This window comes from Columba livia, chromosome Z (assembly GCF_036013475.1).
Source record: "Columba livia isolate bColLiv1 breed racing homer chromosome Z, bColLiv1.pat.W.v2, whole genome shotgun sequence".
Classification (NCBI taxonomy): domain Eukaryota; kingdom Metazoa; phylum Chordata; class Aves; order Columbiformes; family Columbidae; genus Columba; species Columba livia.
In genome coordinates, this window is record NC_088642.1 from 24,867,110 (window position 1) to 24,937,592 (window position 70,483).

General features: G+C 39.3%; 1 protein-coding gene across 3 annotated transcripts; it reads right to left on the reverse strand.

Annotated features, from left to right (window-relative positions):
* Positions 1-37,505: 37,505 nt before the first annotated feature.
* On the reverse strand, positions 37,506-60,612 carry EMB (embigin). Of its 3 annotated transcripts, none has more exons than XM_065045179.1 (11): positions 60,287-60,612; positions 55,095-55,178; positions 52,892-52,981; positions 51,534-51,632; positions 49,148-49,319; positions 47,842-47,930; positions 44,982-45,109; positions 43,584-43,863; positions 42,795-42,828; positions 40,086-40,160; positions 37,506-38,897 (listed from the first exon to the last, which is right to left on the reverse strand). In XM_065045179.1, exons 1-10 carry the CDS (start codon positions 60,372-60,374, stop codon positions 40,091-40,093), a joined length of 1,134 nt encoding a protein of 377 aa, XP_064901251.1. In that variant the 5' UTR covers positions 60,375-60,612; the 3' UTR covers positions 37,506-38,897; positions 40,086-40,090. The 3 variants fall into 3 exon arrangements, with proteins under 3 accessions (XP_064901251.1, XP_064901253.1, XP_064901252.1); XM_065045180.1 differs by lacking the exon at positions 37,506-38,897 and adding an exon at positions 39,288-39,497; XM_065045181.1 differs by lacking the exon at positions 55,095-55,178 and having other exon boundaries at positions 38,648-38,897.
* Between the last annotated feature and the right edge of the window lie 9,871 nt (positions 60,613-70,483).

Sequence of the window (70,483 nt, forward strand, 5' to 3'; positions counted from 1 at the left end):
TTTTCTCTCACTATGAGAAACAGTACAAAAACCAACTCAAGATTTTCTAATCCCAGTACTTTAGACAGAGTATATTGTCTATTTCATAATAAACTGTTTCTGACCTGAGATGTGGGTTTGCATTTGTACAAAATGTCTTTTTTCCCTTCAAACTTGGCAAGATTTCAGTCCAACAGTACAAAGACTGAGAATCTGGTCCTATAAAAAATGTTGTTTGAGAAGACTGATTAACCTCTGCTTCCGCAGTTACAGTGCCATAAAATGGAGGAAGTGGAGTCCTCACATGAAAAAAGTATAAAATTCAAATAGTGTCACAGAACATGAAGCTCTCTTTCCTCCTGCCAAAAAAATATGATCTTTAGTATGTGGTGGTGACTTGCATACATTTGAAGTTGGCTTTATAGCTGGCAAAGGAAGACACATGATAGACCAAGGTTCACATTCAGTTTTGTGAAAATAGACAGTTTCTCTTAAGATGACCGCTTAGGGAAGTGGAAGAGTCTGATCCAAGACTGCAGTGTTACCAATATTAGAAATAATGCCTAAATTAAACTATTTTTTAATATAGATATAACTGAATTGAAAGTTACATAAACTACAGCAATGGCAACACAGCTGTGCAAGCACAGAGCAAGAAGGGAAGTATGCAGCTATCCCTAACAGAAATTACTTGTTTCAGCTCATAAAGGCCAAAATATGTATCAGCTAAAGCTTCAGAAACTGCATTTTTCTTAGATGACAATAGGAGGATAATGGCAAGAAAAACAGATTGAGTCAGCAGAAAGGAAAATGGCTTCTATGGAAATGTGGTGAGAAGGTCAGTTTGAAGCCTTTGTTGGGTTGCAAAGGAAAATTACCCAGGAGGGCAACAAGGAAGGAATTCAGATTTTCTGGGAATATGAGTGACATATGGATTAGGTGTATATGCTGTTGCTATGTATAAAATTGCAGGATACTTAAATACTTTCTCTCAACACCCTCTTGGAATGAATAGTTGATAAAAAATTAACAATCTAAGAAGAAAGATCAAAATAAATGCCATTCTACTCATCATTGGAAGCAGTGGAAATACAAGACTGTTGAGAACTGGGAAGGCAAGCTATTCTGAAGTCTGTACTTCAGAAAATAAGAAATAATGCTGGTCCTTTTTCTTGAATTCAAGAAAAAAAGATACCATCAGGATACTGAGTCTGAACAAAACTGTTGTCTCACAAACATGGGCCTCTTAAGGTTGGCCAACTGTTCTAGCTATCTTTTTGCATTATATGTAAAAATGAAGTCTGTTTGGCATAACCAGAAATGAAGCACTTACAGCTAGAGCAGGAACATATATGTATTTAGTTCCTGTACAAATACTCAAAGGAGGATTTGATTGTAAAACTGTGTTTATTCACACAGTGTAATTCACATTGTGTAAGTGCAATCACGCAAGCCTATCTTACTACAAAAAAACACAGAGTTGAAATAAATAAGATTTTAAAATGTGGTATTTTAAATTTGGGATTCTCTTTAAAACTGAAAAAGAGAAAAAAAAGGTGCAGGGAATCTGTCCTGCTACACTGCAGACTGCAGAAAATGAGATATGGAGGTTTTCACCAATGAATTTCTCAAAGTAGTAACAACAGGGAGAGTCAGTGACCTTTTGGAAGTAGATTTTCTGAAGTTGTAATATGGATGAAATGTTGACAAGTCAAAATCATGGCTTGAATATTGTGTTTTGCCAGTACAGGACTGCTTTTCAGTGGCATTTGTGGACAGACCTCATGGTATGTATTTACCACAAACTAATTAAGAACAGAAGCTCTGCAGTGGTCAGGGAGAGCAGGATAGGGTCTTGTGGGAGTGGTTGTGTGTTCTGTGGAAAAAGCATAGCAGAAATCAGGCTTGTGGCCAGTAGCTGTTATGCATATTTTTATACATTTCAAATTTGAAACAGCTGTTCAGTGTGAATACACCAGTGCAAGCTTTCTTTTCTCTGATCTGTTCTATTGGTATGTGTCAAAAAGTAGCAGGGTTCAAGCTGACTGAATAGTTTCCTAACCTGATTTGGTTTGTCTGTCTCAGTTAACCAACCATAAGAAAGATAAAAAACTGTTTTTCATCTAAAAGGGTTTTGGTCTAGGATACAGAAATCCTCATTAAAAGAATCTGAAACGGTTGAATTTCCAGGAACAGAAAATAAGCTGAAGTTTGTATGCTGTTATTGTTGCAATTAAACATATGCTGCCCACAGCTATTAAACTTATGATTTAATCCATGGTCTTCCACAACAGTAAATGGGAATAACTTAAGTCAGGTTAGGTCATTGGCTATAGAATGCATGTATACATGGTAGTCCTGTTGTCTCATAAGCTCTCCCTGATTCTTAAACTATTTTTTCATAAACCAAAAAATACTACACAGTACATTTTTAGCATTAATTATGTTAACTATTATACTTGCTATGGAAATTTATAAATGTTTTTCTTGCAGTATCAAGCATCACAGGTGTCAAACTTAGTAAACAGCCTATTCATCCGGATATGTACATAAGTAAGCTGTGAATGCTTTACATGTAACAAAAAGAAGCAAAATATTAAATGTAATATTCACAGATTGGATAGAATTAAGAAAATTGACAATATTTGTCCAGTTTATCTCTCATGGTATGTATATAATCAGGAAATAATGTGTTCTATAGAATATGCAAATAGTGAGCATTAATTACTTGCTATTTACAGAAGACTGATGCATCAAAGCTTTAAGCATCATTGTTGTGGCTTAACCCATCAGGCACCTAAACACCACACACAGCTGTTTGCTCACCCCTCACCCCCAGTGGGATGGGGGAGAGAACTGGTAAAAAGGTAAGACTTGTGGGTAGAGATAAAGACAGTTTAACGGGACAGAAAGGAAAAAAAAAAAGTGATGCACAATGCAATTGCTCACCACCCATCAGCTGACACTCAGACAGTTCCCAAGCAGAGGGTCCCCTGGCCAACTTCCCCCATAATACATACTGAGCATGATATTGTATGGTATGAAACATCCCTTTGGCCATTTGAGGTCAGCTGTCCTAGCTGTGCCTCCTCACAGCTTCCTGTGGACCAGGCATGGCATGAGAAGTTGAAAAGTCCTTGACTACTTAGCAACAACAAAAACATCAGTGTACTATCAACATTATTCTCATTCTGGATCCCAGTCACAGTACTATACTAGCTACTAAGAAGAAAATTAACTCTCTCCCAGTTGAAACCGGGACAGTCATGGTTATGAAAGCTATCATCATCCATGATAAAAGGACAACATAACATATTTTCCAAAACTACATAATACAGATGTCATATGGCATAGATGGGACCTTCATTCTGTATTTTCTTCCAACAATTTAAAGTGCTTCATCAGCAAAACAATCTTGCATAAGAGAAGATAAAGCTGGGTTGGGTCTGGTTTGTGAAGAAATACAGGGCGTTTCCAAAAGACGGAGCCAATCTCAAACCAATTCAAATTTGAAATTGTGTCCATCTTTTTGAAACAGCCTGTACATACACCACCTGGAAAAGTGGGTCTTGCTTTGTCCTCCTGGTTTGAGGACCTAGCCTAGGTTTGTCCATCTAGCCCATGATTTCAAAACATTATTACTACCTTTAGTCCGTAAACTCCTATTAGCATTCATCTGTGCAGCTGGTGTGTGTGTTGGGGGAATCCATGTGGGATTCTTGTTGAAGTGAGTCAGATACTTGATGGTATCTCTCTTGTCACATGTCAATATACAGAGGCTCCCCCTGAATATATAGAGGATTTCTGCACTCCTGGTCATTTGATCATCTTTATGTGTAACTCCTCTTTGTGTGGGTGTATGTGTTATGAAATACTTTATTATATTTCTGACGGTCATTATTTAGGAAGCAACCCCATGTCACGGTCCCGTGAAGAGCAGTACTACTCACTGAATGAGGCAACTGGTCTATACTGTATTGTTTGATACACAGTGTCAGTGTACTTTGCATATTCCAAATTGCATTGTAGAAACAACTGCTTTTCTTTCAGTGCTTTCTAAGGTGTTCTTTGAGTATTACCTGATTACCTTACAAGCACTAATAGATTTTTCTTCCTTATCTGCTGGAACAATTGAGAAATATCACTTATTTCCATTTTATAGATGGACAATCAAAGGTTAAAGTGAATTAATTGCCCATGACCATGTCACAGAATATCTCTGAAAATCAGTAGACAATTCTAGAACTGCTGAATGTCAGTCCAGTGCCCTAGTCACCTCCTTTTCCAGAACAGCTCTGAGAAATGATTGTAGAGTCTACAGTCAAGATAGTTTGCAATGTTATGGAAAAGTCACTTTATTGTTTTGTGGGAAATATTTTTTTTTTTTTTTTAAAAAAAAGGATACTTGCAGTTGTTTTAAAAAATATTCAGAAAGTTCTCACAAAAACAACTTTAGGTCCTAGTGTGAATGGCTTTGGAAATGTGAAAAAAACTCTGTAATGTTTCTTCAAATCACCAGGTACTTGAGGTGAAATAGCAATATCTGAGAAATCTGGCCTAAATATATTTGTACACGGTGTCCAATCATTCACATTCAATGGTGCTATGAGGTGGATCTGTCTCTGTGTTCTTTTAATGACCTCCCCAGATAAAATGAAAAGGCGTAGAAACCCAAAGACAGTTCTTATTAGACCACGAATTAAATTCATTAGCTATTCTTATAGAAATGACAGAAAGAAAATACAAAGTGAGAACAGAAACAAAAAGGTTTTAAGTAACTTCTCTTCTGCCCATTATGTCCTTGCAGGGCAAGTACTTGCTTTCTGAGTGTTTTCAAACAACTTGTTAGCTTTCTGTCTCTTCCCAAGTCCTGCTCATTTCTGTATGGCTGTGGGCAGATCCTTCCTGTGAAGTCTGGCTGTCTGCACCCTGCTCAGCAGCCTGTAGGTCTGCACTAGCTGCGGGCTCATGGGACCTTGCCAGGGTTCTTCCTCCTCTTCTCCTGTTCTGTCACTCTATGAAAAAGACATGTTTCCCAGTCTCTTTTAGGGGCCTCCCAAACTGGCAAACTGTCTGGTGAATGGCTGGTATTAGTTCTGTCTAAGGGGACTGAAGGTCATCATTACCACACTCTTCCTTCATTGCAGTACTCTCATGCACAGACTTTTAAGCGACACTTTTCAGAGTCATTTACTTTCGTGCTGGGATCGTAACAGACTGGTCCTTCCTGGTGCAAAACACAGACTCATAAGGGCTGCTTCTCAGACCCAATGTCTCCTCACATTTAGCCTGTGAAGTAATTGTTCTTTGCTTGAGTAGCAGCCTGCTCAAGGATTACTACTGAAATACAGGATGCTTGGGGCCTGAAGCTTTGTTTTCACTGGCAGGAATCAAGCCAAGGCAAGTGGCTCAACAGAAAAACCTCCTTCCCCTGGAGTGGTTTTTGGGAACCAACCATAGGGTTTGGAGTTAAAGAAGTTGGGGCTGCTGTTATAGAGAGGCGTCACAGAAAGGCTCAGGTTGGTGTGATTGGATTTCCTGTGTTGTTGAGACAATGTTGGAAAAGTATTGGCTGCAATGGGTTGTTCTTTGGTTTTGAAAAACACCCTGTAAAATGCCACTGGACATTTATTGGGCTGTCTGAAAGGAGAGCTGCATGTGCAGGAGTGGCAGCACCAATGAGCAGATGTGGATACAGGCTCCATCCCCAGACATGACCATGTGCTCCCCTGTGCTCAGTAGGATTCATGGCCTAGAAGTGTTGGGTACAGGGGTCTGCTCAGGGGTGGTCTCTGGGGGCACTGGAACACTGTCACCCATTGATGCTCAGTTGGCCCCCACAGGCCTCCTCCTCTTAGCTCGGGGCTCGTCATTCACGGTGTATCTGTCCAGGACATAGCACCAATGTGGGGATCTGCTCCAGGACTTGTCCCTGGCCACCTTCCTCTGGTGGCAGGCAGGACAGCCATCTTCATTCTCCCCATCTACTGGGAGCACCTGCTGGACACAATCAAAATGTCTCCTGTGGGCACACAGCTCTTGTCACAGTCCACTGCTGGATGCAGCCAAAGCAGAAGCAATGGAAACATGAGGCCATGCGGGTTGCGTGGTGACTTTTCTCAGGCAGATGGGGCATGGTTTTTCTTCTGATGCCTCTGACTGCCCTGCCCACTGCAGCTGGGTCCCACTGGCTGTCACTGTAGAACCATGCTCCTCCAGAGCTTCCTCAGCATCCAGCACCATGGCCTGCAGAGACAGACATGCAACATGCCTGAGCTTTCCTCACACTAGCAGAAGAGCAAAGCAGAGTGAACCCACATAAGTGGTGGCAGAGGGGGGGGTCAGGGCCTCCCAAAGGGTCTCCTAGGGGATTGAAAAGCAGCATCCACAGCAGCAGCCCTATGGAGCATCCAGGCCCATGGGCTGGTCTCCATACCTGCCACCTCAAGTCCCTCCAGACATGCTGCCCACTAGCTCCAGGCCCCCACCCCAGCATCCAGGGGGTACCTGAAGGAGGAGGTGTGCAGGGAAGACAGAGGAACTTGCTGGGAGTCTTCAGAGGGACCCATGGCTTTGGGACAGCTGGCAGTGTGGAGAGGAGCAGGGAAAGGGGTGGCCTTAGCTCAGCACCCAGAGCTCCTGCTCTCCTCAAGCTGAGACTCAGGTCCAAGCCCACAGTCCTGATCAAGTGTGCACAACGTGTGTGTGCCACAGGAGCCCTGAGCACAATGCTCTGGGACAGTGGAGGACTCACCCCATGTCACCAGTGGGAAATCCCCAAAGATGACAGAATTGTTGAATTTTTCAGGGACCTCTGGAGATCGTCTGGTCCAAATCCCTTGCACAAGCAGGATCACCTAGAGCCACTTGCCCAGGACCATGTCCAGACAGCTTTCAGGAATCTCCAGGGGTGGAAAGTCCACAGCTTTCCTCTGCTCATTCACCCTCACAGGGAAAAAGGGGTTTCTCATGTTCGGGACGATGTTCCTGTGTTTCAGTTTGTGCCCATTACCTGTCATTGAACACCAGTGGAAAGAGTCTGGCTCTGTCATCTTTGCACCCTCTGTTCAGCTCAGTGAGGTCTCCCCAAGATTTCTCCTCGCTGAGCTGTCCTAGCTCTCCTAGTCATTCCACTGATATGAGATTATCCTGTCCTTTCATTATCATAGTGGCCCTTTTCTAGATTCCATCTCCTGTATGTCCATCTATCTCTTCTATTGGGGATTACAAAACTGGACATACTGCTCCAGAGGTAGCCTCACCGATGTTGAGGAGAAGCAAAAGATCAGCTTCCTCAACCTACCAGTCCTCCTAAAGGAGGCCAGGGTACAGCTGGGCTTCTCTGCGGGAAGACTACATTTCTGGCTTATATTCACCTTTGTGTCTACCAGGATCCCCAGGTCCTTTTCATCAAACCTGAGAAGAGTAGTCATAGGCTCATAGGAAAATTCAGGGTTCAAAGGACACCAGGAGGTCCCCAGTGCAACTATCTGCTCAAAGCAATGTCACTGAGGAGGTCAGACCTTGTGGCTCATGGATTTCTCAAGCCTGGTCTTGAAAACTTCCAAGGAGGCAGTCTACACAGCCTCTGTGGGCAACCTGCTCCACTCTGGACTGTTCCCATGGGGAAAAATATTTCTTTTTACGTCCAGTCTGAACTCCTCTGATTTCAATGTATACCCACTGTCTCTTGTGTTGAGACCCTGGGTCTGTTTTCCCAATGTGCAAAGTCATAGACAAGAGAAAGCTGCTCTGAAGTTTCCGCTAAAGCCTTCCATTCTCCAGGCAGAACCATCCCCACACCTCAAGCTCTCCTTGCAGACCAAGGTTCTCCAGGTCCCTCAGCATCCTGGTGGGCCTCTGATGAGCTTCACTTAAACCTGGCACTGTCTTTCTTAGATTGGGCACCCCAAACCAGAGGACGCAGAATCTAGGTGCGGTCTAAGATGCATGGAATTGAGGAGGATCCTCACATAGCTCCATCTCCTCACTGTGGTCCTATTCCCACAGTGCTGGATGCTACTGACACTCACTGCTACCAGCACCAGGGTGGCTCCTGTGCAGCTTGCTGTCCCTGAAGGTCTGGGGACTCTTTTGCAGAGCTGCTGCCCAGGCAGGCAGTGCCCAGCACCTTGCACAGACAGAAAGTTTATGTTGCTGAAGTGCCTGAGGAGTTATTTCAAGCCTTGGCAGTCTGCTCAATGACATCTTTTCATAAAGCTTGGACCAGAGACCAGAATAACCTTCAGATCTTGGCATTTTTTATGGGTTCTATTTAGGTTATGACAGCATCTTTAGATTATAATGATATGATATTGAGATGGGAAGGGATCTTTCACAGTCATCTAGTCCAAACCTTGCTTAAAGCAAGACTTACTTCTGCATCTTACTGTGTATGTTACTCGGGGCCTTGTTCAGTTGAGTTTCTACTGTCTCCAGTGATGGTCTGTCCTTAAGGCTTCCTTCTCTCTTTTTGCCTAAGTTTCCTTTATCTGCCCTGGGCTGCATCAAAAGCAGCGTGGCCAGCAGGTGGAGGGAGGTGATTCTGCCCCTCTGCTCTGCTCTGGTGAGACCCCACCTGGAGTGCTGCGTGCAGCTCTGGAGCCCTCAGCACAGGAAAGACATGGACCTGTTGGAGAGGGGCCTGAGGACCCACAGAATTTATCAGAGGGCTGGAACAGCTCTGCTGTGAAACAGGCTGAGAGATTTGGGCTTGTCCAGCCTGGACAAGAGAAGGCTCCACAAAGACTGTATTGCAGCCTTTCAGCACTTAGCAGGGGCCCCTAAGAAGGATGAGGACAGACTTTTTAGTAAGGCCTGTGTGAGAGATTTGAGGGATTTTCTCAAAGTTAATGGACATTATATGGAACTGAACTGAACTGAACTGAACTGGCATGGGAGGCCTATGTGTCCAGCAAGAAAGCAAGAGTCGAGCAGCCTACATGCCTTACATGACTTCGTGCAGCCTCAACCAAGTGAAGAAGAGCCAGCAAGTCAGCAATTCTGTAGAAACTTTTTGCTTAGCACTAGAGCTTGTGCAGATTTGTAAAATCCAATCCCCTTTTCCGCCCACACACACTTAGTTTTTTGCAGGGACTAAGAGTCCTGGAGTAGACATGAAGTAAGTGCTGTCACCATCGGTGGCTTTGGACAGATGGCTGATGTGCGTCGTACTTACCATTCTGGCTTTGTCCTAACAAAAACATTTAGGCCCATGCTTAACCTTACTCATGCTAGAGGTCCTGCTAAAGTGAAACAGAATTATTATATTAGCATATTTAATACTCTTTCGGCTCATTCTATGAGTCCTCAGCACTCTTTATGGTCAAATTTCATGTATTCGATATATTCTTGTAGAACAGGAGTGACTGTTAATGCTAACTAATGGTGAATTGTAAAACTTCAAAATTTCCTTTTTTTTTGGCTGGGAGGGAGAACAAATGTGTTGCTATGAACTGGTGAAGCTGATGAAGTCGTGGTTTGGTTTGCGGCACCTGAACAGTAGCTATTGTCCAACTACATGCAGCCTTTAAGTGCATGGATAGCACGTGGACAGGTCAAAAAGATACTTAAGGAAAATTGTAACAAGCAATAAACGGCTTCCCTTGAATTCACATTGGATTGTGTGGAGTCTGTGATTTTCACCCTTGCAGGCCTGTTGTGATAGGACAAGGAGTAATGGTTATAAACTGGAAGATGGGAGATTAAGGTTAGACATGAGAAAGAAATTTTTTACAATGAAAGTGGTGAAACACTGGCATGTTGCCCAGAGAGGTGGTAGATGCTCCATCCCTGGAGACATTCAAGGCCAGGCTGGACGGGGCTCTGAGCAACCTGATCTGGTTAAAGACGTCTCTGCGCATTGCAAGGGGGTTGGACTAGATGACCTTTGAAAGTCCTTTTCAACTCAAACTATTCTATGATTCTGTGATTCAATAATTTCTCTACCATTCTATGTAATCGCTACAACAAAGAATAGCTATAGATCCATATTGGTGATTGTTGCTAATTATCTAATTGTTTGTATATGGTTATCTCTTAAATAATGGCAAGAATTTTAAATTGCATTTTATCAGGTTATTAATTACATTTTCTCAAGGCTAGCAATAATTTCATCAGAGAATGTACAAACAAAATATCAGAAGTGCGAGAATCAAAGGTATAGACAATTTGGAAGAAGTAACAAGTGCAGACTGAATAAGCAATATGTTGTTTCAGAGCTTGGGAGTTTTCTCACATCATTCTTTAAATTGTCTGAGCCTGGTTATTTTAAATAGAAACAAAACTAACACACAAACCAACTGCCTAGAAATTCAGTGAGAAATTGTGCTGATGAATGAGTGGCATTTTAATATTAGATCATACTCAAATGGGACATTCTCTCTTTACAGCACAAATTCTCCGGAAACTTGTCTGTTATTGCTTTCTGTGTGTGCACTCAGAAGGTGGTGAAAATGATACAGTAAAACAAACTATAATGCGATATTAACTAATATTAATTCCTAAAAGTTATTTGTGCTTCACCTTTTCCATTTCTTACAAGAACTTTAAGCTTCTTTTGACTGCATCTTAGTGCTTATGCCATAGGGATTTCCTCCATTTATAAATCATATTGTATGATTACTGGGATTAAATACATGGAGTGACATATTTAAGATTAATAGTTTTTTCTAGACTTACTACATTCTGTAACAGATCTAAAGGACACATTCAAAGAAAAATTACTAATGGTAATTTCTAAAGACACTTCAAGCATATTACAGATTTTCCTCTTATTTGTTATGTCTGGAATAATGGTACAAGGCAGTTTGGTTTGTAAGGAGATGAAGCTTTGCAATAGAAATAACTACAAAATCTTTCAAAGGAGGCAATCCTCTAGTGATGGTGCCTTCCATGTCAGCATATAGAGTACACTGACACATCAACTTATTTTTAGCTGGAAGACAGTGCAATGTATCTAAAGGGAAAGGTGATGATTAAAGCACAGTGGGGCATATATATCTGTCAGGAATGTTAAAATTAAAAATAAGACATGTAGCTTTTAAAGGAATATGAGATAATTTCTTGTGGATCTTATGATAGGCCCTAATATATTTGAACCACCCAAAACTATTTCAATGGCAATAAAAGAATGCATAAACATTTTATCTCTACCTTCAGTAGAGTTATTGCAAATAATGAGACTGCTGTGCATAATTTAGCAATGATATAAAGCCTGCAGCAATCTATATCCTGTATGCAAAATGACTATGGATAATGTAGTATTTTCCTTTTTCAGTCTTTTTATTAGAAGAATAAATTAGAAAGACAGACAGTGAAGACTCACTGCCCCCAGGTGTCTGTATGAGGATTCATTTGATTAGTAGCCAGCAAAATCCTGCGAGGAAATATCTTCATTTTCTGTCAAAGAAATCAGATTCTATGCCTTTATCTTAGTTATCCAAAGACTTTCACTTTGTTTTAGGATGGACAGTATCATTGTGAGAGTTAGAAATAATTAAGATAATGTCTCAAGCACCAACCAAATGCCTAAACTGTGTTTTTCTCAAGATACAGTTTTACCTGGAAATGGACAACTTTGAATCTGTAATGTGCATACAGCTAGTGATTTTGAACAAATCAAATCAGATCTTACCCAGCTTACTTATAGGTACTCAGAGAACAAAACTAGGGTAATACTCAGAGGACAAATAAGGTAAAACAGGAAAACAACAGTGAAGAAAGTATGATTTACATCCCCAGAGGCACTGAAGCACCGTAACAAAACAAACAAACACACAAATTTACCTATTCGATTCTATAGAGGCTAGAGGAGTAATGGAAACTATTAGTACAGTGGGACCAATAGAGAATTCATGCTTCGTGTTCCTTATTCTGCATATCTGTTGAGTTAATTTTCTGAATATGATGCTTCTCACATTTCCTACTTAACATGTAGAGTCCCTGAGCAGGGAAATACTACTGTGTGACTGAAGCAGGTGGCCTTCCAGTGGGATCCTGTGCTCTCTGGATGACTCATGAAAAGGTAGATTTTAATGGCAGCTGCCCTCCACTACCTCAGGACTCTTCCCCTGTCACCTGGAGGCACAGGCTTATGCTGTTAGGTTTTGAAGGCTCCTGTCAGTCTCATTTTGATAAAAGACCATCAGAGCAGTGTAGTATTTTCTTTTATTAATACAGGTATATTTATTTCAGGTAGCAAAAGCTTACGTGAGTAATGCTATTCCAGATTACTTTAGGACAAGCTCTTTGGGATGCTTGCAAGATAGCCCAGCCGGCCCAGGACTTGAATGGGAAGATGTAGTTTGCAGGAATCTGTGACGTATCAGGTGGCATTCTTCCCTTGAGATATACAAAACCCAATACTTTCATCAGTGTAAGGCAGGGAGCCATACATAATTTGCTGGATTTTGCATGATGGGTTAACCTGTGCTCTTTAACACTTGTGGTTACTAAAGATTTAACTGTTTTAAGGTTGGGTAACTATTAAATCATGTTTCCTAACCTATGAGAACATGTTACTCTGACTATGACCCTGTCTGTAAAACTTATAGTACTTGTCATAGTGACCTGACCAAATCACACATGGAGTGCTTACATTCTATTTAGCAATCTATTGGCAGTTTCAAATGGGTACAATAGTTTTATTTGATTATTTAACGAGACTAATAAGAGACTTTTCATAAAGACAGTATTTACACTTAAGGAATCCTTAAATCTATCCTGTAGAGGGCTAATTTGTGATTTCGCTGGGCTGAAAGCTACTACCTATATTGAAGATTTTATTCCTTAGTATCTCTAAATAAGAAATGATACATGCATGATTAATACTCGACGAGAAAAGTTAAGTCAGTAAGGTTAGTAGATGATAAATCCCTACTTTCAATTTTTTTTTTTTTTTTTTTTTTTTTTTTTAAATGAGAGAAACAAAAAGGAACTCTATATTGGCTAAATACAACATTAGACCTCTGATGCCTTTATTTGCCAGTGTTTTTCAGCTTTCAGCATGGAACTCAGAACTTCTGTACTTCTTCTTAAGTGCACAAAATTAAAGCTCTAGCATTAAAACCAGAACCAAATGGGTTATACAAGTCCCTTTTATGAAGTTCACAGAATCACAGAATGAGGTTGGAAGAGACCCCTGGAAGTCATCTCAACCAGCTCCTCTGCTCAAGCAGGGTCACCTAGAGCCACCTGCCCAGGACCATATCCAGACAGTTTTTGAGGATCTCCAAGGATTTAGACTCCACAACCTCCCTGGGCACCCTGTTCCTGTCCTCATCCACCCTCACAGGGAAAAAGGTTTTCCTTAGGTTCAGGAAGATGCTGCTATGTTTCAGTTTGTACCCATTACCTCCTGACTTGTCAGTGGACACCACTGGAAGAAGTCTGGCTCAGTTGTCTTTGCTTCCTCCATTCAGATATTTGTACAGGTTGATGAGATCACCTCTGATTCTTCTTTTCTCTAGGATGAACAGACACAGCTCTCTCAGCCTTTCTTCTTATGGGAAAAGCTTCAGCCCTGTCATCATCTTAGTGGTCCTTCTCTGGACTCCCTCCAGTAGCTCCATGCTCCATCTCTCTCTTGTATTGGGGATCCCAGAACCAGACATGCTTCTTCAGAGGTGGCTTCACCAGTGTTGAGGAAAGGGGAAGGATGACCTCCCTTGATGTATGGTTAAGACTTCTCCTGATGCAGCCGAGGTGACTAGTGGCTGCCTTTGCCACAAGGGCACATGGCTGGCTTATGTTCACCTTTGTGTCTACCAGGATCCCCAGGTACTTTTTTGCAAAATTGCTTTCCAGTTGTTGGTCCTCTGGTATACACTGGTGCCTGGGGTTGTTCCTCCTTGGGTGTAGGACTTTGCACTGCCTTGTGTGGAATTTCTTGAGGTTCCTGTCAGCCCATTTCTCCAGCCTGTCAGGGTCCCTCTGGATGGCACCACCCACTGGTGTATCAGCCACTTCTCCTACTTTGTATCATCAGCAAATCTGGTGAGGGTACGCTCTGCACCACTATCCAGATTATTAATGAAGATGTAGAGCAGCACTGGATGTAGTGCACTGCTAGTTACAGGCCTTCAACTAGACTTTGTGCCTCTCACCACAATCCCATGGGCCCAACCATTCACAGAGTTTTCTATCCACCTTGCTATCTGCTCTCCTAACCCATATGTCAGCAGCTGATCTGTGAGGATCATATGGGAGACAGAATTTAAAACCTTAATGAAGTCTAGGTAGTCAAATGGTCAATGTCCACTGTTCCCCACATATCTACCAAGCCATTCATTTCATCACAGGTTATCAGGTTGGTCAAGCATGGCTTCTTCTTTGTGAACATGTGCTGACTTCTCCTGATCAGCTTCTTCTTCTTCATGTGCCTGGAAATCACAGAATCACAGAATGTTAAGGATTGGAAGGGACCTCAAAGATCATCTAGTCCAATCCCCTCATTGGAGCAGGAACTCTTAGATGAGGCTACCCAGGAATGTGTCCAGGCAGGTTTTGAATGTCTCCAGAGCAGGAGACTCCACAACCTCCCTGGGCAGCCTGTTCCAGTGCTCTGGCACCCTTGCTGTGTAGAAGTTTCTGCTCAAATTTAAGTGGAACTTCTTGTGTTCCAATTTGAACCCCTTGTCCTATAACTGGTTGTCACCAATAAGAGCCTGGCTGCGTCCTTGTGACACTCACCCTTTACATATTTATAAACACTAATAAGGTCACCCCTGAGTATCCTCCAAGCTCAAGAGACCCAGCTTCCTCAGCCTTTCCTTGTAAGGGAGATGCTCCACGCTTCATCATCTTCACTGCCCTGCGCTGGACTCTCTCCAGCAGTTCCCTGTCCTTCTTGAATTGAGGGGCCCAGAACTGGACACAATATTCCAGATGTGGTCTCACCAGGGCAGAGTAGAGGGGAAGGAGAACCTCTCTTGATCTACTGACCGGTTTAGTAAAAAAATGAAACCCTAATTGTTTCTGTCTAGTAACCTTCCTTTACTAGATGAATAACATTCTCAAATGAGCTTTCTTCTAAGGATTCCAGCATTGGTTAAGACAGTGCAGGCAGATATGCTGGTTATGCGCAGGAGCAGCCATTTAGAATGTGATTTGTTAAAGACAGTAGGTGCGGTCCATCTGGAGGCTGGTGGGCAGTGGCAGATCAACCATCCTTGGATGGCCTCACAGGAATCAGTGACAGTTTCTGTGGATGAAAGGCGGTGAATTGGACTTCTGACAGCAAGTCAATTGTCCTTCACCCATGCTCACTCCCTAATGGGCTCTCCGCTTCGGTTGCATTTACATTCTGTGAGCTCTGTGGTACAGAGGGAATTTAATTGTAGATTGTTATTAGGGATCAGTGACAGCTTTTTCCATGATTCATTACAGACACTGGGAAGATAGTAACATGCCTGCAGAAAGATTTGTGATGTCTCACAAACTGCACTGTTACTCTAATATATATTATACAGGAGGATCTGCAATGGACGACAAAGGCAGTTTCCTGCTCCTTGTTTTTCCTTCATTTATCTTTATACCATACAACTTCAGGATATTACTGTTCTAGCAGGCATTAGGATTAGGCATTTAAGTCTTATCATAGTATTTAACAAATTAAATTGAGTCATTTATCCTCCCTATCTTTCCACCAGGAATTTCAGGAAATACCCAGGGCACAAGATACGCTATTTTTTCTTGTCCTCTGTACAGAGCAATGATTTTTTACATTTTACATGCATCAGACTAGCTATAGAGAGTAAATCAGCATAGTTTTGCTGACTGACTTAGAGATCTGCTGTTGATTTGTGTGTGCATGCGCTTACATGTGAAGTTTCCAATGCCTGTGCATGCAAAAGTTAAAATATATTCTTTTGGTTTTGGCAATTGATTTGAGATGTTAAGCAATCTTGAAGTTGGAATTACATCACCTGTGGATATTTTGTTAAACTGGTTTTGAAAACAACCTTGTCCTCAGCAAGATGGCTGAGTGGATTAATAAAGTCTTATTCCAGTGATACAGAACAGAATATACTGACAGATTTAAATACACAGCAGCTTGTCCTCTGTGTATAAATGAAGAGATTAATTACCTAAAAAACTGAATTAGGAACATAACAAATCAATGTACCTGTAAGACAGTTTGTATGCTTACACAATGCATTATTTTGACCTGATCCTGTTTTTGCTTAGCACTGTTATATTTACAACCATGCTTCTCTTACCGAGTTTGCCAGCAGTAGCAATCACTTCCTAAAATATGTAATATTTTTAACATAGTTTTGGGACATTTTTTCACTTACTTTGGAAGAACTTAAAAATATCTTTAGTAAACATGCTTGTGAGATAAAGAGAAATATCATCTAGAAACTATATGGATTTGTGACCAAAGTTCTCTTGGTATGTGAGGTGAATATTTGAGAATACTCATAAGAATATGTGAGGCTTTTTTAAAAAACAGTCATACTTCCTATTTCTCTTGAGTGTACTTAATATGATCTATTCACAGTTGATCTTTGACTTTTCTTCAGCTTTCATACCACCTGATTTAAAATCTTTCCTCTGCTTTCTTACTTCCAAGATACTAGATCTTTCAGTCCCTATGTGAGTACTCTCACTCTTCACAACATTTTTGTTACTTCGTTTCTAGAGATCATCCAGTTCTTCTGTATTTTAGGAATATTTGAAGTTAGGCTATCTTTCCACACAAAATCTCCCACCTTCACAGTCTGTTTCAGTATCGCTGTATTTAGCAGAAACTGCACCCTGTTTATATTTGAGCATTAACCTACCCAGTGTACATCATGTTCTTTTAATCACAGGCTATTAAAGTGATTAATTACAAAGTAATTGTATCACATCTCCCATCAGACTAACCTTTTCAGTATAAATTTCATTACATGATACAATTCTGTCTCTGAATAAATAAAGGCACTGGTCACACCTAGACTTTTTACCTATTGCTTATCATAGAGAATCTATGGAAGGGGAAGTCTTTACTTGTTATGAAACAATTTATTTGCCTGTGGTTTAGCTAAACTTCTTCCTGAAGTGGCCCTCTCATTTTCTTTATTAATGGTAGGATTATTATTCAACTGTTTTGCAGGATATTTAACCATCAGTAATCTTCGTCCAGGACTTCTTACCTCACCATCTTACACTTCCTAACAAAAGAGTATGTAACAGGAGAGTTCTGTTTAAAAATTTGGTTCTGCAGAGCTACCAGACATGTTCTTAGTACATTCTAGCTGCTTCTCAGAAAACAGGCAAAAAATATGACTCAGTTTCTATAGCTCATCGGCTTTTAAATAGGTCTTTGATTTGAAGTAGTTGCTTCTGGTTTTGAGCTTGAGTCACACAGTAGTTCTAAAAGAGATACAAAAAGAATACAGATCTCTAAACAATCTACTGTCCTAGTTGCAGAACTATAAGAAGAGAGAATTTGAAAGTTAGCCCTTGGGTGTTTTTGTTTCTGCACAGAGCATTGAAGTATCTTCTCCCCCGTAAAGCATATTATGTTAACTTCTGTATTAAAATTATTATCAGGGGAAAAAAATAAAAATAAGACTAAAATATTGTATTTATATTTGTTATTATATACCTTCTCTATTAACTTTCAATTAGTGCAAGAACTATGTGGTCTCCTAATGACTCAGTGGGCATATATAAAGAAAGAACTCTGACATAATCCCTTCCAGGGAGAAAAGAGCTCCCTCCTGTTGAGAAAAACTTGATAAGAGAGAACATACAACACAGATAGAACATAGCTTTTTACTTATTTACTATTATTTTGCCCACCATTCCTATAAGTGATCAAGAAAATTATGATTTATTAGGCTCTAGGCTTTATTGCTCTTGATAAGGTTATTGGTACTTTTACTTGGTTTACTGTATTTTACTTCAGGAAAGTAAGAGAAAAATGGTCAAAGTAAATAACTATTTAGTAAATTCATATGAGTAATTCAAAAATATTTGAGGCCTCAAAGAGCTCATAACCTTGTAACACAGATTATCAACAGGTAGTTCTTTCTGAAAAGAAATAACTGAGAAAACCAGACAGACAAATAACCAGAGAAGATACACATTTAACTTTCTACCCTAGCATCTTTTTTCCCCTTTGAGAAAACAGCAAATCCTAGCTCAACTACAGGTACTGAGGGGAGAAAAGAAGAAAGAGAATGAAGACTGGGTAGCAGTTCCCCAGGGTATACTCCCAGTGTTTCATAACCAAGGGTATATTTCATTCTGATATAGCATCTTGATGTATTTTTCTTGAACAAATATTTGTTCATCTGCTACATATCCTGCATAAGCTTTTAGCATCTACAGCATCTTACATCAGGAAGTTTGAAAGATCAACTACAACTATACAATGACCCTGATTTTAATACTGGAAGAGATCACAAATTCTGTACTCACCTTTGTGTCACTCATGGTTCAAATTTCACATAGAGGTCTACAGGAAGTCCTTCCAACAGTCACTTCTGGACTGAAGAACCCTAGTGTAAATAATTTCTATGGTTAGAAATCCAGGAAAGGGTATCCCAAGGACGACTAAGTAGGCTAAAATTCTCTAGCCTATGGAGAATGTATGGTAGGTTTGTGAAATAATGAAAGAGCGTGAATAAAGAATGACTGTACATTTTATTTTCTGGTGTACATGCTAGGAAACACTGAATGAAGCTATTGTGGAAAGACTGAAAACAAACCAAAGGAGGAGGATTTTTGCATTATGTTCAGTTAAACTATGAGGCTTTACTGCCACGAGCTGCTGTGGACAACAGAGGTTTGCATGGGTGCAAAAAGCTTATGAACAAAACAACGAGGAAAAAATCTCTTGCAAACTATTAATAGAGAAATTTGGCGAGTAAGCCCTAGACCTGCATGTTTTTGAAGGTTACAAGAGCATCTGGAAAAAGTACTGTATGCCTATTCTTTTTTAATTTTCCTCCTTACACGTCCACTACAGTCAGATATTAGACCACGTATAATGGGTTGCATGTACCTCTGATCCATGCAGCCCTTTGAATCAGCACTCTCATGATTTTAGTTTGGTATAGTTTTAATTTCTTCTGACTTTACTTTCTGCAAGCATTTTCAAAATTAAGAGAATATGAGAACTCAGATTAACATAATAGTCTTTTATTAGGACATCTAGGATGATGATTACCTTCTAAAGATTGCAGAATTGGTTTAGTTTGTTGACTCAAAAAGTGGGCATACCCTTCTATCTGATGTGGGAGCTGTTAGCACAGTTAATTTGAGGGTTTTTAAATGAAAAATCCCTTTAGCAACATGTGCTACTCTCTCTGCCAGGTCACTTGCCTGTCCAGCATGGATTCTGACAGTAATATCTTTGAAACAAAACTGCCCTTCAGAATAACTGCAGCAAACATTACTGTTTCTTATAATGAAAATTTTCCCCATTAGAAAGTCTCTTTTGCAAACACAGCTCAAATACATCTTGCTTCTAGTGAATATTTCTTCCAAGATTTTAAAATAAATGGGATGCATTTTAACTTACCTACCTGGCTAGCAAGAACTAGAACATGTCCAAATCCAAATACAGATGCTGGTTTCTCAATATAGAGGAAAATCCTTCTTTCTATGCACCTAATTGTATTATTTCTTAAGTTTTACTAGATAATAATGTAGGTATGAGTATTTTTTTTAGCCTTATCCTTCTATGAAAATATTCACCTAATATTTTCAATTCCTGCTATGTTGTTGAGATAGAAAATGACTTTTGTAAAATACTATGAAGCCATCAAGTAGATATGAGTGTATTATGTCTTCTTAAAACTGCAATTTGTATGGTGATTCTTCCAGCACAGGTATTAAATATAACTCTGCAGGCTGACATTGGTAAGCATTGTTTCATTGTCCATTTTAAATTAGATATCCAATCCTGTAACTATAGCTGGCACTGAGTGTGGCAGGTCCAGTCCAGAGAGAAGAGAATGAATGAAGTCCAAAGAGGCACATGCGATCCAATGTCCAAAAGCCTGAAGCAAAACGAACGTCATTATTTTCCAAATAAGAGTGCGTTTTAAAGCTGGTTTACTTGAACACTGTTAAAATCTTTTACTTACCTGTTATAGCTATTTATGCCAGAACAGTTTAAGAGACTGCAATTCCCACGTCTGTCAAGCTATTCTTTTAGAGGCGATTGTCTCAGAAGTCTGTCATTTAAAAAGTCAAGGCCATGAATGTGACTTATTTTACTATTATTATTCTGTTGACCTCACCCATGAGAAAAGGAAGTAATGGATGACTATCACGACTGAGGATTGATTTGACAGCTGTCAAGAGAGGTGCCAACCTGTCTGCATGGGCTGCAGCCTCATTCCCCTGATGTTCATCAGCTGTGTGACTCCCTAATGCAGCGGTCTCCAAACTTTTTAAATTGCACACTCCATCAGTAAAAAAATTTTAACCCCCCCATATATGTACATTTTAATAAACTATGTACCTTTAGTACTGTACAAATATATTAGGTACACTATAAAGCATGCACAAAATCAGAACTTAAAAGGATGAAACTAAGAGGAAATAAACACTTGTTTTAAAAAAAAAAAAAATTGAAATATTTTTTTTTAGTAACAGTACAAGAACTTTTTTCTTCCCAAACCTCAGTGGACCTTCTTGTGCATGCACCCCACTTTGGAGAACAGTGCCCTTGTGGGTCAGTTCGCAGACACCAATCCTGCAAAACAAAGTGATGTATTACTTGTTGTTGGATAACTCTCTGAGCAGGCTCACTGAGAGGTCACAGAAGCACTGGCAGGACAGGAAGGGTCACATCAGAAACAGGGAGGTGTGACCATCCCATTTGTGGCACCTGGGTCACCAAAGCCAGATCACCAGCCTGCACCCTACTTTCCTGCAGGAACTATGTCAGCCAGAGTTTTAGGCTCTCTTCCCATCTTCTCATTTACAGATTGGTTATAGTTAACTCTAGTCAGGACAAATTTAGCTCCACAAGTATGGTACTTTCTTACGATATTGCAGCCTAAGCCCTTGAATCTTGGCAGAATCATGTGCTGTAAATTTTCAGGCACTCTAAAGCTGAGATTTACATTGAGAATGACACATTATATTATATCTCTATGTTCTGAGCTCCCTAAAAAAAAAAAAAAAATAAAGCTGTGTAGTACAAACAAGGTTTAAAAGCCTAAAATTAACTTGTTCTATCAAGGTAAAGGTTAAGAATGCCATTCCTCATTGTAGGACTAGACTATACAGAGCCTCCTTCGACTTGTTTCTGTCATCTTTGTTTGCATCTTCCTGCATAGAGAAGCAGACAGCTCTATATGCCACCGCACAAGCCCAAACTCCTCCTTTCCTTCTCCCTGTGCCTTTACGAGCCTGCTACCTAGCCACAGTGCTGAGGAACAGAGACATCACAAGCTAATGAGCAGGACAGGGCTTCTCCTTATCATTGCACTTCTATCATGTCTCAGCATACCTCCACTACCACGTACACAACAGCCCTTACAGGTGTCACTCCTTCTGCAGACAGCAGTTTGAGCCTACCTGGGATTTTAGACCTACAAAAGGGCTTAGTAGCTGTGGTACTGGATGTAGCCATGTCTCCTTTTTGGCAATGTTTCTTTTTTAGTTACGTGACTCAAAGAAATTTACAGAAAAATGCATTTTGCCAGGTTAGGAACCACTTGCACCCCATAGGACATATTAAGCTTTCTGCTAGGAAATACTGAAGACAGTGGTACTTGGCAACTTGCTGCTACCATCTTCAAAATGCAGAACTGCAAAAACAGTCAGTGAGATGAACTCAAACATCCATATAAATTAAGTCAATCTGTTTAATTTGGGCAGAAGCAAATTAGGAAAAAGAAACCCCTGCTTTTGGGAATTGTCACAGTCCACAACCTAATTCTCCTTTCTGACCTGCAACAAGACATATCTGTTCTTACTGCCCTGTCTACACTGAAGTAATACAAACTTTCCCATGGAGACAAAATGCCAGTTTTAAGTGACTGGAAAAGATAATGGCAAAAAGACAGACAATTTGATCTTACAAAGTTTCTATCTGAACCATTTTTTGAAATTAATTTCAGTTGATCTTGCTTCTTCAATTCTACAGTCAGAAAATAACGTCCTTATTTTGATATTTCAACTTCTCATCTCAGTTTGTCCTTCCCAGATTCATTTGTTTGGATTGAGAAAGCTATCAATTATGCAGCTTAATCAATGTAGGCTACTCCTTGCAGCTGTCAGTGCTATCTGAAGTGAGTCTCATGCATATTAACGTTGTAATTTTATTACAGCTTTTGAACAAATAATATGATACCTGGTGGGACACTGAGGAAGAGAATATAAGACATCAGGACTAATAAGTGAGAGTGGTGTATACTACAGAATGACAGTGAAAGTCCTTTAACTATTGTCCTGTTTCTGTTTCCTCGTGGAGAAAGAGCAGTAAAATTACCCCAAACAACAACATCAAAAAACTCACTCAAGCCTGTAACTTCAGCTTCTCTTCAATAAATTATTACTAATTTGATATTTCTCTCTTTAATTGCTGATGCATCATATAAAATATTAATTACCATTCCTGCATATTAGGCTGGACAGCTGGGAGTCCGTTACAACCATACTGCTGTAAGATTCAGGTCATTTTGAAAAGGCATCTCCGGGGATGCGGAGAAGTTTCTCTGAACTGCTGGTAAATTGGAGAAGACAGTAGAAATTAGAGTGATTTCATCGGTTAAGTCAGCAGAGAGAGGTGGCTTGCAGGCTGCACGCTAATATCTTTGCTGCCTTCAGGTCTGTCAGCCAAAATTAATGACTCGCTGCAAACTAGAAAGGACTGTTTTCTGTGAGCTGCTGGAGGATAAAACAGCTTCGCAAGGTCACATTCTGTACACACTGTGTTCCTCATTAACCTCTGCCTGGCCTAATCATCAGTGAAAAACAAAATCGCAGTGTAGACATATGATAAAAGGCAGTAATATCTGATTATATTTGGGATACCAACAGGAGGTCAGTGAGCTTACTCCATGAACTACATATTTAGCCAGATAAGAGTTTGACAGAGCAAAACTCTTTTTTTTAGTGGAATTAAAGGAAGGAAAATATTAATGTAATCCATACCTAAGAACAAAATATGGTCCTATGATGTTCACATTGTAACATGCATTTCTTTTTTTATAAAAAACAGATTTCATACACATTTTAACGTGCTTTCTTAATTTTCCACTGTCCATAAACATTCATCATAAAGAAAAGTTTTCTTCACCTGAAATGAGAGCAATGACACTGCTGTATTAATATTTTTTTTGTCCATTTAGTAGGAGGAAAGAGAGAAAAAAGAGCAGACTTTGGATTTTTTGGAAGATATTTTGACCTGTGGCCAGGAAACTTTGCCCAAACCACGTCAAAGGCTGTGTTCATAAAAGCACCATGTGTGTATTCATTTCTTTCAGAAACTTAAACATGGTATTAAATTTCTTCAGATAGGAAATGAATTGTGTTTCTCTCACAGAACTGATAAGAAAATATGTAAAGCAAACTTAAAAAATTCCACAAATGTTTTAGAACTAAAAATATTGCAGACTAAAGAAAGGCTCGAATAAAGTTAAATTAATCAAGATTTATTTCAAAGAACACGTGCTTCATCAATACAGTAGAAAATTTATATACAGGATACAGACTGGCATAATTATTTTTTCAAATAACGGATTCTTAGCCAATGAACTATAAAACTGGTATAGCTCACATGAAATACACTGCTATAGTGGTGCTGCACCACTTGACAGTACATTATGCCAAGCACTGCACATTCAGTACCACGGTCCATCTCCCAGTGAGCTGCAAAGCGGCCCCGTTTTGGCAGCCCCTTGGAGCCACAATCTTTCTCAGGAAGGAAGAAGCCCCTGAGAGTTCCTCAGGAGCGTGTGGCTTTCTCATTTTACAGTCTCCCTGGTGGAAAGCTGTGGGGTCAAAATACATTTTGATTATGCTAATATTTTTCAGATTTGACCTATTGTACATTAAGAAACAGACACCCTGAACTAAGCTCGAGGTATTATATGATTCTCTCTGGAAAAATCATGAGACTCTGATAGTTTATATATGGCATAAGGGAAACACTTTCCTTGTGTTTTTTCCACATCTTTAAACATTTCTATAAAACATTATTGATAGTGAATTACAAGACCTCTTTTATATTGTCTTAATATAAGAGAATTTTTCACTTTCTTCATCACGTTGGAAAATAATGGACATATGCAATTAACTTCATTGTTGTTCCTGAATTAAAATACGCAGAACTACTTCCGTGTTATTTATCATAAATAATGAAAGCATACCAATGATCAGTTTTTCTGCATATATTGTACAGACCATGCTAGATATTTCTGTTTGTATAGAATGACTATTCTTGCCTAACGCTTTGTTAACTCCCTTCTAGAAGGTCATGTCTTTTGTAGTAGTACATCATGAACTAGCATGGTTAGTGACCATGGGTCTTGGAATAACACTCCTCACAGTGATTCTAATCAGATCTGACAGGGAGAGTGTGTGAAGGCTGTGCAGAAGATGATTATCTAAAAACTCTTTCTCCCCAGAACATGTCCAAGGGATTTTGCCAGATTTGGTGCTTACAGTTTCCTGCTCGGTACCCATGTTCTTTTTGGATAAAATCTGTGGTGTTGGAAAAGAGTTGTGGAAGCAAGAGGAGCCTTGCCAGGGAAAAAGAGATCTACCCATTTTATGACAGATAGAAGTTGATGTTTCGAGTCTTGAATCCTTGTCCTTCCTTGTTTAAAAGCAACAGTGATGAAAAAGATGGTCCAGCTTCATGCCAGTGCTAACTGCCAGTGTCTTACTGTGATGCCAAACTAAAAGTCCATCAGGTCAGGCTGAGGGAACTTTGAGGCTATCTTAAATCTGCAGCTCACTCTGTCTCTCCACGAAATGCAATGGAAGTAAGGTAAACAGATGTCTAAGCCAGGACACTACATTAAGTATCCCAAGTTAGGACAGAAAACTTTGGGTCTGAGAATTCACTGCTGCTGCAGTACTCCTCTGACATCCCACTCGCTTCTCAGTGACATTGCTGTCACTATCATCCTGTCTGCTGTCAAGAACAACACTATCTCTTTTGTTGTCATCTCTAGATGACAACAAAATAAGATTATTCAGAAACTTAAGTAACCTAATTATTTGCACAGAAAGCAGTCTTATCTCCTGTGCTATGCGTGTTGCCATTAGCAGTCACTGAATGTTGGTAGAAAGAAAGTGACTACTAAAATGGGTATAGAAAATTGTGAGTACTACATAATTCCCAGATCAGAAAGTGGTAACATTCCTTACAGATGTCAGAACCAAGAGGCATGAGTGTATTTGCATTGTGAGGCCATTTCGTCTTTCCTGGCCAGAAGCCTGGCTGCATGCGGCTGGCAGCTGGCTGTGTCCCCGGTGATCAGGGCATCACGGTGATCAGGGCATGCCAGCACTGGGGGCATCCCAGTGCTTTAGGGCATGCCGCTGCCTGGGGCATCCCAGTGCTTTGGGGCATCCCAGTGCTTGGGGTATCCTGCTGCTTGTGGAATCCCCGTGCTCCCAGTGCTTGGGGCATCCCAGTGCTTTGGGCATCCTGGTGCCCAGGGCATCCCAGTGCTTGAAGCATCCCAGTGCTCGAGGCATCCCAATTCTTGGGGCATTCTGCTGCTTGGGGCATCCCAATTCTTGGGGCATTCTGCTGCTTGGGACATCCCGCTGCTTAGGGCAACCCGCTGCTTGGGGCATCCCGCTGCTTGGGGCATCGCAGTGCTCCGGATCCCCAGCGGCAGCCGCGGGCGGGTCGCTGGGCTCTAAAGGCCGCCGGGCTCCGCAGAGCGACAGCGGCTCCTCCCCTACCTGAAGGGCTGCAAACAACGGTAGGAAAGTGACACCTCCCGGCCAAAGGAGAGATGTGCACAACGCCGAACACCAGCTTTGGTGGTGCAGGGGTAGTGAGGAATAATTACTGTCTCTCTTGCGGTCTCTGCTCACCGTTAAAATATTGATACCTAATTGCTACCCACTGATATCATTGAACTTCCTAATGCTGTAAATCTTAATGCTCTACTGCTAGTATTTGGCCGTCAATGTTTTAGAATTGGACTGAACTAAATAAATGAACTCCTGAGAATTGAAAAACACTTTTATCAACCATTTATAAAACAAACAAACAAAACTAACCCACTCAAAATGAATATTTATTACCTAAGGGAAGGGAGAGAGGAATGCATCTCTAGCGAAGTATGGTAATGGCATCTTTATTACCTTGTCCTAATGTTACATGGCAAACAAATAAGCGCTCAGCGTGACACAGACTGAACGCACGCAACATGGGGTTTCATAAATTAAGACAAACAGTGCAGATTCCAACATCCCATGTCTTTCACTGTCTGAAAATGGATGGACAGGTTAGGTTACTGAGTGTCTGAAGTGTCCCAGGATAATCTAGTTCAAATAACCTTTATATTTTTCTTTCTACCTACTGAATTTACTGGAGTCTTTAGAAAGTCACCATAAGACTTTCTTCATTGAAATCTTAACGGTCAGTATAGACATCGATTAATAGAATAGGTGGTGAGAGAAGAGGGAATAGAAGAACAGGGGATTTTGTTGGTTGACTCAGCTGATGCATCTCTTTCGTATCTTTAGATCAACTGAGACATTATGAACTGTTGTAATGGAAAAATACTACTCAAATTTGGTCTGGCACTTCATAATTCAAGGAAATTAGTGATTTTCTTTAGAGTACTTGACCTAAGGTGTGACATCAGAAACAGCCAAAATTAAACAGACTGGCACCTCACTTTTTCCCAAGTATAGTTGCAGAAAGAGTAAACCATTCAGTTTTAGTAGTGTATTGATTACCAAATAATAGACATTGTTCATGTTCTTAGTTTGGTTTGTTGGTGCTTTGTCATTGCCCTTAATTTTAGTAATGTGTACTTTATCTGCTTTTCCCCTTTAGGCTTTTAAATTATTCACCAAATCACTGTAGAGAAACCTCACTTTGCCTTATAAGATTTTTTTTTCAAATGCTATGTTAATACGGATCACTTCCAGAAATCTTTTTTGCTGTATTCTTCTCAGCAATACTCTCTATCTGCTCTCTTTCAGCAAAACCACTGTACCGTGTCTCATCCTGAGCTCATTTTTGCCTTTGGACCATGTTTCTATGATTCCTTCCATGCAGCGATGGCGATGAATAAGTATTTATGGGGTACTGGATGGTTTCAGTGAGAAATTGAGTGACAGTAAGCGTACAAGAGAAATTTCACCAGCTTTTTCTTCACCATCATTAGCGTTACAGTACTAACAAGGAGGTGGTATTTTTTTCCTCACTTACCAAGTTTTAAGAAACGGGATGTAGAATTTCCTCCACGAGTGCTTGTCACTGAATTGTCCAACAGTTTAAACAATTTTCTGAGAAATTCACATCAAATGTCATATCATGTTTCCCGACTAGCTTCACTCTGTCAAAGTAACTTCTCAGCTGCCTCACTTGGTCCCTGCAGTTTGGGGTTGCAGAGTTTCCAGGTACCCTTTCAAAGCACTCAGTGTTGTGCTACAGGAATTTCCTTTTCTGAGGTTGGGAATCACCTGTTACTCAGACTCGTGGCCTGCAGGGGCAAGCCATGAGAAGAGAAAGCCTCGGTTCTGTTTACAAGTGAATTTTTGTGTCTTCTGGACTACCGCAGAAATAGTTCTTCAATTTATCCAGAACAACAATAATGGTTTTTGGCTTTGTTTGTTTGTTTAGGCTTTGTTGTCATTGTTGTTTCTGGATTTAAACATAGGGTACTTTGGCCAGTGAAATAATTGGATTGACAAATTAATCAATAGATATACATCACCCAGCTCCCAGCTTGATTTTGTCTTTTGATGTCCAAGATATAGTAAGCAACTGATTACCAAACACGTTACACCAGTGCCTCAGGTGCCTTTTCTGTGATTTAATTATAATCAGATGGGAAAACCCACTCACCAGGTACATCTTCAAAGTACTGTGCAATGTGAGGTAATTCGCTTTTATGCATAATCGTATTAAAGGAAATTATAGTCTTGAGTTCTCATCTATGGAGCACAAAATTTTATTTTACTTTGGATTTGTTTTATCACAGTTTGTTTTGCTTTATTCCCTCACACATATATAGATAAAAAATCAGCTCTTTCTGTGCAGACTGACAGCAAGGTACTTAGGATATACTACATTACAAGATGGACCACAGATCGATGTCCCACCTGGGCCTTAAAGTAGAAGATTATATTTAATCTTCTTCTAAGGTTTATGGAAGAGAAATGAAAAGGCAAGTAATAGGTTCAAATCCACTATATTGCTGTCTCATCTTGGATGAAAGTGTTTAGCTCCAGAAATCTGCTGAATCTTGAAAACTTCCCAGTTTGCACTCCCAGCAAGTGAATTCGGAGTAGGCAAGGCATTAGGAGGGTACCAAGCCACAACAGCTGACCCAAACTGACCAAAGGAATATTCCAGCCCGTATAGCATCCTTCTCACCAACAGAAGCTCAGGGAAGAGGAGAAGGAAGGGGGACATTGGTGGCTATGGCATTTATCTTCCCAAGCAGCTGTTAATGTACGCTGAGGCCCAGCTTCCCGGGAAGCGTTTGGACATCTGCCTGCCAAAGTCAGGTGGTGAATTAATTCCTCTTTTGCTTTGCTCGCAGCCACAGCTTTTGCTTCCCCTGTTAAAGTCTCACTGTCCCAATCCAAGAGTCTTTTTGCCTTCCTTCTACTTCCTCCCTGTCTCACAGGACAGTGGAGCGAGTGGGTGGCTACATGGGTGACTTTGGGGGCATGTTCCCAAAATACAGTCCTTTCAACACAGGAGAGGTAGCTGAATAAAAAAATCCATAGCATTTTAACTGTGCCCCCTGAAATATTTAACATAACACCTACCTTCATAGAAAAGAACACTGGAAATCTAAAGTGAATATGAATGAAGAGTCGTACTTACATTAGTAAAAATACTGGTGGTTTGAGGAAGTTTAAAAATCATTGCTACAAAGTATTCTTCACTGGGAAAAAAATTAAAAATTAGGCAAACTGTGCCTTAGTTTCTCTTGATATCAAGAGTCTTTAAGTCCTATGTGGTGACAAACATAATCTGGAAACAAATACATTAGTATTATCCAGTTCTACTATCATTATTGCAGTACTAACCCTAAGATAAAGAACCACAAGTTTAGCATGATTCTGCTAGTAGCCTTTTGTGGATCACCAGGAAAGGGTATGAGAGCATGGAAAGCACACAGTGATATGCTTCAGGGATATCTGCCAGTATTAGAATCAGCCTTGGATTAGAGAGAAAGGCTCCAATCAGTATTTGATACTGGATGACTTTTCATTTGTGAATTTACATAGTTACTTTCTAAGCTTGTCTAAACATTGGTATTCACTATGTGCTGTAGCAGCTAGTTTTCAGTTCAAGTACATCTGATGGGAAAATTACAACCTAACCATATGTACATAAACTAGCTATTATTTTGTTTTTATCAATTTCTGTTTTCTGCAACTTAATCTTGTTTAAAATATCATTCTTCTACAGTTCTGAGAACTCAGTTTCAGATTCATACTTAAGAACTACCAGTAAACTTCCTCATCTCACTAAGCACTGTTTTTGCTTTTACTAATATTCTGAACACCATGGATCTTAGAATTGATCCCGCCTTACACTCTGAAAGCTGAACATTATTCATGTTTCTTTGTTTCTTGTTAAAGCAAACTGTTGTTTTATAACAGGTCTATTGCTTTTTCCTCTAGTCTTTTAATACATTACTGGTATGGGACCTTGTCAACTTTTTTTTTAAGTCCAAGTACACCATTTAGCTCTTTCCACATGTATTGATTCCTTCAAATAACTCCTACAGATTTGTGTGATGACACTACTCCTCTGCTGACTCTTCCTCATTGTACCATTTATACTCATGTCTGCTGATTTTATTCTTTACTGGTGTATCAACCCATGTACTCATGAAGACCTGTCTATCAACTGAAAGATTTCTTTCCAGATGCCTTCCAAACTTTGATAATGAACAGGACAGGCTCTGATCTGCAGGACAGGTGTTCCTGTATCTGCCTTATGTGTCTTAGAGACAGATGCGCTGTCCAGATGTCTTACCTAGTTTATTCGTTCTTGCATTCCTGAGCTTGTTTGGTACCAGGAAGGAGAAATTCTCTGAAGGAAGTGTGCTTGAATTCACTATCATTGCCAGTTTTTGCCATTCGCCTCCCTAGAAATTTATTGAACACCTTTCATTTCTTTGGCACACATCACGTATTTGCCCATGTCTGTTCTCTCAGGCTTTCCTTCTTGGCCTGACGTCACTTCACCCCTGAGCTGGAAGACAGGGAAAGGCAGCTGAATGAAGCCCCAATAATCCAAGGGGAAATGGTCAGTGACCTGCTTCATCACTTAGACACACACGTCTATGAAGCCAGATGGGATCCACTCCAGGGTTCTGAGGGAGCTGGAGGAGGTGCTCACCAAGACACTTTCCATCATTGATAAACAGTCCTGGCTAACTGGGAAGGTTCTAATCAACCAGCTGTTGGCAAATTTGATGCACATCTACAAGAGGTGCCAGAAGGAGAATCCATGGAATTACAGGCCTGTCAGTCTGACCTTGATGCTGGGGAAGTTGATGGAGCAGATCATCCTGAGTAACATCACATGGCACATACAAGACAACCAAGCAATCAGGCCCAGTCAACATGGGTTTATGAAAGGCAGGTCCTGCTTGACCAACCTGATCTCTCTTTATGACAAGGCAATCTGCTTAGCAGATGAATGAAAGGCTGTGCATGTTGTGTACTTAGGCTTCAGTAAGGCCTTTGACACCATATCCCACAACATTCTCCTGGAGAAGCTGGCAGCTCATGGCCTGGATGGGTGTGCTCTGCAACGGATAAAGAACTGCCTGGAGGGCCAGGCCCGAAGAGTTCTGGTGAACGGAGCCAAATCCAGTTGGTGGCCAGTCAGGAGTGGTGTTCCCCAGGGCTCAGTATTGAGACCAATTCTGTTTAATCTCTTTATCAATGATCTGGACCAGGGGATTGAGTGCACCCTCAGTAAGTTTGCAGATGACACCACAATGGGTGGGAGTGTTGATCTGTTGGAGGGTAGGAAGGCCATACAGAGGGATCTGGACAATCTGGATCATTGGGCTGAGGCCAATTGTATGAGGTTCAACAAGGCCAAGTGCCGGGTCCTGCACTTGGGTCACAACAACCCCAGGCAGCACTACAGGCTCGAGGAACAGTGGCTGGAAAGCTGCCTGGCAGAGAGGGATCTGGGGGTGTTGATTGACAGCGGCTGAACATGAGCCAACAGTGTGCCCAAGTGGCCAAAAAGGCCAACAGTGTCCTGGCTTGCATCAGGAATAGCGTGGCCAGCAGGACTAGAGAAGAGATGGTGCTACCGTACTGGGTGCTGGTGAGGGCGCACCTTGAATCCTGTGTTCAGCTTCGGGTCCCTCAGCATAAGAAGGACATTGAGGTGCTGGAGAGAGTGCAGAGGAGATGGGTGAGTGACCTGCAGCACCAGTCCGATGAGGAGCAGCTGAGGGAGCTGGGGCTGTTTAGCCTGGAGAAAAGGAGGCTGAGGGGAGACCTTATCACTGTCTACAACTACCTGAAAGAAGGTTGCAGCATGGAGGGTGCTGCTCTCTACTCCCAAGTAGCAAGTGATAGGACAAGAGTAAATGGCCTCAAGTTGTGTCAGGGGAGGTTTAGATTCGATTTCAGGAAAAATAACTTAATGGAAAGGGTTGTCAGGCATTGGAACAGACTGCCCAAGGAAGTGGTGGAGTCACTATCCCCACACTCATTTAAAAGACATGTAGATGCAGCACTTAGGGACACGGTTTAGAGGTAGACTTGACAGTGTTACCTTAGTATTTGGGCTCAGTGATCTTAAAGGTCTTTTCCAACCAAAAGGATTCCATGATTCTGCCCCTCTGACCACTTGTGATGCCCTGCAATCTGCATTCGTTTTCCTCTCTTTTCCTGTAGGTTAGGCTTTCTTGCTTGCCTTACCTGTCTGCTGAGATATTGGCTCACAGCATGGTTCAGTTGTAGCATGGCTTCTCCATGCTGTGATGGATCAACATCACAGAGTTCACTTGCCACTCATATTCTTTGGGAAAGAGGTCACTAGGAAGAGAAGATCAAAGCCATATAATTCAGTTTTCGTCGACAGTATCTGTGATCTCGCAAAAGCATGCATAAAATCCCTGGATTCAAAGGAAAAGTAAAATAATCCACTGTGTTTTGCTTTTTTTTTTTCTGTTGCTTAACATATATATTACAACCACGATCTTCGAAAATGGCATTAGGATTGGCAAAGATAGCTTTTTCTAACATATTATTGTAAGTGTTACCTAATCTATGGTATAACTGTATATGTGGGAAGTGACAGAAATACTATTAGCCTCACTATCTATAGCTTGGTATCTATTTCATCAAGCAGTAAACTGTCACATCTTCTGCAGTAAAATTTTGCACAGAGCTGGTAACTGCACAGCATCTCATAGCAAACCTTCCCTTCTCTATAAAGCCACAATTCTTCTTCCCCTTAACCCTTCATTTTCTAGGGCCTTTTTCTTTGTACACACACTTTGCTTTGTGTGCAGTAAGATACAGTGCCCTAAAGCAGACCACAGGTAACTTGACATAACACCTACACCCATGTCCTCCTTTACTAGGCTTGCTGTACTCCATTATCAATACAAGCTGAAATAGCAGCTCATATCATTGTTTCTAAAATGTAAGTTAGGAGACAGCTTGCTTTCCTTTCTCTGCACACACTTTTGTTACTTACTACTAATGCCAGAAAACAGCCAAGCAATGTAAAACTCTTACAAAGGTCTGGAAGTCTAAAGGGTTACAGGAAGAAATTCAGAATATTCATTAGTGCATATGCCTGCACTGTCAATAACTGAGCCTTGGTCAAAGTGAAAATCACCATAACCGCTTTCAAACATACCATCTTATTTCCCCATTATGACATCTGAAGGTCCTATGGACACTTGTGGTTCCTTCTGCCCAGCCTGACTTAACAAACATGGATCAGGAAGTTTCCCCAAGTTAACTGATTTAACGTAAATGTTTTTATTTATTTCTCCAAAGCAGGCTGTGTCAAATTGTACCACATTTTCTAATATCTCTATGCATTTGGATGGAAAGAGGCCAGTCCATTCTTTTACATACACTCTACTTTTCTGAATTGCTGGTTTTATCTTCTGGGATTTCTTTCTTCAAAGCATTTTTCTGATTCTTTCTTACAATTTGTTTCGTTCATCTCTGTGTCATAAAACTTAATTGTCACAGAGATTTGCATGGACATTTGCTGAGCAGAACCACTGCATCTGAACCTAGAACAATCCCAAGTCCTGACTGTGCAACTGCATGTAACAGTTGAGCTATTGGCAAAGTGAGGTTAGCTCATCAAGAGAATCACATCACCATAAAACCGAAGTATTCTTAAGTTTCAAAGAGTACCTGCATGACCTCATTACTTCTGATGGTCTTAGTGGGAGCTGAGGACTACAGTGTAGGCATCCATCTATCAAGTAATCTAAAGGCTAATATATTTTTAAATGTTGGAGATTATTATCAGCTCTTTATCCACAGAAAAAGTAGAATTACAGGGATTAAACAACATTCATTGAACAATATGGGAAGGCTATTGGTATTTTACTTGCTCTACAGATATAATTTCTTCCCAATCCCTTGTATGTGTTTAAGCTGTCCACTTCTTTTTAAACAGTATTGTTCTACATATTTTTCTTTATAGCCATCAGAAGTATGCATGCATTTAGAAGACTGTGACCATCAGCAGCAAAGGATATAAATCTTATTCTTCTCTTTAGGAAGAATTCCAAACTTTGTCTCCCTCTGCTATTACCCTCTCACTTTTCTACATACAGCCTTTTAAATTTATATGACATATTTAGGAGAACAGAGAAGTGCTTGGTATTGCAAACATATGACTTCACTCTCTTATTCCATGGCAGTATGTTTTTCTCCAAGCCTTGTGGCTGCACATCCTACAGCTGCTTAGAATGTGGCTATTTACTGCTAACAGTTAGCTTCAGTCTTTGATATTTTTGCCTAGACTGGTACTTCTGTACAAGAAATTCCAAAGGGCTACAGCTAAAAGGACTCCATTTTCTTTCTAAAGTCAGCCTGCCTACCTTACTATCCTGTGCTAGGGGGAAAACAGATGCTCACAAACAAAATTACCAAAACAGAAACAATGTACAGTTGCTGCTGTGCAGTTTATTTTAATTATTTAATTTCATTTGCACTCTTGTGGCAAATAAGCAATCAGCAAGGATAAAGTGTTACTTAACACAGTAGAGACAACATTAACATGTGCTAAGTGTCATATTACATCTGTTTGTGATCACAGTAGAACGCAACCTAATGATATATCCTTAGGTCTTCTTCAAAATGTTAATTTATAGGCGAAACCAGTATATATTTCAATTTCCAAGCCAAGCACAGAGATTTGTCTTCATATGAATACTGACACCATTCTGAATATGTTTTGATGCCTTGTGCTTTATAGAAAGTTAACACTGTCTCAGCAGCTGAGATTTGCCCTGCTTAACTCCAGATTCCATTTAAGCTGTCATTTTCTACAGGAAAATAATCCTTCCCCCCATTCCCCAACCATTAACAAAGGGGATAGTTCCAAACTTAGATGTCCAAATTAGAAGGGATGGATCTAGGCCAGATGCATTATCCTCATTTAGAAATTAATTATCTGGACATCACATTATCTTCAGCAATTTTTACCTAGAAGGTTATAGATAAGATCTGAGTAAAGACAGTTTGGTACTCAAGCAAATGAGCAACTTGGGTTTAAAACAAGATCTGTGGGTATGGACAAATAAAAAGAAATGAGAGTTTGATTTTGTGTCTCTAAGATACCAGGCATAAGTTCACTCTCCACTTTATGGTTAAATTTGTTAGAATTATTTGTAAACAATATTGTCAATTCACACTACTCATAACTACTCTTCTTGTTATTGCATATATATCAAACAGAGGCCATTCCATTTCCTGTATACATCTTACTGCTCAAACAAAAAACATCGAGTGAGCTTAAGAGTATAAAAATCAGAACGTAAAATAAGGCAACTGTGACAAAAGCATTAGGCTCAGTAGACTTTCTAGCGACAGATTTTACTGTCAGGTTTCCTCTAAACTTTTCAAAAACATACTGCAAAGCAAAAAATGAATTTAACTAGGATAAACAAATTCTTTCCTTCAAGGCACTGTTACATAACTTTTAATGTCAATTTGAAAATAATTCACAAAGTCAGTTGATAGAAATATTACCCTAACAAACGAGAACAAAAACCTTTATTTGATTAAGTTACAGGCTGAATAGAAAAACAAATCAGATGAAGTTTCTGTATGGAAGAACAATTTTTATTTTGCCTAAGATGGAACCAACATTACAAATCTTAAGTCTTACAAAATTCAACTAGAAAAATGAACTCTGTTAAACAGTAAACTTGGACAATTACAAGAATAACAGTAACAAGTTGTAAATTTTAGAACTTGGTTTACATTTCTATAAAAAATTTCCATGCTTTGTATACACATTTTCTAGCATACAGTGACAGGACTGCAAAACTACTTAAAACCAACTGACAACAAATTTCCAAGGTCATAACTTCTGATTCTCTTATGAAACATAAGTTTTCACCTGTGCAAGTGCTCAGCAATGGTAGATTGTTTTCAGTCACTGTACAGAAATTCTTATGCAAACACTCTGCATGGCACAACTAAGAAAACAGTTTCTGCTACACATTTGCATCTTATCTTCCCTGTAGACATCTAATGGCAAGTTGTCTCAGCTCTTGCAGTTTGTTCCTCAGGACCCCTATGGAATACCTGCAGGTCCTTCCCATGTCCCTACAACCATTCCAAACTGCCTTCTTCCCTCACTCCTTGCCCCTTCCTGTTTTTCAGGGACTTCCCAGCTAGGACTGCAATATGACGTGACTAGTTGTGGTCAGCCTGCCTGTGCTGGGTGGCTCAATACTTAGAGCACCACTGATCTGAGGAACTCCCTCTCCACTAAAGACACCAATCAGTCTCTTTCTAATTTTAATTGCTCAGCAGCCAGTGTTAAAAAGCTTTGGAGGGTATATTTCAAGACAGAATATAAACCTAATTTTCTTTGGTTGAAATAACAGTGTCACATGAATTCTGGTTTCAGTATCAACGTCAGTACTCACAGGTTTTTCCTTTCTTCCTCAGGACTGTATGTCCAATGACCTGTAGCTAATTATTTAATTATGCTGGCCCACTAGTAGGTAATTCTTAGGTCAACTTCCTAAGGAAATATTCATTCAGTTATATCTGAGCTCAGAGTTTGGAAACTGTTCTAGTAATTGTCAAGTTCCAGTCAGGAATCTTATCTCACAGCTGCTTGTGTCTACTTTGGACCTATGAAAAGCAGGAATTCGCAGTGACCAGTTTGAAGCATTAGGAAACCGCCCTCCAGGGTTATTTTGCAGACTTTAATATTTTTGTCTAAAAAATGGATAAGGTTTTTGTTGGCATAGAAACTAGTAACATATCACCTCTTGCAAGAAAAAGGGATTTGATCTTGGAAAAGATTTGCCAAACAAGTATAATGGTTAGACAGCTTACCCATAATTCAATTATTACTGATTAATGTTTGTTATTAAAACTAATTTTGTGGATCCTTACACTTATCTCTAACTGCTGTTTGACAGAAACACCTTCAAGATTGTTTTGGTATCTCTTGGCTGAATAAGGTAAAAAAGTCATTGTCTAAAGTGTTGGTTTAAGGCTGCTGCATTTTTGTTCCATTGAAGGCTATGTTTGCATAATAAAACAGATACACAAAGCAACTGGAGTAGGTATATTTTGAATATATACAATATGTATTTCTCAAAAATATACATTTCTAGGTTTCCAGAGCTTCCTATGTGGTAGGGGTTGTTTATGCCTTTGAAGCTATGACCATTAATGATGCCATGTTTATAATTTAATGTTATTTATTACTACCCTCTGTAGGGGAACGCAAGAAGGCTTGAACATTGGCAGCATGAAGAATAAAACCACTTACCAAGATGAAAAACCTACCTGCCAACCTAGAATTAAACACCAAACCCCTTGCAGACACATCAAGCAGAACAAGCTACAGGCAGGTCAAAACTACAATGAGAGCAGCCAGTTTAACCAAACTATAATTCTCCTGATACAACAAACACATCATACATCTAAAATCTATGCTTAATCCATGTTCTCCAGCTCCTGCCTGCCTTCAGTACAGCCATTGCTTGCAAACACATCTATTCATGTAACTTGCCTATGTTGGCCAAGACATCATACCACAATTTCAGGATCAGGTAAGAATGCTCAGTGAAGGCAGAAACAAGTTATTTCTGATTAAAAGATGTGGTTTTTTTTTTTCTTTTCAGACAGTACCTAGCCTCGTTGCAAAAGACAGAATCTGAATAAAGCAGAATTAATAACTCTTAGATCTATAAGTAAGCTTACTATTTTTACTACTGAATTTCCTAACAAAACCAAACCCACAAACTATTTACTACCAAAAAAAAGTCTCAAACAATTAATATAGAGAAGTAAATCTTTTTAAACTGAAAACATTTACTTACTATAACAAAAATGCTGTTATAACAATGATAAATTCATACAAAAACCTGTAAATGCATTCTCATTTTTGTAGTGCATAGAAACTCTAAGGCAAAATACAATAAACACAGGGAAATCATCAGTGTTCAGCCCTGACAGTCAATCACTTAGTGGTTACATACTTCCCACTGGTTTTTATTTGGGCTTTAACTTCTGGTTGTTAAAGCTACAAAATAAACTATGAAAACCAAAAAAGCATAGATCAGACTGGATATTAAGGAGTTTCAGGAAAAGTACAGTATGCTGCAAGAAGTTAAAGTACCAACTTGACAGGACATGTGACAAGAACTATATAAGTATATTTCTGAAACTACTGTCTTCTGTGTAACTGAAAACCGCAACACTCATTTTGCAGCCCTCAGATCCTGCACTAATTTGTGCAAGCACAAGGAACTCTTTCAGTTATATTCTGATATAGTGCTGTATCCCCTTTGCTTCTTTCATGTACTCCAAAATATCGTTGAAGTATCTGATCGGTACAGTATTAGCATACCATTTAGCCTATTTAGAATTACAGTATGGCAGCACAGACATATGGCAGGACATATTCAGAAAATTATTATCTTAAGTATTCGGAATGTACCTGTATTTCTTTCTCATTTAAATGAAGCTAAGAAAAGTTAAAAAGACATTTTACTGTCCAAATCAAATTGCAAAACTGTCAGTGTTTCATTTAAATAAGGATAAAGGTTTCCCTTTGAGTATTTCTTTGGTAAAAAATGGCTGTGACACATTTCCTTCATCTGCTAGTAAAATGAGTTTTCTTTGGCGGAAATACTTTTTTGATCTTACAAGTCCAGTTTTGTAACACCTCGATAATAGGCCCATTCTGTATTACCTGTTCATTCAGTGAATGTAAGGTTGGTTTCAATTTAGGACATAAAAATCAAACAGATCAGTCATAAAACAACAGGAATTCTGATCACATAAAAAACTGCTTTTTAGTAATAAAATGGCAAATAATGTTACAGACAGCAAAGGTCTAAATGCAGTATATCAGAATACCTTATCATTTGTGTAAAATAAGTAGTTTCACAGCTAATTTAAAAGCATGTTATGAGAAATAAGAGTAGAGGAGTTTACTTAGAAGCATAGTAGATGTTTAAAATGCATAGCTGCATAAATCTTCTGTAGCTTTGTGATTATTTCCACTTCTGTAGGGTTTAAATCTCCTGAATTAAAAAAAAAATAAACACATCTCCTTATAACATGAATTATATTATTTTGCTTAATATTTTCCCATATTTATTTGGAAATAAATTTCATTCCAGTTCATATTTTACAACTATTTTGGATGATCCAACATACATATCTGAATACTTACTGATTCACTGAGTGTCATGCACCAAAAGGACTTTACAAGAATGAGACCTCAGATCCAACACAGGATAAATCCTTGGAAACCTCTGTCACAGCAATCAACAAGTACAATACCATGCAGGAAACAGAGGAGATAGTATACTCTCGGAAAGTATTTGTTCTTGATTGTTTACCAATTTGTTACTCTTTATATAAACTTTACCTGACACTTTCTGTTCTTTAAAATGAAGGGTATGGAAACAATCTTCCTTTAGGCTTATGAGGAAAAGCAGTAGCAGCAGTGACATGAATGCCAAGTCACTCACACCTCTTATCTTGAGATGAGAGACCGAGGTGCCAGATGCAGAGGGAATAATAAGGGAAATAGCTAGAGTGTGTAGAATTGGTCCTCAACTGATAGACCATCCTCTGAAAAGCCTTCCCAGCTGGCATAAGTAGAAGCAGTCTTTAAACTGTAAAAGGGCAGAGAATCAGGGAAGTTCATTATACAGCTTCCACAGGGATAAATACTCTCTGCTTCCTTCTACCACTAATCCATTCAGTCACCATCTATTAAGCTTTCTTTTCTTTCCTAAACTCACATAATCCCTTGCTTCTTATCTTTGGTACTGTCACATTCCCCACTTGTACTACACTTGCATCCTTCCTCTATAAACTCACTCAAGATATAGTCTGAAAGAGCAGGATTTTGGACACATCAGCAATTCTTACATGTCTCAGCACCTACCCTGGCATTCACAGAAATGTTTCATGATGAGGAACCAAGTAGTTAAGCAGGTTAATCTGGGTCCTCTTTTAAGGACTGCATGGGTACAGAGAACTATTAAACTACAATGATGACGACAGCATTGAATTAAAAGGTTTTGGACTCCTTGACATTATATCATAAATGACTATATATTGTTTTTCTTAAACAATAGTTTGTCACTATATTGTTCCCACATCAGAAAAAAAAACACATTAGGATGGCACAATGGATTTTTGTCCTTGTATTAGATTGTTCAAGAGAAAGTTAAACTCTGGTTTGTTACATATCTTACCCTTTTTAGGAAAGAGATTCAGTTCTTCTCTGCCTAGCACTACTGCCTTCTGAACCATTGTTTTCTTCTGATTTGCTGGAAAAAAAAAAGTTATATTCCAAAACTCAACTATTTCAGTTTAGGATGAGCACAGTCATTCCAGTGTCACAATCTAATCACAGAGTACATCTAGAATGTATTTGATTTTCTCTTTTAGTATGTGAAGTTATAAGGAAAAAGATTAAACAAAATTTAAGCAACCAAGATACTTACTGACTCTTGAAGTCTTTCAGACAAGTAATAAATGCTCAACATAATCCCCCTCAAAAATCCCACAAAGTTCTGAGCAGAAGCTATAACAGTGATAAAATTCCCAGAAACTATTGTTATACTATTGTTTCATTGGGTGTATTGAGTTTGTATATGAAGTGAAGGTTCAAATAATATACAACCAATATACAGCTCAACATTCTCAGAACTGAAACAGCCATATGGTTGCTCTTTCTGGAGTACATACAACTAGCTATATGGTGTTGGTCACAATCAAGACTTGAATTAACAAATCTCTTGCTAAAAAATTCTATTTCTGAATCACTAGTCTCCCACCTAATACATTGTTGGATGTGACATTTTAATTATAGCCTTAACCAAGTTCAGCTGTGTATTACTCATTACTTCACATAAACCCAAAGAGTTCCTTTGGAGACATTCTCACCAGTACACAAATCTATTTTCTAAATAGCCAGTAGCTGAAATAAATTTCAGTTATTAAAATTAGGCAGAAGTACATGGTTTACTAGATCTTCCTGATACGCATTTATCTAACATAGAACTCCAAAGTATAAATCTAGCAGCTGATCAAACCACATCTTACATCTCATCAAGCATGAAAACATTATTTTAATGCACCATACTGTGCTACAGTCCTACTCTAATACAGTTTCAGCATGTTTATAAAAAGCAGGGCTGTGCAACAAGGGCAATTATTCAATTTTCAACCCAAGATGTATCTCCAAACACTTACTATAATAGCATACTATATGCCCAAGACATATGCCCACTTTATAGTATAATCTAATTACAGTTTTCAAGCTGTTTAGGTAAGGAGAAAAGCACCAAAATAAATTTTCAGCTAGCACTGGAAAAAGAATGGGAAAATGAATACAGCACAGGGAAACAAAGACAGTCACTGTGGCAAGGAATTCAAAAAGAACAACAGAACTACTCAGGGTAAAAAACACCAAGGCAGATAGGAGGAGAGAATGGACTAAGTGGAAAGAAAACTGGAGTAGACCGGACACATCTAAAGAGAAGGGGAACTGCTAGGCTGCATCTTAAAAGAAAAGGAAACTTACAGGCCAAATGAAGTGACTGGGCTTCAACGGATGAGCAAAGTGAGAGAAAAACAGCTTATTTCAACAAGCAAGCCTCTAGTAATGCATCATCCTAAGGATAAGCCAGCATGGAAGCACCAATCCTCAAGCAGCAGAACAGTAACAGTTCCTTTGGCATCTACTGGAGCTGCTCCCATGCCCAGGGAGCCCAAGCCACCAGCAGTGAGAGGCCCCCTCAGAAAGGTCACCAACAAAATGGCCAAAGCCAGCTCCCAGCCACTACAGGCTTACGTAGGACAGCCAGGGCTTTGACCACATGCAATGGAGAAAAATACATGTTAATGTAGACAAAACACATATGAGAAAAAATTTCAAAGCCTCTTTTGTAAAATTAACACCCAAAAGTGATTTTGCTCCTCATTATAGCCCTTTAGATTGAGTTTATGATGATGACACACGGTGCTTTCACAAAAAACTGAAATATCTTCCAAACAACAAAATTAAGTGCCCAGAAGTGAACAGCATGCTGCACACTCCAGAATTAGGAAGTCTTAAGGAAAGGAGCAAACTGTACTTCACATTCATCTTTAACTGCTATCAGTTGGGTCAAAAACAAGGTATAACTTCATACAACACACTTGTAAGAGACAGTGGTTCTTACCATACGGTTTGAGTATGTGGGAGAGACAGTGGACCTTTACACACAGCATAAATGTGGAAGGCTGAGATACTGCAAAAATAATACGCTTAAGGATTTGTCTCCAAGCTTGCTTGCTAAAATAATATGCTTAAGGCATGCTTGCTTAATTGGGCCTGCTGTAAAGGTCTAGATACAGTGAGTTAAAATGCAAAATCACTGTGAATTGTTAAAACTCAAAGAATGATTGAAGCTTGTGTAACCTCAAGTGAAGCTCCAGCGATATCAACCACCAACATCTGCGACCAGGCCTGCAGTGCGCTCAGGCAACACCCGCCACCAACTGCCATAAGATGCCCAGGTTACGACTTGCAAGTGTGGCCGTCCACCACCAGGACCAAAACCTGTCACCTGGGACCAGCGGACCTGAGACCCGAGCGCTGCCAGCACCTACTGGGACCTGGACTCTGGTACCAGCACAACCTGAGACCTGCAATCCAATCTTTGCTTATCTGTTCCTTATCTTTTCACATACTTGCTTAACTTTCTTCCTAATCTCCCCGCATTTTTCTCTGTTGCTCTAGCTTTAGGCATAAAAATAACACTGTTTAGCAGCATCTGACCTCTTTTGTGTCTTAATCTCACTCTTGGGATCATTTTGAACCTTCTCCAGTCCGAAATTGGACCAGGTCCCCACAACAGTGTAATATGCAAAAAGAGTATAAATATTATCTACAGTATAAAAAAACCTTTACTTACAGCTGCTCAATTTGGTCAAATTCTTTTTTGTGTTCTGCAAAACAGAAAAAGGATTATATAAGGTCTCAGTTTAACAAACACTAGAAAAATTGTTTAATTATATTTACTCCATATACAAGCAAAACAAAATTTTATTTTTTCATTGTTTCCTTAAATTTGTTATTCATTCTTGTTCTTCTACTCAAAGGAATCACCTGCATATTTGTCAAAAAATTACTTTGATCAAGTTTTATTAATCTGGTTTTTATACATACCATGTAATATACTATATAGAGAAAAATACACATATGTATATATAATACCTTACATGTACTATATATATAAAAATTTGTGTACATATGTGCCTATGTGTGTCACTTCTGTTTCATCCTGCACATCTAGATCAGCTCACCTAAGTGTACCTTAGGTTCAGCAGCTAGTGTGTTCCAATATGTTTTTCCTTATTGCTCAGTTTCTTGACAGAAGCTTCTCCCATCAAGACTACTAACAGTTGCTTCCATTCCTAAGCATTCCCTCAAAGAGTATAGCTTCTAAATTCCTTTGTCTTGTAAGGAAAAAATTTGACTATATCAAACCCTTCATAAGAAAGTACTGCTTACTGAAAGCACTTTGTACCTAACTTCTAGACTCATGGACAATAATTAAAAATCTGCAACATTTTAGGAAGTACTTCATAAAAAAAAAGTAAAAAATCACAATGAACTTCATACATGAAGTGCTATGGGTCATACCTTTCTAACATTAGCTGCAATTTCAATAAAAAGCTAGAACACATTGAAAAATACTTACTTGCTCCTCCTTTCTTTTTTGAATAAATCTCATAGAGGAAAATAATAGTTACTAAAGTAGCAACTTCAGCAACAACCGCTACAAAGGGTTTGAGAGGCACCGCGTAGGTCAAGACTTTAAGCTGCAGTTTTCCTCTACTTTTCCCTAGTTTGAAAGCAGCTTCACAAAAATATAGACCACTGTCTTCCTCAGTGAGTTTCAGTATCTTCAGACGGGTTACATTGGCAAATACTCTATCAATTACATACTTGTCTGCTAGCACTGAGTCATTAATGGCAATCTGCAAACAAAAAATATTACAAGTCTTATTAACGCAACAAGAAAGCCTTTATATTAGCAACAGATAGTTCTGTGTAGAGAGCTTTACAATAAGTTAAGAACAAGAAGCATCTGTGAAACATGTTTACTCCACCTCCAAGGGTAGGATTTATCTTAGCTGACCACCCTTGTTCATTTACATTCAACAGAGGAGAAAATACGCACTTGTAGTGAGCAAGTAGTCTCACCCGGCTTAGTCTATTTAAGATCAGATGAAAGGTACCCTTTACTATTGACTCTCCACTGACAAAGGCAGCCTTAGGTGTCACGATCTAACACCTACAGCACAAAGCATGCACTTTCAAGGAAGCTGAGCTGGGAATGCTGCTTCACTGGGGAATATGTTAATAGTCTCCCAAGTCAATGCTACTCTGCAGGAGAGTGGAGGAGACAGATCTAGCTACCTCATCTTAGTGGACAGTGCTTCCCCCAGAAACACAGAGACTATGACTCCTAGGCTAAGTGGAATCCTGAAGGGTGGTATGTGAAAGAAGAAAACTGATGAGCTAGATTTTTTTTCTTCACAGCCATTAAGGCAGGAGCTGAAGTGAGAAAAGATTGCAGCTCCTTCAAAATCAAGTGGCACAGAAGTCTCCCCCACAGAACAACCTCCTTCAGGTCCAGTGCCCCAGAGAGGTCATATGGGCTGGGAAACAGAAGTACTTCTACCTGGAGGAAGAGGAAGAGAAGGGACCCTCAAGGCTCTAATACCTTACATGTCTTTAAGGAGTGTCCTGCTACGACAAGACTTTCATTATCAATTAGTAATATTTGAGCAATATAACCATCATTAATATAGTAGAGACAAGCCTCTCAAGACTTATCTGATTTGTTTTACTCTTGTCTGGGCTGTAAGAGTACAGCAAAACCTTCTTGGAAAAAGAACATCATACAAACCAGAACAAAAAAACACCCCTGAATTATTATTTCTAAATATCACAGATTTTTTTTTCATGTGCAGAGACTCACATTAAATTTAATTTAAGTGTAATTTGTAGAGCCTACAATGGAAAGTCATACTTGTTTGTACTTGGTTTTTTTAGAGCACGGTTTTGCTTGGCTAACAGATGGAAACCTTACCTGTTCACTTCTGTTGGTCCTATACCAGGTCCAAGCAATAGGAGTGTACTCAGAAATTTTACAAATCAGTATGGTCATATCTCCTTTATAACTGATTACAGGTTTTTCTTTTGCTTCAATTTTTGGTGCTAAGAACAAGTAGAAAAGAGTTCATCAAGGTAAATATATGTAGGTATGCATTTAGAGCAGTCCATTTATTTCCTTTTCCCTTAAACTTGGGTGATTCTATCATTCATGGTCTAAACGAAAAGTCATTTCAGGTTGATATTCCATATACAGAATTTGTGTAGAAGACTACAAGAATTCTATTCTCAGTTGCTGTATGAATTTAAAAATTGCCAATTAATACTGAAAATCAAGTAAAAAAAAAAAGAGACTGATTTCTCCCCTTGCCCATTTCCCCTTTCCCTTCTTGACAGATGTAAGCTACATGCTTCAGTTCTAGTGCACTAGAAAACACAGTAATTTTTCTACAATTTCACTCAATCTGCAGAAACTAACAGAAGTCTATTTCAGCCATAATGCTACCACATAATGGTATCTGGCAAGTTGTATATGCGGAGAATTTTTTTGTAATTAAGACAAAACTGCAGATTGAGAGCACTTGGTAATAACAAATATTTTCTCAGCTGAAGTAATGACTTTTGGGTGCATGCCAATAAAAAGTACTCTTGGTCCAAACTTGCTAGGAACAAAACATGGCCACAGGAAACAAGACTTCAGAGGTACTTGTCCCAGCCATTATAACTGCAGATGCCCCACAGCCTTCCAAGAGCAAAAGCCCAAAAAAGGCTGTTGAATATATTGAGGCACCCCACAGACAGAGTTAGAGGTAAGCAAATAATATCACGGCAGAGTATGTATTTCCCCTTGTCTCTTCATCAGGATGTTTACTAGCATGTTTTCCTCAGATCTATTAAGTTCTATTTCAAGTCTCATTGCTCTGTCTTGTAAGTACAGATCTAGTATGTCTTTTAAATTATATTGGTCATACTAGACCAGATAGGCCAAGAACTTGCTTTCAGCAGTTATGATGGAACCATTTGGTATAACCTAAAATTGTTCTTGTTCCCTCTCTTCCTTTACTGGCTGAGCACAAATTAATTGTCCAAAAAGTTCACTTCTTGTGAGTATTACAACAAAAATTCCATCCCAGAAATATACATAAAACCTTGTTGCTAAGAAGAATACTGCTTACAACCTCAGACTTTGCTGCACCATATATCAATCCAGCCTCATAACTAGCACAGTCTTCTCACTTCATATATATTCGTTCTAAACATTAAACACTTTCCTTTTAAGGAGTAGCACGTAAAAGCTTAACTCCTAAATATCTACAGGGTTATGCCAAGTCAGGATGGGGGAAATGGAAGGAAAAAGCAACACATTCAATAATACCTGCCTAGTGGAAAAGCTACTGCAGTTTCTTACAGTAGTGATTACTTCATCCACTGAGTCTATACCAACACATTACTCATCTTTCAGTTTGAGATTAGTTCTCTCTGCATTATTGACTGGAAGATTCAAGGACTTCTTTTTCCAATTTCCTTCACTCTTGCATTAATCTTAAGAAGTGTCAAGACAGTACTTTTCGTGGCATCAGAAGTGGCAGCACTCAACCATTGTGAAGTAATTCTCACATCTTGTAATAAATCAACCAGTCCTATGCACCATTCTGGAAAAGATGACTTCCCTATTGAGTCATTCCTGCCCTTACTGAGTTATCGTATACTTTTAAAAGAATAAGGTCTCCCTTGTCTTTAATCTAAACAGACTTAGGTAGCCATTCAATTCAACTTTACCCATACATTGACAAGAAAAATATCTAAGCATTTTTAGAGATTAAAAGGTCCAAATAAACTACAATTTTGTCCTTCTTCAATATTGCAGGCTAGTCTCCCTTGGCTGAAGGTTTGAAAGCAGATAGCAACATCACTGTTCAAGACCTGAACATACATGAGAGTCTCCTCAAATTGTATGACCAGATATCCCGCTGAACAAAGCCAGGTTGCAGCACTGAGAAATACAAAGCCCTGACAGTTAATTTAGCTGAGGTTAGGGTAGTTATTTGAAAAGTTAGAACTTTTAGGAGCCTGTATTCAGAAAGAATCTTTATATATTACAGTCTGTGGAGTTTTCACAGATCAAATTCTTGCCTTCTTTGCAAAATTTAGGTGGTAGGAACAGAGAAGGAAATTCTTCTCATTAGAGATGACAGCTCTCAGGAGTTTTTATTTATTTCATTTTCACATGTCTTGCATTCAGCTGGATTTCACCAACTACTGTTAAGGGCAACATTACTGGAGAACAGAATACAAAACAGAAGGGCACTCATACTGCCCAATGAAGCAAAACAACTTCTAATGTAAGAGCTGTTCTTATACCATATAGAATTAAAGAGGCACTAAATCAACAAGTTGGCATTTCAGAAATACAACTGAATTCTTCCAAAAACCTGCCTCCATTCTGCCAATCACTGCTCCTCTTGTAACACAAATCTCAAAGTCATTTGCTCTGCTTTTTGAAGAATTTATCTGAGACACCATCCTTTCCTCTCACCCTCCAGAAAGTTGTGAGTATTCATTCTTGCCATAGAGATGGACAGTGAGGGAAAAAACAGTTACTCCTTTGTGAAAAAAGTAGGCTTATATGCCTTTTGTTTACTAGCAGATTTTCTTAATAAGGCTTTTAGTTTTGCTTCAAATTTATTCTCCCCTCCCTGCTATAGAAATGCCTTTGATAGTGATTCTCACTTATTCTGACCATATTAGGAAATTGAGTTGCAATTTCTATAGTATCCAGAAACCATATTAATATAGGCTTTCAATGGTCAAGTAAAGCAAAATTTAAAATTACTTGCCTTGTAAATGAAACGTAGCTCTCATTTCTTGTTGACCTTTCAGAATACAACTGTAACTTCCCAGCTTACTGACATCCGAGATGATCAATCTTCAAAAACAAGTTTCACCAATTTGCTTTTTTGATTTTTTTTTTTTTTAAATTGACCTACAACTAACAGTGACTGCTAATTAACATTCTAAAGAAACCAGCAGCAATTAGTAGTGGAGCAAAGAACGTGCATCACTGAAACACCAGAATTAAGGTTTAGTGCAATGTAGAAACAGCATGACATTTAAAACAGAAGAGCACAAGCATATCTGGGAACATAAATATTTTCAACCTCGTTGCTCACAAAAGGCCAAACATCTTTAAGCAGTATGATCTACAGGTTGCCAAATTAAAGCTTTGTTTGCCAAGTGAGCTATATAAAATGTGCTCTATAGGACTTTAGAAGAGATTATTTAAATGGTTTGCTCTTCTTAAAGCCAGTCAGTCAACAGTTAGCATAGCTTCACCACAGAGCAGTTTTAAAGAGCTGCAATGTAATCAAGTCCAGCATCTTCTCTGCTGGCAAACTACACACTTCATAAGCACTTTGAAAACTACTTACATGGTTGTACTTGTGTATGTGGAGTAGCAGAAAAGTGACAGTACATTCTCACATTTTTTTATCATAGAAATTTTATATAACTATTATTTGTTAAGAAACAAAAGCAATACCAAAATCAACTGGAGACTACCTGGTTAGAACTAAAAAAATATGTAAATGTACTAAAGTCTTAACAGTGAATTGTAACAGTTGAAGAAAGTTTTCTACATCATTTCCTGAGTCTCTGTGAGGTTCAAAATAGTTAAGAAAACCTTTAAAACGATCCAAAACAACTTTACTGTAAAGCTAACTTCTCTCCTTGCTAACTATGAAGGAAAAAAACACTTGTCATTCATGCCTTTCAGACTTCTGCAAGGCAGCACTGAGGTGAAAAATAGAATGTGGAAACAGAAATTCAGATATCTTAGCAGTCTCAGGCTGAGATTACTACATCACTGACAGAACAGAATTACTGGACCTCAAAGAACCGTGTCTTTATTCTATATTCTTAACGAAACCTTGTTTTTTTCAGCACTAGAGGAAGAACAGGAGCTCTCCCTCCAGGTTTAAGGTAACTGCAACCTTTTTCCTTTCCTGTAGCTTCAAGATGTTCATTATGGGCATATATTAAATATTTGGCTCTTTAATATACACATGACTAATACTGGGCAGTGTATATGAATGTGGTAACAACTCCTTAGAACCTACAACTCAAACTGTAAAGAATGCTACTTACTGGATGCTCCAGCCATTTTCAGTTTTATTATGTGGAATTATTTCACTTCCCTTCTTCCAAGTCACTTGAAGAATTTTCAAATGAGAATATTTGCTTTTCAATCTGCATGAAAGTTGAACTTCAGCTGCTCTGTCCAAACTGATACGTTTTGCCAGAGGAAGACCATGAAGACCTAAAAGAAGTTTAAAAATTGTTTATTAAAGACTTTTTTTGATTATGGAGGAAGAAGATATTCAAATATTGTGTTTTACATATGCTGGATTACAGGTAGATACAGTGTGCTGCTGTTATACTTTCTAAGGTAAAAAAATCTGCAAAAACAAGTGTTTCACAGTTTTTTTCTTAAGCCTTGACTTATGATATACATTCGTTACAAAAATGACACAGTTGCTCCATTCTATAGGTAAACTTCCTAGAGGGTTCTCATATTGAAACTTACATAGTCATTTCACTGAAAACAAGCTAGACTCGTGCTTCTACGTAATTTAACCCAAACCAAAATATCTTAAGTACTTAGCTCCCACTAGCGGGAAAAATGTCTGCTCTCAGTCTGAACTTACTTTTTGACTTCACATTTGGTACTAAAAAAAACAGGATTTATTGGATTAAAAATATTAGCAAATTATATTAATAATAACATGTTAGACTTGTAAATATCTATAAAGATCCAGGGTTCAGCCAGCTGCAAATTTCTGCAATACTGTGTGATTATAGGTAGGGTCCTGTTGCTAGTGAAGTTGTTGATAAAATCCGCAACATTAACACTGCTGGATCTGGCCTTTTGCACTACAGCTACCCAGCTTGAAACCAAATTATCTTCAAAACAAATTATTGCTGCCTTTGCCTTCCTAGTGGCAAGCCACTAGAATTACAGCGTGGAAACATTTCAAAACAGTAGAAGAAACTGTCACTTTTTTCACTTTTAACAAGCTCCATAAGCATAAAACAAGCATATTCAAAAAGCAGTTTCAACAGCAGGCATCTTCTCTGATCCATATAAACAGCCTTTTATAAAAAAACACCACCTTGGACTTTGTGCCCATCAGCACTGATATTTATTTCATAATCGGGTTTTTCTTCCATACCTTCTAGATACAACTGTGGTTAGTTCATATCAGTACTCCACAAAAGCTTATTCCACACCTCACCTTAGTCCTAGAGCTACCTTGTAGTACTTGATATAGCTGCATTTCACAGCTCAAATTCTTTCTGAGAAAAAAAATATGAAGTTTTAAGGTACAGCTCATTGACTTACTAATGCAAGTCGTAACTAAGAAGCCACAAAGTCTGGCTGAAATAGAACACCAGATCCTCCTCTACAATTTTTGATCTTCACTGGGTCTAATAGACATTTACAGCCTTCAAAACAGCATGCCCAGAACTCCAAGTCACAGCCAAAATATTACAGACCTGTTGAACTGCAGCTAAACTTAAAAGTGCAACACTTCAGTCCTTCAAAGCAGAGCAAAGTTGCTTACTGCAACTCATTTATTAGAGCCATTGCACTCAAATAAGCCAGGCACAACTCACCTCATTGAGGTTGTTTATGATCAAAGTGATTTTGCAAAATATTTCACAGAACAGAAGTTATACAGTCAGATTAACTACACTGGCTAAAAATAGAATCTGTACCTTTTGATATCATTTTAAAAATAAATCTACACTAAAAATAAATGGAACACAAAAACCCTATGCTGTTGAAGATTAACCACTAGCAAGACTGCTATCTGGGGCATCTCTGTACCAAGAGTACATGTACCAGGACAAGAAATAGACAGTACCTTAAGTTTCCTGATAGAACAAAATATAGCACAAATGCTGTGCAATTATGTCAAACTATCATAACAATACTTTGGAAAGGAGTTCTAACTGATCTCCTTCTATTGAGAGAAATTTCAGATCAGTTTTTCCAGTTGTCCAAGAAACTAGTTATAAATGCTTATTTGACAACTGGGAACTTCGTCTACTTTAGGAATAGGCTTATCTTGCCTTTTCTCCATGCATTAAGTCCTGTAATGCTGCAAAGCTGATTAACACCTCCTGTTTAACAAGTACCCTGGCTTATATGGATTCACTAGTGCAAAGGAATTGTCACTTGAATTTACTTAGGGGAACAGACAGCTATGAGTTGTTTTTAATTGTGGTTTTAATAAAAAAGAATCTCATCCTCCAGTGCAAAATAGCTACTCAAACACAATACTCAATGGTGTAAACTTATTGATCTTTTACTTTACTGAGCTCTTCACTTGCTCACTGTGAGCATCTCCACTCAGTCTCAACATCAAGAAGTTGTCATCCTAGATGTTTCTACAACTTATACAGAAGATTCTGTGCAATCATAGGCATTCAATATAACACAACTGGAAGAAAAAAATAACACACTTACCAGGTAGGCGTATCTCATACTTCAAAGTAGTGATATTAGATATGTCCAGTTGTCCTGCCTGCTTGAGCACTTGTGTGGTAACATCTGGACCTAACAAAGCTGTGGGGGAGAAGCAAAGTGATATGTTATGATCCTATAAAGGTAATCATTGCAAATGTTTCTTATAGCAATCTTTGGGGAAAAAAGGACCTTGCCAAGTGAAGACTACTATGGGGATCCTTTCATCTATCTTGCATGTTAAAAGCCAGAATCTTAAAGCAGCAGTGTTGTGTGTCCACTATTACAGTAATTATACCTTTTAAAAATATGTTTTCTAGCTTTACTGTAATGTTGTAATTGGGAATTTCAATATTCTAAAAAGGTTATAACTATCTATTTCATAGCCTGATTCAAAGTCACCTATACACACAGCTTGTCCTAAAGCTTACAGATGTGTCCTAGAACTGTATAGGACCACATCAATGTCTAAGCAGAGCTTGGAAATGTAATGAACTTTAGAAAAATAACAGAGAAACAGAAGGACAGAATACTCCAATTCCCAAAGCCACTACAAATTAACAACACAGCCCAAAAGCCAGATGTAGACTATCTAATCTAGATGCATCTCTAATGAATGTGGAGGTAAGAATGCCCTGTGCTCCAACTGAATATGGTCAGACTCCCTAAACACTCCACAAAACTCCTGATATACTGCAAGGAATTTCCTTCCACACACAGAGAATATCAATATTGGCCATCATCTACCTGACTAAATTACACTCATTTCCTTCTGTGAGGGAAAACTTCATTTAACAGGTTTAATGTGGCCAGCAAAATCCCTTTTCTGTAGGGTTATGGATAGCATAGTATTCAAAGAATATCTTTATAAAGCTCTACAAAGCTTGATACAGCTATCAGGCGGGAAACTGTAAGCATGAACAGTCTGTTCCCTCCACTATATTTGGTCTCATGCTCTGTGCCTTTCAAGAATAAAGCAAAAAAGCAAATTAATAAGCTAAATCTTTAAGAACAGATGCAGCCCAGCTAAAGAGCCATCATCCTTCCACATCTACACACAATTGTTTCATTAGTATTGTACTATCTGCATACAAGTTCCTAGTAAACTGAATCACACTGTGGGAGAAAACATTAGAAATTATGTTTAAAGGTAAGGTCAACTCAATACAGTTATAGCAATTGTCAATTTTTTCAGTTTCTAATTACTTTTTATACAGCTTTAACTATCGAACTGTTTGTCTTGATAATTATCAATCAATATAGATCCTCTGTAACCACTTGATTTAAAAACATCAAGGTATAACCTTAGGGTAACTGAAATTTAACAATTTAACTAGATGACAACACATGATCACTTTTACCATGTGTAGATGCATCATGTCCAAGTGTCAAGTGATCTGAAGGGCTCCCCTGACTTTGCCAGTTGACAGTATATGTGGTTGTCATGGGCTCTGAAAGGTGAAAAAAACGAAACCTGTTACAAAAAAATTATTTTTCTCACAAATTAGTCCTGAAACAGGAGAAACGGATTTCCCCTCCCTACACCCATAGCTTAAATGTTCTAAGCTATACTTTACATGCTTGCAAAGTAATTTTATTGCCAGTTATTTTATAAAGCATCACAGAAATACATAAACAGTAATTATGGATTGAATCTGCCTAATCACACAGCATTGTAGGAGAAACATTCTAGTTTTTGTGAAAAGAGGCTTCATTATCTCTTCTGTCCACAGATTGAAAAGGTCCCCACTCACAGCCAGGATAAAAAGAAGACTGGGCTACAACTTCAGTCTTCTTACAGAGAATCACTGGGTGGCAGAGTTGATCACTGTGCTGTAGAAAGAGTTTCTCTAAAAGCCTAGATCTTCTTACAATTATTCCTTCTCTTTTCCCACATAAAATACTGAATGTTGAGGTAAAGTTCTAAAATGCATGCCTCTTGGCTACAGTTGAGAGAATCTGGCTTGCTGAAGGAGGTCTCTGCTGGGGTTTGCATCTGAAGTCTCTAAGCAAGAGGTACCACATACCTTCCAAGTTGCTGGCCTGTTCTGTAAAGCAGCATTTACCTACAGGTCAGTATATAACACAAGGAATGCTACGCCACAGGCAGCCAGCCTTTTGCCTGGCTTCTTCCATCTGCACTTCAAACATGCCCGTAACAATAAACCTGTATATTAGGGTAGACAACACTGAAGAACAGAGCCTTAGGCTACTTAATTTGGTAGTTAAACAGTAGTGTTGTCAACCTGAACTATTAATCCAAAATGGCTTTTTAAGTAAAAAAAAAAATTACAAAGCTGTCTCCTGGCCTGCTCCTCTTAACAAGAGCACAAGCAAGACTTGATCTCTCCCTGACTGAGAAAAAAATTGGTCCAAGTGTTCAGCCCTGAAATAACATGTAAAGGCTGAAGGAGTTTTGAGGAAACTTCTTCCATATGTGTGTGCAAAAAAACTTGACAGCATGCCAAGGTTGTCATGGATCACCTGCGTTCATGTCAGCCTAGTACATGCATCACCTGGTTTGTTACCAAATTCCCTTATGACAACAGATTCATAAAGCACCAGTATCAGTTCACACAGTAGCATTATCCATCCGCAAAAAAAACTAGACAGCCTTTAACGTCTTGGACAGTAATAAGATCATCATACTGATTTTCTTCCTCATTCACATACCAAATGAAAATAGGTGAGGTGAGGTCATATTATACAGAATACCTTGTGTATTTTAACTCATGTATACATATGATTATGTATGGATAGAATTATTGCTTTTATTAGTTATTGTGCTCCCTCTAGTGCTCATATACATTTGGTTAAAAAGCTCTGAACACTAGGCAAATAGCATTATCATCTCCCAACAACACTGTAGATGGCATAACTTGTCAAAACTTGCTTGAGTTCATGTAGAAGTATAACTTAGCACATGTTTAATATGTATGAATCAACATGAACCTTGATACACTGCTGCTCTGATCTGTATGGATAAAAGAGAGGCGGGAATCAGCCACCAGCATCCTCTCTTGTCTGGAACATTTTTTCTGCTCCCTATCACACCACAGTTAAGGTTCAGGTTAAGAATATGGTGGACAAAGTGTGGGGATGACACAAAGTTTTGACACATCCATAATTTAAAAAAATACATAGAGGGAGCTACCAGGCACAATGATGCAAGGGCATTATTGTATCTTTCACTAATAAAAGCATAAGGAGGAGTCCTCATATGAAAAATTATCAGATATAACTGTTAGAAAAGAACTTCCCACAATGGTTCTGATTTGGGAATTGTCCAGTCCCCATGGTCATTGTCTGGTTGTACGGCACATAAGCACAATATCATGCAAGTGGCACTTGGATAGCTTTTCCCATGGTCTTTGAGCTGCTTACGACACTTAAGCTCTTGCAGTGGCTTTAAAAGGCCCAGATGATACGCTTACACCCATTTCTTCTGAAGTGTCAAAATCTTATGTCAAGAGACTTCGCACGGAAAGGTAAACTCTACTTTATAACTTCGTAACACTAGGAAAAGATATTATAGCTTTAGGTGTACTGAAATAAAACAATTACCAGATGATTCATTAAGTCCAGCTTGCATCTTTGTCAAAGAGTTTGCCTGAGGCTGACTGGCATCTTGTGTTGTCATAGCTGGATCTAAACAGAAAAAAGGGTTTAAAGAAACTTTATTCCCTCACTTGAACTGAGTCAGAAGTACCTAGTTCATAAAAATAATTCAGATTCTTCTCACCTCAGCCTACTATCTCTATTTTTTCCCCACATTCTGAGCATATACAGCCAAAACATGCAAGAATTACTTTTCATTAGTTCTTCAGCTCACTTTAGGCAATAAAAGCCTAAATAACAGACACAGTATTTATTTGACCTCTAATTTCTGCATAGATATCTTCTCCTGTGCTTGCCCATAGTCAGGCAAATCCATTCTTCAGAATACTCCAGACTACCAATAAACTTCATAACCTGTACTCAAATATAGTCTTGTTTGTGGGCTTAGACCACCACAGCTTATGACAGTGAGGCTAGTTGATTATTTTCATACCTAGATTAGGAGACTCACAGAATAAGGAACTCATTACGATCTTACATACCCTGTTTTGTGATACGGTGAACAACCTCCTTTCTTTTTATTTTTACCTTGGTAAACAAACCAAAAGGCATTGTGTCAAACATGGACTTTACCAAGTAATACTAATGATTATTTCAATTTTCCTTAACACCACTACAAACCCAATTCTGCTGCTATAACACAGTTTTCTTAAGAGACAGGCAAGACTCTAGAGTTTTGATTTATGTTCTTGACTGGAGAAAGGACAGTGGGGAAGAGGCAGAAAACCTGCTTAGAGTACGTTGCTGTGTCATTGCTGTCTATTAAGAATTCAAGGTCCCCAGCTATTTTATGAAAACGGAGATGTTTGCTTATTCCTTTCTGTTCCCACACTTGGGTGGCAGAACTGTTTGCATGAAATAAACACTACATCTTCACATGCCTAGGCATTTCAGGAGACATTCCGCTGCCATAGCAGCAGGACACACTCTTCCTCAGACTCACAGCAATCTCACATTAGCAGCTTTTAAGTGATTTGGCCAGTAGATACACAGGGGTAAAAAAGACACGTTTTGCAGTTATAATTTAAGTCTGAAGGGGTAACAAGCTCTGCTAAGCAAGCAGGACAACAGCAAGCATAGAAGAAAAGTGAAAAGCTACATCATACTTTAAGTGTGTTCAAACGTGTTGAGAACTCTGTGCCTCCAGCAGAAGGTAAAGTCAGCACCCTGCCAGCTCCTACAAGTGAACAACACTATCAGCACTCCTACCCCATTTCAGCACTATAGGCATAGACAACCCACAGACCCCCCCCACTGGCACCTCCAGCACATAGTTACTCCAGACTACACAGAGGGTCATGCCCAGCTTGCACCATCTGCTTTCTCAATCTGTCCATCATACTTCAAACAGTTTGTATCAAGAGTAAAACAAGATAGTCAAAGGATACACTTTTAAAAAATAAGCATTAGTGTTTTTTAACAACAGGCTCTTCATTTTTCATACTTTTTCATACCAGGCCACTGGTCCCACAGCCAAGTGTTCCCCTCCCAGCCTTTCATCCAAGCAAAGAACTTAAGAAATCTACTCTGAATATCTGCTGGTTTCCAACCCATCCAGTAAGAAGACCAATTATTATTCTCTACTTGTCAGAGGTGCTGAGATCAGGCAGAGCTATTATGCCTCTGATACTCATGGTAAGGTTGAAGAAAGGTCTACGAATTTTTACACCTGCAGTATCTTGAGGCATTCTAAGGATGTCATGGATCACCTGACTATGTCAGCTTAGTATGCATCACCTGCACAGTAATTAAAATCTCTAAAGATGATAAATTTAGAAGGTGCCAGTGCCAACCATACAGCAGCTCTGTTATCTCTCTGCAAGGAAGCCAGATAACCTGCAATGTGGTTTGCATACTAATAGGGTTCTCAATTTGGCTTTCTTCCTTAATTCACATACCAAATGAAAGCACTCAAGTAATGTTACTTCTATTCACCACTCCTTCCATATCTTGGCTCTTATATGACCATATGTCAATTTAGCACAGAGATAACACGGCAACACTCTCCTCCTCTTATACACACCTGCTGAACAGCATCAGAGAACAGGATGACCCAGAACTGCACAATTAGTGTCATCAAGCAAGGAGTGATATAAGCAAGTCAAGTGGAGTAACTTCTCAAACTATTGAGTCACAGCTGTATGCGTTACCCTAAAACTGATTTGCACTAGATGTTATCAATAGTGTGTTAGTTTGCTGAGTTCTTGTTGCCCTGATCTTTACGTAGGATGAAGCAGTTGAGAGTATGAGGTCATTGATTTATTTTTCTACCTTATTTCTGCCCCCTACTGCAGCCAATATTTGTAGAATAAAGTGTGGATGTACCATACATGTCACTGCCAGAGCAATTTCAGGCTTTAAAAATCTATTTGCTCTTTTTCAGTCAGAAAAGTGGCCGAGCAGGAAAAGGCTGAAATACAATGTAGTTTAATTTCACATAATCAGTTTAACATTTAATGTAAATTAATTTAATAACATTTTATACCCTGTGCAAGAATTCAGTAGCATCTAGAAACAGCTGACAGAACCTCCTGCAGGCTGAGCACTCCTGAGGCACTGAAGGATCCACATGAAGGACTTTCAAATGCCCTGACAGAAGCCCTTCTCTCAGGACAAACCAGAAAATTACAGCCTTGAAGCCAAGCCTGTAAGGAATGAGGCGTACCCTCAACTTGTAAAACTCACTGGTACCTTTAAAGACAGAAGTTTGGAGATAAGATGTCCTAGGTTTGCATTTCCTAAAGGAATTTGGCAGCACATGCTGTAACTAAATTAGGCAACCACAACAGTAACCACATGAAGCAGCAAACTCTGAAAAACAATGTTGTGACATTTGCTTAAAAATTACTCTCAATACAGAAAAGAAAAGAAAAAAGTGACAGTTTAAATTTTTCAAAGCAATTAAATAAACAGTTAAAAGATAAAAGTAACCATATAACAAGAACTCTCTCCAAGGTATTTACCACAAAATAAAATCTAATAGATCTCTCTTGGTACCTGCCTGACCAGCTGCACCAGGCTATGCCACCTGCCTTTCTACAACTCAGTCCTTGTGCATATAGTACTCCCTCCAGCTGCTTTTACTGCAAGCACTTATTTTGATTGAAGAACCTCCAGTGAACCTCCACATCCCCAGAACACACCCCGTTTCTGGACTTCACTAGAAGACAGGGTTAGTTCTCCTCCCCTTCCAAGGGAACATGAACTTCCCTTTGCTTCACCTGTGCATGTAGTCCCTGTGCTTGACTAGCTTTTTGCACATTTGGTTATTAACCAATGGAAGAGTAAAATACTCTTTTCTCACATTTAAATCATCACGGAAATCACAGTATGAAGCCTCCATACCTAGGTCATACAAATATAAAAACATTAAAGTCTGAAAAACAGCAGCCTCACCTTATACAGATAAAGAGTACTAAATCCAGTGGCTCACTTCTGATGTTGGTTCAAAACCCAACACTGATATTCACAACTTCAAGAAGACTGTAGATCTGTCCAAACTTTGGGAAACCAAACAGGATTTTGTTCGTTTTGGTTGTGGTGTTTTTTGTTTGTTTTGTGGTGGTTTTGTTGTTGTTGTTTTTTCTTTTTTGTTTGGGGTTTTTTTAAGTTATGTTTGGTCTTCCCCTCTCCAGAAGAGGATATAATTTCCCTAACGGCTTTACGTGAACTGCAAATCACTTCAACCAACAGTAGGCGCAATTTTTTGCAGTAATAGTAATAAGAAAATATACCTTGTGGCTAACTTGCCATAATGTGATTCACACATCCATACAAATTTCAGGCCATTTGCAGTCACAAAACTTATTTATTAGTGAAATCAACTATTAGAAAGGACTTCAAGTTTTATGAATGTGTATATAAACGCACATACTTCAAATAAGCTTTAAGAAGTACAAAGCAGATTCTCCTCTGTGTGCATACATATATTTATGTATTTTAAACAAGCCTTGAGACCTGCAAAACACATTTTCTGTCCTTTCACATTATGTGAAACTACTGCAAATTTTTGCAGAAGTTATCACACAGGAAGCAGTATTGCTCCTCTCAGGAAGATCAAGAGAGACACAAACATAACTATTTACATATCACACACTGAAAGCGCAGCTAAACCATTGATGGTTAATTAAAGTCACAGCAATAATGTTCACATATATGTACTGGCAGAACCTTCAGTCTTGGCAAGACAGACTAACAATCACATCTTGCACAGTAAATATCAGCAACCTGATATCTCCTTCCATCACCATTCTCTAATACCCTGTGATGCTTGAAGAAACAGGGGTTAAAAACAGAAATCCAGTCTTTCTTAAAATAAGCTCCTGCTTCCTCAGAAGTGGCTGGCCTGCTCCTGAACTGCTGAAAACCAATAATAGGGCCCAGAAGGTTGAAGTCCCTTTTCCTTAAATGTCCCATTTAAAATTCAGTATTAAATCCTGCAATGAACATTCCTCAGCACCTGCTAAGCATACCAATATTTCAGTAATTCAACTAATCAACTTCAATTCTTTCAGGACTTAAATAATACTTTTATTTCATACAGAGAGGGCAGCAATAAAACACTACACCTCGGCCTCAGGAACTAACAAATCCTCCTGTCTGTGAGGCAGAAAGCAGAAGATTATATTAGACCACAAGGCTGAACATGACTGGACATACTCATGGATTCCAGCCGGCCTACCTGCCTACCAGAACACACACACTGGAGGGCAACGCTAACGACCAACACATCGTTCCTTAAAGCACAGCAGAGAACGGTTCCCTAATTTCCAGCAAGTCTACGAAAAACTCTTTAACACTTTTTTGAAACTGAAGAGGGAAGCGCAGAAGGAGGCCAGGGCGGCAGGTGCGCCGCGGCGTGTGCCCACGAGGAGGCAGCCCCGGTGGGTTCCGACCCCGGCGAGAGTCGAGGCCGCTGAGGAAGAGAAGCGCGCCCGGTTGTTTAAATAGGCAGAGCCCAGAGGCAGCCGCCTTGCCGGGCCACCGCTCCATCCCCCTGGAGAGCTCGGTGGACGCTTCGGGGCAGGGGGGCCCTTTACTCAGCCGCAGCTCCGGAGCAGTGCCCCTGCCCGCCCCGGCCCACCCTGACGCTGAGGGACAGCAGCCCGGCCCAGGCCGGCCGACGAAGGAGCGTTTACCTGCGGGGCTTGTGCCCGAGAGGCTGAGGCAAACCAGCAGCAGCCACAGCAGCCGCCCCGGACGCTTCCCAGAGAAGGCGGCAGGCATGGTGCCCCAACTGCCGCCGCACTCCCACTGCCGCTCCCCGCGGCGGCTCTCAGGCAGCGCGCTGGACTCGGCCTCTCAGGGCGCGGGCGGCAGCTGAGGAAGCCTCAAGCGGGCCGGAGCGGCTCTGCGGGAGAGCCGGCTGCTGCCGCTGCGATAGGGATCAAAACTAAAGCGAAGCAGCCGCGAAGCCACGAACAGGGCAAGCGTCAGGCAGCGACCGTTAGGAAAGAGCCGGGAAGCCGTTAACAGGCAGCCCCAGGGAACGGACACCAACCCCACGCTGCCCGCTCGTGCGGCCCCGCCGGCTTTATGTGGCGGGCGGAAGGGTGGGTGGCACCGGGGCTAATTGGAGACAGGCGCTCGCACCTGGCCGGGTGGGGAGTCTGGCTGGGGCGGCTGCGAGCACGTAGTACCCGCAGGGCGGTGGCGTTGTGTCTCGCTGTCGGGCAGCAGCGGCTGGTGCTGTAGGAGCACCTGTGGACTGAGGCAACCGTCTCGGCAGGGTTTGCTCCGGGCAGAGCGCGGCTGGCACTGCCCTTTGCCTGGAGGTTTTCTGCGGAGCCCCGCTTTGAGGCTTAGTGGCTCCAGTGCAGCTGTATGAGAGCTTCTGCAGCGATTCACAGCTACTTTTCTAAATCTCTTGGCTTGTGTAGTAATGCTGGAGGAGCACTATTTCTTGCAAACTCTTCCCAGGATTTTGACTACTGCTTGGTGCCTTTAAAATCACAATGGCTTAGACTGATTTAATCTATATATATGTGTACATGGATGGTAAAACCACTCGTATATAAAAGTATGTCTGCATTTCTGTTTGTTACTTGATAAATAACTGAATTTAGATTTTGCAGTATGAAATCTGGTAGGGTGTCATTCTCTGAAGGAGAGCCTCCAGTATGGGCTACTTGCTGCTTGTTCCTTCTATCAAGGTATGAATGATTACTTCAGCTAATGAAAAAGTGGAATTGTGTATAAGTTTTGCAGTAATAATCCAAAAAGGTCACTGCAGCTAAGCCTTTACATCATCTTACTCTCCCATGCTGGCAGAGTTGTAGGAGTTTATGCAGAGCAGGAATAAGTCAAATCCATTGCACGTTGATTTTCCATCACTGTAGACATCCATGTGGCCATCCATGTCCTCTAATACCAGTATTGTGTACTTCAGATTAAGATTTTCCATCATAAGATCTCTCTGTAAATATAACTAGTGGCAAAAGACTGGGAACAGAATTGTTTTGTTAAGCCCTTGCTGCATGTCACAGGAAGGCTCAGGATCCTGCTGGTTAAATGGGACCATGTATAGACAGGAGCCTTTTCTGTTGTTGAAAAAATAAATACTCCTCATATATTTGTAGCAATGAGATGAACTTTTCTGTGCTTTAGCTCTGAAGTTGTTTAGCTCATGTACAAAAAAGAGTCATATATACGAGTAATCAATGCACAGCGATGCCTATACAGCTGTAAATCCACTGCTTTTGAAAATTAGCTGCAACCTGTGGTTCTGTGGTGTGATTTTAATAGACAGTACTAGTGTGCTGTAAGGAGAGGCTGAAGAGTTTTGTTAGTTGGCCTGCTGGACTGCACAGAGCAATGGTGTTCTGAGAGAGAATCCAATTGAGATAGGCTCTTTAGGAATGGCAGAGTATCTTTAGCTTTTGATGGGAAGTAAATGGGCTGGAGTTTGAAAGCCATTTTGTCTGAACCAGTTAGGCCTGAAAAGACTTATCTTGGGGGGGGGGGCAAGAAAAGGGCACATCAACTGCCTTAAGATATTAAGGGGCTGGTTTGTAGTTCCAGGTAGCTCTTCCTGGAATGGGTGACTATAAACCCCTATGTTCAGCTGATGTAGCAGCTGGGTCTACAGCACCCTTTGGTGAGGCATATTTTATCCACCTGGAAACCACATGGATGGATTAGTGCTGGGTAGGTCTGTGTACAAGCCTACGGCTAAACTCTGCCAGCTGGCAGGAGTGAAGCTGCTAGGACAGTCTGATCTGGGACCTAGCTGTAGCTTTATCACTTCTTGCTCAGTGGAAATCATAGAGGTTCTGATGGAGACTGTTTTGAGTGACTTGGCATTATATCCTTTGTCGGACTGGCTTCTGTTTTCCACCAAGTCATCTTGGATAGAGTATCAAAGCAATCTGAAGACACGATGAATACCGTTGCAGGATTCCTTCTCAAGTCTCCTTCAGGACTTGTCATCTGCTAATGGTACATCCCACACCTATCTAATGCTGAATGGGAATAAACAATAATTAAACTACTCCTGAGGGAGCTGATGTTTCCTATACTCATGGTATGAGATACAGAAGTCACAATGCAACAGAAGGAGGAAAGGAAAAGAGGAAGCAGAATTTAGAGTAACCGATGGAACAAAGAAACCAAACAGCCTTTAAGGGTTTCAGTGCTCCAAACTTCGCCTTACTATCATAATATGCTAGTACTAAATTATTCCCCAGGTACTACTGCTGGATTTTGTAGATCATTGAAAGTGTAGAAGTGAGATTTCAGAGATTAAAAGTTTAGTGATCACAAACTATAAAAAACAGAATGTTGTTTATTTAAAAACAAACAACAACAAGAGCTATCATATTTGCTTGCATTTAGAAATACTGACTGGCGAGTAACCAGGAATTTAAGGAAAAGTATCTCTATTTAAACTTTACATACTAAGACTAATCTGTTCCATCTATTAACATCCAGCATTTTTTCCTCATCTCCCTAGAGCTAATCCTTTCTCTCACTTCCAGAGAGGAACTTGGACATTCTCACATGATAATTACTTGGCAAATGTGACAGTTGTTTTGAAATAAGGATTGGTGTGTTGAACCGTACTCTGGTTTATAAGATAACTGTTGTATTTAATAAAACTTCTGATACAGGGAATTTTTTGTTTATTCACCTGAAAGATCTTTGCCAAAAGTTTTAATGGCAGAAGGGAAGTAAATGCAGAATTGCCGTGAGATATTGATTATTGGCTGAAGAAAATTCTGGATGATAATTTGTGCTTTTACAGCTGTTTTTCTCCAGCAATCAAGTGTATGTTCTCAAAGCCCGGTCTCTGACATTCTAATATTTCTGTTAATAACTAAAACAGTAAAATAACCGAAGGACATACCTGATCCAGCAGTCTCCTTGGCTGGATGTTTGCTTTTTAAAAATCCACTCAAATTGTGAAAGAGAAACTAACATGTATTTGAGAAGAACAGAGAAAAGGAAGAAACAGTCAAAAGGGACCAAAAACTCTTGAGGTGCCAGTTCAGATATGTTTCAAGGATGGTGTTTCATAGCTTTCAGGATCTGAAGCTGAATCATGAAGACCTTATTAGACACTGGCTAGATTTTTCTAACATTCAAGGAACTTTAACAAGGAGACAATATTTGTTTATGATTTTGAATTTTTTAAGTGGAAAAGTATGAAAATAAACAGTGGGGAAATAGGAGAAACAATTTAGAATATCAGTCTTGTAAGCATAGCCAGGAAATAATTTTGCAAGGCTGGAGATTATGTGTTACTAATTGGCAGACCACTATCAAAAAGGTGTGCCAGAATAGACGGCTATACGATGTCTACATGGGTTCCCCATTCTACTGTAACAGGTTATAATAAAATAAAAGAACAATGCAGAATACATGTGTTTCTGAAAACCAAAGCGATATTTTGAATGCTAGTACAAGACTACAAAATGGAATTTTATTGTCTTCCCCAAACATTTATCTTCTGCTTGCTCTCTTTGAAGAAATTAACTAAACTGACCTCTTGAGCGGATTTAAAATTACATGCCAGATTATGCAGTCTGCATAATCTGCAATTGCCTGCTGTGTGATGTCTGCATACTGATTCGTGACTATAAATCCCACTATCTCCTCCCACCTCATTGGAGGCAATTTACAAAAATAAGCCTATGATCTCTATTGAGAATTCTGCCATTTATCAAATGTTTAATGTTGCTTGCTAAGATTTGAGCTGTAGATGAAAAATTTGGGCTGTAGTGATTTAGAAATATATTTCTTGAAAATCTTAGGTCAATACCAATTATTGAGATTGGCAATGTTGATCATACAAGATAAAATATCAGTTGGTATTGTGTGGGATTTGATTTTGTGCAGGGTTTCAGATTATGCGGTACGGCTCTGCTCAGGGAAGACTTTGTTCACACAGGAAACACACCATCAACAAGAAATGGCAAGCTGAACGTCAGCCAGGTAAGATTTTTGACAAACAATTCTTTTTGCCTTTCTACCCTCCTGCCCCCCAGCTCCCCAGAAGCTTGAACAAAATTGACATTTTTAATGGAAGATATGATGAAAAAACAGTGTTGTGTTTAAGACACAATTTCGATTGAAACCTTATGTACATGCATCTAAATAATTTTCTACAATCTGTTAGTTTAATGTAGAAATAAAGTTCGCTGTGATGCCAATGCATGCCACCCCATCACAGGGTTTGTTTTGCAAGCTGTTGCTTCAAAATGTGCAGAAAACATTTTAAAATGTCTCAAGCAGGATCAGATTTTGAGGGAGGCAGTATCTTTCATTACAGTAATGTACCTGGAAAAAGTAAGCCAGCCTCTGATGTGAATACAATGTGAGAACAATTACTCTGTGTAATTGTGATTATGCTGAGGACATGCAGTCTCACCTACTGCTTTAATATCAGGAAGAAGGTCACATTTGAAAGTCTTTTTTTCCCCCCCGCAATGATTTCTCCATTTTCTAACCTTTCAAACTTTTAAAAATAGTTTCTCATTTGTTGCAAAGATAAAAAATCATGAAAAGCCTTGTATACAATAAACCATACCAGTGTGCTGAATTATTACTTGCTGACTTAATTGCAGCAGCACATGGGAGCAACTAAGTCATCTGGTGGAATGGGCCTTGTTTACATTAGTGAGATTTGGCTATGTGAGGCTCTTCTGGGGGAAGTAATGCATGTGCTACATGAAATGATGCTTTTCCATTTTTTTGTGGGTGTGGTGACAGAGTGTAGACTTTGTCTTATTCAAGTGAACTGTTGTATGCTTTTCCTCTGCTGTGGTTGTTTTGTTTTGTTTTCAGGTAGTGGTCACAAACCTAGTTTATCTGAATTTTTGTTTTTTTTTGAAATATGCTTGTAATGCTAAAGATAAGAACTAAATATAAGACTGTAAAATAAGTAATAAGTAACGTAGCCTAAGCTGTATTGATTGTATTCCTGGTGGAGGGAGTCATTCAAGTTAAACACCATTCCATGTATTTATTAGTCAGCTTCAGTAAAATTTAGAAACTCTGCCTCTAACAGCTTCCTTTCACTTTCAACATTGCTTTTCCCTTAGTCTTTATGTATTATTTTAGAAATAGAAAAGAGGGGTTCAGGAAAAAAAAGTGGAGAAAGCTATGTAACTAAAACTGCTATTTGTGATTTCAAAATTGTGAGTTTTTAAACAGTTCTTACTGGTGTTTTTCTTTTTATTTCTTTTATGTCTTAAATGGAAGCTATGAATTTTACTGAAATGACAGAACTCCAGAAATGGGAACTGTGTGGAAGGGAGAAGGAAAAAAAAGAAAAAAAAAAAAAGAAGAAAAAATGTTGCAAAAGCTGTGATACTATCTTCAGCACTTTTACTGGCTGCATACCCAAAACTGAAGAACTGGAGTGGGAAGAACCATGCTGTTATTTGATCACTTCATAACTTTGTGGAATGCAGGTAAGAAACGTCCCTGTCCTCATCAGCACAGAGGTAGAGACTTCAGTCCGTGTGCATTGGGAATACCCAACAGTAGTGACTCTGAGTGAATGTGAATACTCACGCTCCTAAAACTTAAGAACCTGCATACACATTGGCAGAACTGTGCCATCCGAGACAGTGCAAGCAAATGTACCCTGGAATCCGCACACTACAGGAATGGGTCCATGTTTCTTGTACCATACTATTTCTTTTAAAAAGAAAATTCAGTTTTGGGATTTACCACAATGGTAAGTCTCACAGCTTTTAACTCACTCAAATGTAACATTTATGTAACATGTACAAAACTATTTAAATACTCTCTGAAATTACGCAAACTAAGAACTGAATAGCTTAGTACTTAAAAAAAAAAAAAAAAAGTAAAGTATGTTGAAGCAGAGAGAGGTAGTCTGGAATAGTTTTCTTTGAGTGGAAAAGAAAACACTATTGTAAAACAAAAGAGCCTGCAAACCTTTCTAGTTCTTCACATGTGACAGAGTTTCTTTCAGAAATTGATTGTTTTCCAGTCTGCAAACATTTTGTTTGGAGAAGCAGAAACAACATGCAGCAAATGGAGTTCAGATGAAGGAAGGAAAGCCACCAGAACTCTAACAGAAACTTGTCTGCAGTAAGTATCCAGTCAGGCTTTGCATGTCTAGGATTTGTGGAACATTTATTTGTACAAAACCATTTTCCCCGACTGGCTTTTTCAGTCTGACTAGGCATTATAATCCTGCCACTTCTCTGATGCCTAAAATGGTATTGACTTACTGCTGCACAGGAAACATTTTCATCCAGAGCTGTAAACTGCCCTGTCAGAAGTGTCCACTGGGATCTGTGAGAGAGGAACTGCCGGGTTGTGAGACTGCCATCTTTTTAGACCAATTAATACATAAATTTTGTTTGGTACTAGTAATAATGGAGTTAAAATGCCTTTTTCAGCAGAGCTTATGTCACAGCAGAAGGGTTCAAAGATGAACTTCTGGAGGTGACTTTATAACGGCAGATTTGTACTGCAAGGCATTTCCACAAAAGATTCATCAGTGCTATATTATAACTTGTACAATGTTATCAGTATTTCCAGGAAAAAATACATCTATATTTTTAAGTGAAAGAAACCTAAAATATATTAGTGTGTAGAATGTGAATTTCAAAGTGAGAGGGTATGCTAATAAGTAGTTTTTGCTTTTAGGTCTGATTCAGCAATTGTTAATGTTTTTCCAAGTATTTCTGCACTCAATCAGATGGGGGGGTATCATGCAAAGATAATTTATCCTCTTTGAGTTTTACCTTCCAGTACAACAATTAAAAAAAAAAAAACAACAACAAAAAATGATTCCTTATGAAGACTGTGCAGAACACACCAGTAGTGAAAAATCTACAAAGGTAATTTTTTTTTTCCAAAAATAGCTGATATCAACTTATCCTGGCTGATCTATGAAGTTTATTTCAGGTTTTATAAACCTTACAAATGCCAGGGAAAAAAGCATATTTTCATTCTTCATTGTTGCAGATCCCTCTGCAGCTTGTTTCACCTTTTGGTTATGAGAGTTACTAGAACCAATAGTAAACTGTATTGTAGAATTTCAGTTTATTGTATAAGAATTAGTTTGTTTTAATTCTTGCATTTTGATTAATTCAGCCACAAGCTAGATTTAGTAATGCTAAGAGGTTTCTAGAAGAAAAAATCATTTTGTTTGGTTTTTAAATAAATCAGGTAAGAAGAATAATTAATAATTTTGCTAAGAGTTGTGTAATTATTTACTGGAAAATAAGGTTCCAGATAAAAATGTAAATCACAGTATCACAGTATCACAGTATGTTTGGGATTGGAAGGGACCTCAAAAGATCATCTAGTCCGATCCCCCTGCTGGAGCAGGAACGCCTAGGTGAGGTCGCACAGGAACATGTCCAGGCGGGTTTTGAATGTCTCCAGAGAAGGAGACTCCACAACCTCCCTGGGCAGCCTGTTCCAGTGCTCTGTCACCCTCACTGAGAAGAAGTTTTTTCTCAAATCAGTCTACTTGGAGGATGTTGGGTCATTCTGACTGTTTAGAAGGCATTTATTCCTCTGACTGACTTATAGAGTTTTAAACAAGTCTGTCAGAGGAAAATGTAATCTTTCCATGTGGACATTATTCCCATGCTTGACAACATGTAATGTGTTTGTCCTCACATCAGCCTTGTGGGTATCATTAACTCCAGTGAGACACTCAGTGGTTCACCTGAGATAACCCAGGAAGTGTTACACTTGACTGTTCCTTTTCTAGCTTTTTCTGCCCTGTGCCAGGTTCCTTTTGATTGCTCAGGATAAAGCTGGGTTGATAGAAAAGGATACTTGGGGGTGCACTGAAAAATTAGAGGTGTTCCCTGCTGACCTGTTTTATTGCTCTTCTTTGTTTTAGAAGAGAGCAAGCCATGCCCTTTGTACAGACAGCATGTTTGGACTTGGCTTGGGAAGAATTTGAGTTGCCCCCTCTAATACCCAGCATAGATTGCAAAGTGAGCATGTAAGACTGCAGACAGCTGTGTGACCATGGTGATTTTGATGCAAGGAAATGTTTGAGCACTTTTACACATTGGCATTATGTTGGAAATTAGATTCCAAGTACAAGTGGCCTGAAAAATTGCTGTTGAGCAACAGGTTCATTATCTTCTATCTTCTGCAAGGGATTTGATGTAAATCTCTAGGCCTTGATGGTTACAGGCATCCTGGACTTAACGGTTAGTGTAATATATTGGCTAGGAAAAACGTGATTTTTTAAGCTGAAGCTTCTTACAGAGGTGTCTTTTCTGCGCTTTACAGATAAATATTGTCCAGCTTTCCTGTAAAAGTGCTGTGCTCACTCCTCCATTTGAACTATCCTCGGGTATTCAAACTGGAAACAAAAATCCAGTTACAGTTCCTTGTTGGTACACACTTCTTCTAAACATGCTTGAAAGTTTCATAAAATTATTTAAAGCTTCTCACAAAGTTGCTAAAACAAAGCTTATTAATTCTAAAATACTTTAAGGCTTTTTTTCTTCTCTTGATACTACATCCTTGAGGATGCTGGTGCCTCACTGTTACAATGCATCAAGCCAGGGGTGGTGCAGGTGTTAATTACTTATTTTAAAGTCATCATTAAATAGTTTGTACTTCACACAGAGACCACAACCTCCATGCAGTAAGTTTTCAATTGAACTTAATAATAGAAAAATAAGTGAATAAATCCAGATTACAGAAGTGACTGCCAGAAATCTGTGACTAGAGTGTTTGGAAATGACATGATCCTCTTTTCATACACATTTCTTAGTCACTGTTCTACTTAATCTTGATAAGGAGGGATTGCACTAGATGACCTTTAAAGGTCTCTTCCAACAAAAACCATTCTATGATCCTGTATAGGTATGGAAAAGTTCCTGCATCATCTAATACATCCCAGTTTATCAGTGCAGCATAATTCATCACTATTTCTACAGCTTCTCTGGAGCCCTATCCTTGAACACTGGAAGAGAAACCACTTCTAAGGCAGCTCCAATTACAGTACGTTAATTCTTGCAGCTGTTGTGTGCTACAGAAATTGTGCTGTCTAATGATACTCCATGAATCATATCTTTCCTTTCTAGTAGGAAAAAATATGCACATTTATTGTTTGGGGTTTTTTTTGGCAGTTTCCCCTTTCAGCTACATACTCACTCTTGAAAACCTTTGCACTCTTTAGCAGCTCTTTATGTCCTATGATGTCTCAGGTAGAAGCAATACAGGTGTTATTACTTGAAACACAAAGATCCTTGCAAAGAAAGCCCATCTGTAGGTGGGCTTGTAACAAGGAATATGATACTGTTCATACAACACTTAATTTAATTTCACTAACAGATTGAGTCATGACCTTTCAATTACGTCATTTCACACTCTTATTTTTTTTTCTTTTTTCAAATTGCTAAAATGAATCTTTTTCAAGTGCTTTTTGGTGGTGTTAAGTTCATGTCAGAAGAAAGTGCGACGTTTTTCCTGTCTACGTTTCCCTAAAGCACATACCGCATAACATTGTGTAACACGAAAAAAATAAAAACCACACTCAGAGCTTTTCAAAAGAGGAGCTTTTCAGAAGAGACAGGATCTTGTAATGGCAACCTGGAGTCAACTGAAGCCGGAAACATCACCGTTTCCAATTCTTTGTGTGTATGCCAAGTATGCAGCCTATCTGATTCACAGTATGACTGTTCACATTTAGTCCTGAACAGGCATCCACTGTAGTTCAAAAAATTAAACTTCTGTGCTTTTAAAAAGGAAGAAAAGTACAAAAGGGCAAGATCTCACAAAAGGACTGAATTTCTCTGGGAACTGAGCAATCATTTTTCCAGAAGATTTCTACTGAGAGCAGAAGTGCTATCAAGTAGCACTTTTATGTCTCTTATACA

Bases quoted from the DNA above. Each gene is read 5' to 3' on its own strand.
- EMB (XM_065045179.1), bottom strand. From the start codon at position 60,374: ATGCCTGCCGCCTTCTCTGGGAAGCGTCCGGGGCGGCTGCTGTGGCTG. The intron at 51,633-52,891 runs GTAAAAGTGATC...TCTCCCCCACAG, and splicing joins ACATGATGCATCTACACATG to CTTTGTTAGGTCCAGATGTT. The intron at 47,931-49,147 runs GTAAGTAGCATT...TTGTTTTTGAAG, and splicing joins GAAAATGGCTGGAGCATCCA to ATTGATCATCTCGGATGTCA.